This window comes from Pieris brassicae, chromosome 11, assembly GCF_905147105.1.
Source record: "Pieris brassicae chromosome 11, ilPieBrab1.1, whole genome shotgun sequence".
Taxonomy (NCBI): domain Eukaryota; kingdom Metazoa; phylum Arthropoda; class Insecta; order Lepidoptera; family Pieridae; genus Pieris; species Pieris brassicae.
Genome location: NC_059675.1, coordinates 7036450 through 7104914, shown reverse-complemented (window position 1 = coordinate 7104914; position 68465 = coordinate 7036450). Strand labels below are relative to the sequence as shown.

The window sequence follows — 68465 nt, the reverse complement described above, 5'->3', positions numbered from 1 at the left end:
GTTCAATATTGGCTTCAGGTGATTGTTTACATTTTGTTTACGCTTCTAATAATAACGTAAAATATTTATATATAACTTAACTAAAGTTAGGTTACAAAACTCATTTCAGATTATAATATATATCGAAATTCATTCCACAAGCATTACGCCTCAGAGGTTTATGACATTGTTATTACATAAATTACGAGAAAATATTAGAGGAGTCGTTTAGGGGAATACTGAGACTCGGGAATTATAAACAAACTCATTAATTGTCTTAGATTTCAAGCGGGTTGCAATTATGTGTTCAGCAAAAAGAACTTGCCTAATGATTTATCATACAATTTGAGAAATAAGAAGCGTTTGGTTGTAAAAACATTACAATAAATATTAATGAAGACCTCCGCTACTCTTGTCATTCTGCATGTTTTACTCGCCGTAGTTGTCAAAAATTATCGTTATAAAATGCAAAGTCATAATCAATTTAAGCTTTATTAGCAGTTATATGTATATGGAATTTCCTAATTGTTCTTGTTGCCAAATTTTAATTCAGTATCATCGCCGAAATAGGTTTTTATGAATTGAGACGTTTCAATTTAATGAACTATTGTGTCCCACGGGTTCTTGCGAGTCTGATCTCTTCAGTAATAATGGCTTAGAATATTTGGTCATGCTTAAGTTTGAAAGTTGTATGTTTGACGATATTTTGGTATATTAATTCTGAAACAACATTACTGAACATAATACTATACATATATTTGGATCTTTCAAGACTTAAGACAAGACATGAGGAATACTGATAACTGATACGAATTTGTGACCTATTATTTACTACTCTTTGTACGCTGCATTAGTTCGTGATGGGGCATATAAGACTATAATATGAGACGCGACATTCCAGCATAACAAAAAGATACCGCTTATAGTCAATTGTTAAATATATTTAAAATTTGGTCTGCCAACCAGAACAACACTGTGAAGTGGTTTAACGCTTTCGCGGTGTAGAGCTTGCGTATGCGTACAGGTCGGAGAGTGGTGTAAGACCGTTAGTAGTCGACAGTTGATAGTTTAGGAGATGACAGACCACCCTGGTCTGTCATCTCCTAAACTATTTAACCTGTACAATAACGACCTGATCGTGATGTGTGATACACCATCAAATCACATTAAAAGGTATAAATTTTAAAATATTTTCACAACAAAACGTGATTTTGTCAAAGTAATCATTTAAATAATGTTCATTAAATGAGCTTATAAGACCAGCTTACAACTTATCTCAAGTTATTATTTTTAATGCATTATCAACATCATTCATCTTATTTACGAGTAATAATGAATAATGGCCGTCTATAAAGTTTATGTAACAGTTTAATAAGTCATCCCGCTGCGATATAACTGTATTTGAAAGGTAGGGCAAGGTGTCCCTTTAATATCATCGGTTAATGTTCCTCTTAATGCAACACAATTTCCGGCATCGCCCTGACGACTTCCTGCGATATCAAGCATTAGTAGCGCAAAAGTAACTGCTAAAAGCTATGGATTTCAAGGTCTATTTTAGCTTTTAGCCAGCTATTTTTGGATATTGTCTTTTATGGAGAATAACAGATCTAAAATCAGAATCAGATCAATATTATGGATTTCATCCTTTAAAAGTTTTCAAAATTATATTACCTCTATCTAGCCTATTAATAAACAGTTCTATATTCGTCTTGCACTACACATTTACTTTTTAAATTATTTTGCACGCAGCCTTGACACTCACAGGGTGCAATTCAATTTTTTTATTAGTAAATATTGATATAAATATTTACTAATAAAGTTTTACACAGGGTTTGAACTGACAGAACCTTATCCTATCTTTAATGAACGCTTTTTTAGTAACACAACGTTTGCCTCCATGGTCGTATAAATATTTAAAATCAAGGGTTAGAAATAAATTATACCGAATAAAGCTACAGTTTCACTCAATCATTCCAAAAGTACCTGATATTTTTGAACCGTATAACAATATGCCAAAATGTAACAACATCAAAGTACTGAATTTATATAAGTTCGTGTTGCAGTGTCATCTTTCCTCAGCCAACGACCCGCGACGCTGTTCCATTAGTGGACGACATTCGACCATTGTATTGCTACAATCTGTGTCAGCCACAAAGCAATGCCAAATCGACCCTTTGTTGTCACTTGCGTTACGAAACACATGTAATCGTCGTCTATTCAATGACGTTCAAAGAACGGGTAAGCTTTTCGTCGAAACTTTGTTTTTTTTATATTGAAATCGTCATTACAGATTATATAGGAATATAAGAATGCTAAGCGGGAAGCGTATTTTATGATATATTATGATTATTTCTCTACAGGACATTTTACTAAGTGTGTTTATATTATTATGAGTATTATGAAAAATTCTGAAACTTAAATATAAATAATTCTTGTGGGAAGTTCACTGTTAACTTTTATAATCATAATACTATTAGGAGTATATTTTAAATTTAGAAGAATGATTTTGTTCTTGTAATTTTATGTTTATCGCTAATTGTGTCTAACTTTAATTTTTAACCCTCAATATGTTTTCTTTTACACAATTACACTGTTTCCACTGTGATGTTTTCGTAACCTAAATTTAAAACCACGTCTCTTACAACATCTCTTATGATAACACAATTTATGACAATGTTCTTCAAATTACATATCGTTATTTGTATTACACAACAAAAGCTTAAACCAAAGGAAAAGTTGCTTCATACTACGTTGTTTATTTGCCTGCTAGGTAAAATTCATGGTATTAAAATGCTTCATAATAACCGTCACCGTGTCTAATATGGTAAGGTGTGTGTAATCCTTTGGATTCTATGTTTAATTCTAGAAGATAATTTGAGCTTTCATAGAAACATTTCAGTTTGATAAAAAGCGTTCCTAGTTCACATTAAGCAAATCCTTTGTTCAAATATATTATAAAGTAATAATGACATTTATGGCCGATTAATTTTAGCTAATAAGGTTTATATTTAGTGAGTTATCACGGCATTCTGTTTTAACTACTTTTGTGAAGAACTTACTATTGATCCAAGCAGAGAAGATCAGAACTACCTTGGGTAATATTGCATATTAATTCCTTCTCTCTTATAAGGAAGAAAGCAATTGCAACACAAAAACAGTTATAGAGAATCTGACAATTATGATGTAATCGTACCTTATCTAAAAAGTCGTTTAAGGTTCTAATCACAGCTATGATTATGGTTTTTCTGCGCGTGAGTCACCGTGATTGATATCCTTGAGGCACGCATAGGACGCCATCAGTGGTTTGTTACGAGTCATTAACTCAGAATCTAGCTAGATGCGTCTGGGCATGCGGACCGGCCTCATAGATTTATATTGCTTATCAAATTAATGGAGAGAACAAATTGTTACGATAATTCTTTTGCCGCTTTATCTTTCAAAGCCTTGAGGTGTCGATCAGTCGTGTTGTTTAGATCTCGTATTTTTAAATTAATTAGATTTTAGCTACTGGTTGGTTAATTTTTTAATGTTATAAAATGTCCAGAAAAATACTACATTACCGTAACGTAATTGGGCTACAGCACCACGGTGGTAAAATAAGTGTAAAATTTCACACTCAGTCCTCAGATCATGTTATCATAGTGAAACATAACAGTATTATGGCATATTGCTACATTATTTTAGGGGCTTTATCATGGTACTTAAAGTGCACCCTCTTTATAGCAAAACCGTAAGCTCCCTTAAGTGTCGTAATGTAGGCACTTATAAAGTTCTCAACAAGTACGTGGAGTTCTAAAGAAAGCATTTCCTTGTAATAGAGCTTGAAATATTACAATAAATAATTCATACAGGATATAATACTCCCTAATTGACGGCCAAAGACATTGTGTGGAATATCAAGGAGAACTTCTGACAATTGACAAATGACACGTGTCTAAACAATACGATAAAATGCTTATTGCATAAAGCGATAATTGGTCTATGTACGTTTATATCAATCTCATACGAACTTTTGCCTGAAAAAAATATAATCATCAGGGCGTAGGCCTTTAATCTTCTTCAATTTGAAAACGTTTTAGGTGGAGTCTTATATGCTATAAGGCCTGCGAACTTCCAGTTTAAATTTGTTGTTTTCTCGACTGATATAAAAAGTACTACGTATTTTTTTCTACACTCCAATTGCTTCATTTTTTAGTAATACTTATAAAATGTAATTTTTTATGCTTAGGTATGTTCGGAGATTTACTAAAAACGAATAAGTATAAAGCTTTATGTAGGGAAAAGAAAATACTTATTTTTTTGTAAAAAAATTTCAATTGGTAATTGAAAAAATTGTAAAAATTTAAAAATATAGCTAGCGATATCTTGCGTGTTCAATATAGATAGTTGCCTATATATAGAGTTAAAGAAACACGTACTCTGTCCATATCACTGAAATACGTGACATCACTATTACGCGACATAAATTACGAATATTACGCAACAAGTCGTTACCTCGCGCTGTGTCGTTGACATCAAGTATTCAGAGCTTATCAATGTAACGAGGTATGTTATAAATTATCACTATCTTACAAGAATCCAGGTAGATGTCACTATTATGTATGAATAGAGAAGCTTACTTGATGGTAAGATAATACAAAGCTAGTAGAATGCTGTCAACACAAGAGCATTTGCTACTAAGCTCGTGAAAGTTTTATTATACACTTAGAGGCACCATTTCTCGATGTAGTTGCATATTATTAATTAAACATGTATCTAATGAAAAGCCACTGGTTCAACTTAAAATACAAAGCCGAGATTCAAAGCCATCAGAGAAAATTACGTACTGGTCTATTACACAAAATATGTAAATTGCAACAGTACTGTTAATCGTAATAACTATATGGTTCCGTGAAGATAATTATAACACGTGTTCCTTCGCAAACATTGCGTCAGACAAACGTAAACACTAAACAGCAATTCCTTAATAAAACCAGTTTAGAATAATTAATGAAGACTGATAGTTGATGAATTAAACTACTGAAAAAGTTATGTTATGTTGCTTTTAGCTTTGTGCAATATTATGTTTTTATCCACTAATTTATTGATGATTACTACCCTGTCTGAAACAAAGGAATATTGGTGCCCGACATTATCCACGTTTCGCCTGAACAGTATCGGGAGTTAATTTTTCAGAACCTGTTAAGCTATGTCTAGCTCATAGATCTATAGAAACCGAAAGCTTCCAACGACTTTATCCAAATAAATTAAAGTGTGATATGAAATCCGTTAGCAATATTTGATAAAATCCACTTCCTGTCCTTGTATGACTTTCGAGCGTATATATTTTAACAAAATTAGCTAACGAGAGTGAAAGTTTCACATCACAATCAGATTCAATCGAAGACGATGCCACGAGAAATCAGGAAGTTGCGTGAGATTTAATAGCGGAACAATATTTATCATGATTAGATAATTTATAGAATTCTTTATTGTTATTAGCTTCCCGTCTCTGTTGTATAGAATTTGGATATGTGATTTTCTTAGACCACTTTTGTCAAACATTGGTTCAGTTCTTTAAGCGAAACAGGAAAAACTCATTTATTACGAATTCATTATTTTGCTATGTATAAAATGTCTTTAAATTCATAAAATAATAAACTTATCTTCCATTATATAACCTACAAACAAAGTATATATTAGGTCCTTACATATTAAATTGGCGTTTTGTATGGGAGGAACAAAAAGTCGAATATTTTTAAATATAATATATTTAATTAATCAAAGTATGAACCATTGTTTTCTATGCACTTTTGCCATCTCATAGGTAGTTCATTGATTCCTTTACTAAAAAAAAACAGTCGGACGGGAATGAATAAAATCTGTGAAGGCGATTTGGACTGCCCCATCAGAGTTACATTTTTTCCCTAGCAAGAAGTTGTCCAAATTTCGAAAAAAATGGTAATCTGTTGGAGCAAGGTCCTGGGAGTACGGAGGATGTCTTAGATATTCCAATTGAAGCTGTTCTAATTTGGTAGCCGTCTGTTGTGCAGTGTATGGTCTAGCGTTGTCGTGAAGTAGCAGTGGCGTGGAGCGTTTGACCAGCCTAGGTTGTTTAGCCGCTAGCTTTTCCATCATGGTTTGCAATTGCTGATAATAGACATCAGCCGTAATAGTCTGGCTAGATTTGAGAAAACTGTAATGAACAATACCGGCATTAGTCCACCAAACGCTTACAAGTAACTTTTTTGGGGTTAATTTTCGCTTGGGGCAGGATTTGGCTGGCTGGCCAGGATCTAACCATTGCGCTGAGCGCTTCCGACTATCGTAAAGAATCCATTTTTCATCACAGGTAATGATTCGGTTTAAAATACCTTCATTATTGTGCCGGTTCAGTAATGTAACGCAGCAGTCGACGCGCGTTTGCCGGTTTGCTTCAGTCAATTCGTGAGGTACCCACCTTTCAAGCTTTTTAATCTTCCCAATTTGCTCCAAGTGAATTAAAACAGTTTTATCACTAACACCGCAGCCTGCAGCTAACTCGGACGTGGTTTGCGATGGATCCGCTTCCACAATAGCCTTCAATACGTCATTATCAACTTGGGTCTCAGACCGTCCACGGGGCTTGTTCTGCAGGTCAAAACTTCCAGAACGAAAACGTTGGAACCAAAAACGAACTGTGTTTTCTTTTGCAACGTGACCGCCATACACATCATTCACCCTTCGAGTCGTTTCCGCAGCACTAATGCCACGGCGGAACTCGTACTCGTAAATAATGCGATACTTTAAGTTTTCTTTAAGTTTTGTAAAATGAGTGACGCAAACAGAAAAAAACAGAAGAAAAAAACAAATGAATGACGGTAATCGAAGTACAAATACATGAGTAAATAGCTGTACAATTTTGAATTTGAAATTCCTAACCAAAGAAGAGGTATTTGAGGTCAAAGTGGCCAGTACGACAAAACGCCAATTTCATATGTAAGGACATAATAATATCTTTTATAAAGTATGATTAAAGGATATTTAAACGTAGGAATATCAATATCGAAGAAATACCTAATATATATATATATATATATATATATATATATATATATATATATATATATATATATTTAGGTTAGGTTAAAGCATTAAGAAGTTTTGGATTATCGTTTTTTTTTCTAATAAAAGCTTTTTATGTCTTTCTTAAATAGATATTTAATAATAAATCTAGAATCAATTACGATAGCCCATTAATTTTAAATATCCATACGTTATATATAATCTTACACGTTGAATAACTATTAAAATGTTCAGTGATTTACTGACATGTTCCAGCCATCGCATACAGCTATATTGTTATTACAATATTTTAGGTCATTATATTTATTAATATTACTGTCAATTATATTATTGAGTCAGAATCTAAAATGTATGTCAAATTACTGCCATCTCTTAATATTTATAACAATTATCAAGATAATATTAGTACTATAAGACTTCCCTTGACGCCGCTAGATGTCACATATAAAAATGACCAAGTATTTCAACATATTAATATATATATATATATGTGTACGTTAAAAAAGCTAAACAATAAAACGATTTAGTATGTTTTAACGGTACAACGGATTACAAAATTTTATACTTTTAGGTTAGTTTTGCAGAAACAGGAATGTGGATGTAACTTTGCGAGGTTATGGTTACAACCATGGCAGTAGGCGTACCCGTTCTTTCATCACGAAACTGCTTCGCAGAATTATTTTTTGTCAAGTTGGCTGAAATGGATGACATCCATGACAAATTCAGTTAGAATGATTGTTGTAAAAATAAAAAAAACGTTTTTCAAAGATTTAATAAACAATTTATACGTTTACAATCATGGTTCATATTTACAAAAAGCTATCTAAATAATATATTCCTATACTATTTCTAGATTTAGTGTAGAAATAGTTAATTGATTTTATTAATTTAAAATAGATGACTACATATGTATCATAACTTTAATTTAAATATTTCATATGAATAATTGTTCGAGTAATTGTATTTTTTTGAAAGATGTAAAACATATTTAGGAAAATGTGAAATGTACTATGAGGCGAAGGACGTGCAACCACAGACACGCAATCCGATCCTTCATTCCCAATCACAAAAAAGTACTGCCAATTCGTCTTTTGTTGTACCTTCTAAAAGGTTGCTTCAAAATTCATAAAATACTAAATTTTATCACAGAAATCAGATCAAAACCATTCAATTTAGTTCAATATTGCATTGCACAGTCAACTAGCAACAATTGAAGAGTTTTCTAGTACTAAATAATTGTAGCAAATAAATATTTACATTTTGTGCAAAAAAAGTATTGATTATTCACACTAATAAAAAGTTCGAAATGGACATTTTACATAGAAAATTATACATAATTGGCTACATTGCTAATATCTACAATAAGTTATCATTTGTACAATTGTAATAAAAACATTTATAGTTATGGCGGAAATCGAACGGAGGACCTTTATGCATTAGACATACGCATACATATAGATTATTAACACCATATTATTTAAATCGATATTTAATTTATTTATTTTATTAACTTTAATATTTTAGGGCATTTTTTACTAATTGTATACCAGTCACTGAACAAAGTGCAAGATACCATACATCCATAATTTATATAAAAATTTAACAACATGCTTCGTACTATGAACTTAATAATGATTATTGTTTAATATACTTGAGTTAAATGAATAAAAGAATAGTGTTTGAAAAAGAAAACATTGACATCAACAGATAGTCACTAAAGTTAACGATAAAGGGAAAACAAATATTTTCTAGTATTTCCTTAATAGATAATATGAAACAAGGATTTGCATATTAGAGACGTTATGAAACTATCTTTGGATACAGGTTTCTACACAAAACCCAGAAGGCATTTAATCTTTCCCTTCATAGACATACTATAAATGTCTCTATCATTTATCATTATTGAACTAATTGAGCTTTGTAGTATGTATATGACCATTGACAACTAGAAATAAAAATAAAAATATATGCCTTAAAGCGCTAAAATGGCACATTAAAGAAAAATGGGAGTGAATTTGGTCAAATTAATTTCTCCCATATTTTGAGTTTAGATGAAAGGGAAAAATAAGGTTAAGCTAGATATTAGATTTATGTGAACAACCAGCTACTACAGTTGTTTTAACTTTCTTGTCATTTGACTACGTTCAGTTGCTAGCTAAAATGCCTTTTGTCACGTACACATGTTTTCTACAAAATACATACGTAGTTTTGGTTTTGTCCTTATGTTTACAATTTAGCAAATAATACAATATATTTTAAAGCGGCCTTTACCAAGACCATCAAAAACACGGCTTTATTTCGCCGTTTCAAGATCGAATTTCAAACACCGGATGAAGTTCCTGACACAATTCTCGTTCCCTCAATCGTCGTCATTTAGAAGATCTGTGCATGACTTGGCTTTAGCAGATCTGAAAAATATTTTTTTAAAATTAATATTTAAAGAGTAAAAATATCAAGTAACTACGTTTCGTGGTACCGGAATAAATAATTTATTGCAAGAATATGGTACAATAGTACGTGCGCATATTCTGCCACCACAATGGCGCGCAAATTTGTCTTTAAAGGGGTTTTACCTATTACATTATTAGTCACATGAATTGGTCAATAGTTTTAAAAAAACATTGGTCTTGTAAACCAAAAATAATAAGAAATTTAAAAACTTCAAAGAAAATATTTTTTTCTCATCAATAATCTCCAAAATTATTATTTTTATTAAACTATTCTTCGATATTTTTTTTAATTAATATTAATAATTTTTTTATCATTTATTATACTTATTTCTTAAATTAATATGTTTTTCCAGGTTCCCGGTACGGCTACCAGCGAAACAATATGTGAATTAATAAAAATTATAAGGTCTCTTTTATTTATACTACGCAGGTGTGCACAGCACAGCCTTTAACAATATATATTTTAGGGCAGCCTTCTGTGCGTGACACAGGTCGTTTTAGTTTCATCACTTCGCAACTCACATAATAGCAATATTAAATAATTATTAACAATTTACTTACTGGTTCCTCACTCTGCGGCAAACTCGTAACTCGATAGGCCCACTTCGCACAGCTTTGAAAAGTGCTAATGCTTCAATATGCGCCAACTCATGACACGCTTGTCCATTCACTGCTAGCACTTCATCCCCTGAAAATAGTACATTTAACCATATTAAAAAAAACATGTTGATACTTATGTACACGCGTTAGAAGTAATACTTCTTTGGCGTAACAAGATAAAAATCTTTTCAAAAATTTTATTACGTTTGTAGACTAACGATAGAAAAAACTAAAATGTTGACTATAGCTAACTTCAGGGTGAGGGTTTGCGCGCGCGTCGTATAAAATTACTCTCATCTTTTTTCCCTAACGCGCCAAAAGAAGTATAACTTCGAAAATCGGATGGTATCTTCAGACAATAATAAAGTTAAATTCGAATTTTAAATTGTCAAAATATATTTTTATTAAAAGCTTCAACACACATCAGCTTAACATTGAGTAGTAAACGAAATTAGAAAATAAAACCCTGTGTAAATATTCTTGTGTGTCTACATAGTATCTCACATCAAAAGTCTAGTGAAAATGTTTATAAAAAAGTGCAATGTGCAAGAAAAAAGATTTCGCTTTATATTTCCTCTAATTAACGATGATAGCGATCAACGTGGAATGCAACCACACGTTTCCTACAGTCTATCGAGAACCGATAAAACGACTTCCTATTCTTATCGCGACACATTTACCGAAGTTGTTTTGATATAGCACGAAGGAATTTATTATTAAATAAAATATTCAAAATTACGACACTCACCAGCTTTTAATCTACCATCATCTATCGCCTGACCTTGTGGCAAAATACTTTTTATGAAAATCCCCAAAGGACCTCTGGGTGAATCTCGTCCTCCCACAATTGTAAATCCCAATGGCTTCTTTCCGTGGCCTTTTTCAAAGGTAATTGTGTGATACGTATGCGTAGGCGCTCTTGGTCTGCGAGGTAGAGTACAGAAGTTTGCCGCATTAGGTGTCTGTATTTCAGTGTCTTCATTTTTCTCAACACGATCTGTCACTCCATCTGGCACGTCAACGTCAACGATATCACCTGTACAGCTTAACGTCATTGTTTCCTTGTTTGCACCGCCGTAACTAACGACCTGTCGGCGCAGGAGCTTGTTATTCATACTGCTGTAGCTCGCGTTCTGACCCTTTAGGAAATGCGACTGCGTGGCCGTCGCGTTGTCCGGCTCGATTGATAAGCCTTTGCGATTACAGCCAGTGTCATCCTGGTTCTGATGACGCGCTGTTCTGACGTCATATTTATTGACGCCTCGTTCCTTCCCCAATATGACTGCGTTTTCATAGTCTACGGAACTTTCTCGCATTAATACACCAGGCTTTTTTTGTTCCCGCTGTCTGCAAATAACTATGTCGATTTCGGCCGCTCCAGATCGCAATGCATCTTTGGCTTCTGACATGGTAAGATCTCGAAGTCTTCGTCCATTTACATTGAGCAATTCATCGCCGATACGCAGAGAGCCCTCCCTGAAATGAATAAAAATAATAATTAGCAAATACAAAAAGATCGGCCAGAAAAGAAGCCTATTAATATATAAAAGGATATGTTGTAGTTCAAACTACGTAAGCCGTGGTAATATAATAATAAACTATACAATATTATTAGCAGTGACGTAAACTTACTTAGCTGCTAAACCTCCTGGTACAACATGTGCCACCAGGTATCCAATATGTCCTTCATCCGACAGCTTTGTCTTAGCGATGAATATACCCAGTTCATCATTAGGACAATTTCTTATTATTTTCACTACTTTGAACTCCGATTGAGGTTTACTCGAGTGCTTTAAGGGCTTGCGACATGGCGGTATAGGCGGAATTCCACAATCACCTTGACTAGCATCTCTTTGACGCATTCTCTGTTTCTCCGTTAATTGAAGATATTGAGGTTCCTCAGTATCACAGTTCTTTGGCATTCGCCGTAGTATTTCTTTACGATCTAACGATAGAGCTCTTTGGGAATTTCTTGGTTTTGGTTTAGGAAATTCACTCCTCTCTCTACTCTTTCTGTGTGAAACTCTAACTTTAGCAAAACTTTGGTCACCGGAAACACTTCTACTATGACAAGGTCCTTGAGAATTAGTTTGCGATGCGGAACTTTCACACCGCGGAGGTAGTCTATCATTATCAAACATAGAAGATGCAGCTGATTCATTCACTAGTATTCCAGAGTCTGCATCCTCACAGTCTTGCAATAACACATTTTCATCGTCACAAGAGATGTTGAAGACATCGTCATGAAATACGGCACTTTGACTTTTCTGAAATTCGTCTAGACCCGGTAGTGCACCGTAAGAAAAGCTTCTGAGTTTTGCTTTGACTCCACCTTTTTTCTTGCGGCTTCTACTATTTGATTTTGAAATGTTCTCAGTCATGCTGTGTGCTGTGTCATTGTCTTCCCCATTTTGTTTATAGAGTTTCGATAAAATTCTATTTGAGGATTTCAAATACCTGTCTGACATAGCTCGAATCTTAGCGGAAAGACAGGAGCTTGGTCCTATCGTGTCTTTTTCATTTTTATTCTTATACTTATCAGTCTTACAGTCGGATTTTATGGCAATGGGTGTATCTAAGTATTCATAATCATCATTAAATATTTGATCACTGGATTTAGACAGTTTAGTGGCTGTTTTCGGTGTGGCATGATATCGATCACACTCTGATCCTGAACTGTAACATCTAGTCCCTCGATTCGTGAATGATTTACCTTCCCTCCAATTACATTCTACAGGGCTTTTCGGATAAAAAACTTCGTCTTCATAATGTTGCATTTTAACCCATGGGTTGTGGTTTTCGAACTCGTTGTGTGGTTCTGGATATGATTCTGGATAACGACTTTGACTAACGTCTTCGACGTGTCCGAAGCCACTACATTCACTTCCTGAAGTAGACGCAGCATCATCACCGTATCGAAAAGTACCGTTCGACTTAAAACATGACAGTTTCGTATTTTTCACTTTATCTAGTAAAGGATTTCGTTTTTCGCGATACACCATGTATTCCTTTTCTACGGATCCTGCACGATTCTTTCGACTAGAAACACAACTCTCTTGTAAGGAAGTTGGACTATTTTGCAAAGATATTCGTCGAGTAACCGGTGTGTGTTCATTATTGTGACACGTGTGCTGCGATTTTTCAACGGTTATCACTTGTTCGTTTAGGTTATAGAAATTGGTTTCAACCGAACTGCTGCTACTTTTTCTTTGCAAGTAACTTACTGGTGAAGAATCTGAAATTAAAAGAAATAATTATAGCCGCTTCAATAATTAAACATAATTTATTGCGAGACGACCTATTTTTTTATTATTTATTATCATATGTATTTAAATTTTTCATTAATAAATCCAAATCCAAAGTAAGATTACATTATTTGTTCACATCATATAAATAATGTAGATAAGAATTAAATATTACAAAAAACAATCATACCATTTCTAGAGGGTCGCGTGGTTCGAGGTTCGGTTTCCGGTGATACGGCGAGCAGCCGTGGCGGCTCACCCTTGCGGAACCACCGCATTTGGGCGATTACCGTCCCATCTTCGAAGACATGACTGAAAAAGACAAAACAAACAAATTGTTTATAATCAGTTAAGAAGATACTCTTATTGCGGCGTGAGTTAACAACGAAAATAATATATGTACATATAGGTCGTTTTGACATATAACGGCAGAAATATTTGGTTATAAGTTTTGGTTTACCAAAATGTCAGCGTTTGTTAAACGAGGTTCTATTTTACTGTGGGTTTCAAATATCCGATTTCGCCATGACCCAAAATATACTAAAATATTTGTGTTAGTTTCGAATGATACCTACGACAATTTAATGCTCAAACAGAACGTACAGTTCATTGTTTTCAATGATTTGGTACTTCTCTAAATATTATGCAATACGAGGTCGTGCTCGTGGATCTCTTTATAAATCTGTAGGAAATATTAATTTGCCGAGTACAGTCAAACAGTAAACATTGTTAGCTCAGTGGGTAAATTTCCGATTCTCCACACCAACGGCGTTAGAACCCGGACGGATACAGATAGTGATATACATCGACATGTATCTTAATCTAAAAAATATAAACTGATCTCTATTGAGATTGAGATTGAGAACTGATCTCGATATTTTCCTATCATATTTGCAACAAATTTAAATGACGTCCAGTAGGGACGCTTCCTCAAACCGTCATAATTTTTTTTGCTGGTAGCCACCGTTACGTGATCGTAACGATGTTAACCTTGCTATGACATTATTGTGTAATTTAAAATGTTTTAAAGCAATCGCTTTCGGTTGCGATATTTTTTATAATGCATACAAAAACTATTATAAGCTACAGTAACGCCAGCATTAGTCAAACAATTTTAAAGTAATTCTAGAGTTACCACATCGTTAGCTGTGAAACAATAAAACAGAAATAATTTGCCTAAAGTTAGATTATTACCATATTTTACAGACATCAATTACAATTATTTATCAGTAAAATTTTATATTAGTAATGAAATTGAAATGGCAAGCATTTAAAAACTAAGTCCCCAAACCCAAAGATGGGTTGAGAGGGGTTCAAGGGCAAAGAATGTTTTTCAAAGGTCGACCGGTTTCGTGCCGATTCAACGACCTATCGTTAAAGATTCCAGGAATGTACAGTGTGATTACATAGTTAATGTATATTGCGACGTTTGCGATAAATTGAAGTCGGGTTATCATATTATTGCAGTTATCAACTTTGATTGGCTTACGACGCCCATCAAATAACTTAATGATTTAATTGCATTGCTACCGAAATTTACATTTTAAGGGTATTTTAGTAAACGTTACAATATTTAATATTTGTAATTTATAGGACAAGAGGAATTTATTAAATAAGATATTATTACCATCTTCGCTTAACAATAACAAATATAAAATATATATGGTTTTCGTACTCCTTTTCACAATAGAGTTTTAGAACCAGGTTTATCAAGAAATACGGAAGACGCATCTAGCTCTCATTGATATTTATATGCAAGTCAGTCATCCTTACGTATAGTTCCTTGATATAACGAGGAAATAGCGAACGGAAGCGACGTGAGTACTGAGACAAATTGCGTAAATACAAGCAAACAAGTCGGCAAATAGACTTTGAATTACAAAATGCACTAACTTAAGAAGCACTTAAGAAATATTTGCGATAATTTCTAAAGATTAAATCAAACATAGTACGTCTATTAATAATCTTTTATTTATACAAAATTATTTGCCCTGTCTGAGTCATCGACGCAGAGGGAAAAGCAAGAAACTAAATGCACTAATACCTACATTTATTCACTGAACAAGGAATGTATGAACGATTATTTTTACGCTTACGGAGACACTAAAAAAGATTTGTATATAAGATATTTAATAAGAATGTTCTTTGATTTTTCAGTTTCTCTCTGAACTGTGAACGTTTGCCGTACTAAAGAACGTTTCCCGAATGACAATGTGGCGTTACGACGAAAATCCTTTTTGCAAGGAATGTGATAGTGTGTCGGAAGTTTGCAATGGCTCTCTCGACCGGTTCGAAAATCCCCTGACGTGAGTGAAACCTCTATATTTAGAGTGTACATCACGTGGAAATTATGTGATTGGTGATCAGAATCGAATGTCGTAGACGATCGAGTTTGAATACAAATGCGTATAGCGGATATACACCGCTTTCCCAGGAAAAGTTTCAAAAATACCATTTACAATGTGCTAAATATAGCACATCAATATAAAAACAGTTTCTTTCCTTTGTAAGAGAAAATGGTCTCAAAAAATTCGAGCTATTATCGCAATTTTTGGGTAATTCCAAAATTAACTTACTGAAAATATATATAATATATATTTTAAGTACATATATTTAGGAACAAGAATGAGAACCAAAAGTTTATCCGTTTAACCTTATCAATTGAGATAGCAAAACTATTAACAGAGTAATCGTACATAAGTTTGGAAGGAATATTCATCTCTAGTTTAATTTATCGGTGATTAGGTGGCATACTGTAAACAAGCAACAATATTTTTCATAAATGTTACTTTTTGTAATATTGTTTTCTAACAAAAATTTACCTATGATTCTTTAATTAAAATTTTAATTCGCTCGCACAGTATTAAATATTCATTAGTTAAATATCAAATGGACCGTTTGACCTAGATATTTCGAGATGTAGGTGACTATTTCATAACAAACAATTATAATGCGAAATGAGACTGTCAATTATGTCATGCAAGTCTTGGATTATGTTAATATTTAATGAAATTAGCACTTTAGAATAAAGAAAATTCAGGTCAGCCAATCCGTTAACTCGTCTTCATGGTTTAATGCATGGAATCGATGTATGCTACGATAGAATATGCAAAACTTTCTCCGCAATGTTAGGTAAAATTACAAGAATATAATGTTTCCTATTTGCGGTTATGGTTTATATTGTATTCTTTGAATATTTATATAGCATATCTCACTGCTTATGTAATAATTTAAATGAGTATAATTTTATTTTTTATACATACTCCTGGATTACTTGGATTACTGAAGTCAACCCTCATGTTATCCTCATCCAACACGGTGTGTACAGTAAAGAGTCCATGAAAAAAATAAATCGAATTATTAATAATAATCTAGTATTACCGTAATACTAGATTATTTTATGGTAAAATAAACATCTAAAAAGCTGTCAGTTGAAGTTTATTTTGTGTTTAGCTGTTTTTGCTTTACTCAGATTAAAATCGTGACAACATGGAGGTCAGAATACGTCACTTATTTACTAAGAATAGTAATGACGCATCCATTAATGGAAAATGTCGGGTAAATATAAAATAACCAAAATCACACAAAATAACTTTATTAATATTAGCAACAAAGTACACTTATCAACAGAAATGAAGTTAAAGATATTAACACCTAACCATTTATTAATTCCAAGTATGCATCATGTAATTTAAAAAAAATATCAATTGTGCTACAACCTTTTTAGGTCTGGGCCTCAGATTTTTGTATCTGTTTCATGATCATTTGTTAATAGAATAGGCAAGAAGGTGATCAGCCTTCTGTGCCTGACACACGCCGTTGACTTTTTGGGTCTATGGCAAGGTTTCCTCACGATGTTTTCCTTCACTGTTGGAGCTAATTTTAAATGCGCACATAGAAAGAAAATCCATTGGTGCACAGCCGGGATCGAACGTACGACCTCAGTGATGAGACTCGCAGGTTGAAGCCACTAGGCCAACACTGCTCATCATGTAATTAGTAGTAAATGTATTTTTATGAATTAATTATAGTAATATTTAATTATAGATAATTATATTATTCTGCCTATCTTATTTTTTTAGCGCTAAACTAAACTAAAATTAAAAGGGAAACAGGCGTCATTGTCGTTAAAAAACGACCAGTTCCAGATAAGTTTAGTAACGAAAACTTATACAAACACTATGGGGAATACATTCTGAAAATAAGCACGAACGTACGTTGTCTCATATACAAATAATATAAGAAGAAAAATAATAATTATACCCTTTTAGAAGCACAAATTATTCCTTTTAGTTTGTTCAATAGTACCCACGTCACTGTCGTTGTTTATACAAGCAAGCTTTAAAGCCTTTTTATCCCAGTCCCAGGTCCCAGGCTTCGGAGGGTCTTTTTCTTTACCTACTGCTCCAGGCGGGAAGCTTTTATACAGTCAGACGCGTATTGTGCTTTCACTAGCAATATACATATTTTTGTTTAACGTATTAGTTACGATTCGTTTACATTTCTTAATGAGAATAAAGAATGTATTCTAAACTCAATGGGAACAATCTTGGTTTTAAAAGCAATGTTATGTTTCTATAAATAACATATTTGTTTCCTATATCGATCGATATTATAAAAGTTCCTACAGATATAGGTTTCTGATTAGACCAGAATGAATGTCTGGTGTTACTTTAACGAAATAAAGCGTGCATAGCGGCACAATTTATAAAAAAATTAAATGATATATAAAATTTAGAAAATTCCCTTTCTATATACTGTATGAAACTTTTAATTATTTTAAACTTTATACTACGAAATACAATTCACAAATTGTATTTGCTGTCAATCAGTGTTACTTTCAATGTCAGTAACACTTATAACACATCTTTAAAACATACTAAATTACTCACCTTTAACATAAAATGCTTCACTGAATATTCATATTAAGTTTTTGTTTTCTGAATTTTGCCGGAAAAGCGTCGCTTGAAACGAGATGATAAAATATTCACCGGCTGTTTTGTCTTTAGATTGTGAAACTGTGTAAATATGGTCATTAACAAGATAAAAGATTTCAAAGTGTTTATAATTACAGGTGAAAGACATGTTTAACAAAATCCTTTTTTCAATAGAATATAATACTGACCTGTAAAATTCGTAAAAAATAATTTAAATTATGTGTATGGAGTATACAATCATTATATTCCAAGTGCCTCATATGAAAACAAAAATGATTTTACATTGATATTCCCACCGAAGATTCGTGTGACATATGGCTCATTTTGACAATTGACTGGTGACATAAGTTTTATATTCAAGGAACAGGGAGATATTTTATTCTGAAATGATTATTTATTATAGTAAACACAATAAAATAATGGTTTTTTAACTTAGTTTCAAGTATAAAAATATACAATTTTAAATAAATTAAATTAAAGGAAATCACAACCAAATATGAGGTAAACAAAGATGTAAGATTTCTTAATATGATATGATAGTGAATATGAGTTGATTGCCAGTTCTTCTCGTCTATTCTACGCACTTGATTTGAGAACTGGCAGTAAATGTAACATTAGAAACATTTAGCATGTAATATGTATTTTTTATTGTCGTTATTAGATGTACATGTGTTGCCTAAATAAATAAATGATTTTGAATTTGAATAATTGAAACGCTCATTTTAATTTGATCTGGTTCTACGACAAAATTTTAATTATAGTTTGAATACATCCATTATCATCGTAAGAAATACAGAACTTGTTTAAAATAATACAGCATTCTAACATTTCGAACGGGTTTTCAGCAAATATTTCGAGAACTGTGAGACACCTGGCATAGCTATGGACATTTATGTCGTAGTAATAATTTTATCGTAATGAGCTAATAGTTTTTATCGCACCGAGTTTTTTCTTAGCTCATCCTGTGTGATGTTGTGGATTATCACCTGTTTCCTGCCATTTCTGGCTTCATTTTCTGCTCATAAAATATTTATAAGCACTTTTTATTCAATAATAGTTCTAAAACAAATATCTTTATATTAAATAATAGCGGTATAACTTTTTTTATAACTCTTAAGAACCTAAACTTTGTGATAACAGATAAGATATATTTATACTATATTTGATAATAGCGGATATATTCGAGTAACCGTAATCCTTGGTCTAATTACACTCAGGAATGTGAGGTCTACGGTAGGATTCTCAGGGAAACTAAAACAGTATATTTTAGGTAGAAAGATAACGGAAGCAGCCACAGGCAGACGGATTACAGGCACCATGCCCCTAAGGTTTCCGTGTTCTAAAAAATATACTTTTTCGGGTAATTTTATCGCGTTTCTTACAAGTATACAATTATTATTGTTAAGATAAGATACTGCGAGGGATTTGATAACGATTAGATAGTTCATCATCATAATGGAATGTAACTTATAAGAGCAGCTGAATAGTAATCATTATTTTAATTGAAATCCGCATTATAATGACAATTATACGATTTCCGTTGATATTAAGCCTTATCAAGTGAATAAAGTCACAGTAAAATGGAAACTGGTAAAGTCAGTCCAGAGAAAGTTCCGAGAGCCTTGTATTAGATAAATGTCAATACCTAGACAATTATGCAGTACATAGGCTTTCTTATAAATAATCTTGCGCAACTCGCATGTCTAGCGCCATTTATCCTATACGGGGTAGCACCTATGTTCTGTTAAGTCTATTAAAGAAAATATGACTATGTGATATATATATATAATGGCTAGGTTACTTAAATTAATATGAATATTCTACGTCTACTCTTTCATTATCGTATAAAATATATATTTCCCGCGATGTACTATGAAGTCTCCTAAAGTACAATACAGGGTGTAATACTACAACAATAACTTTAATGACGTCATTGTACGTTTGATTTATATTATATTAAATGCGTTAAATAGAAATCATGTTTAACATTGTCTCTATATCCCCCTAGAGGTCCTTCTTAAAACTAATAATATAATCGCTAATATAAATAAGAGCGCGAGCTTACCGGGAAACCCCGATTATCCAGCAGAACAAGCGTTCAAATGGAAATAGATGGGCCATACACTCCGAAGGGATCCCAAGCAGGCGCAAGTTTGGAACCCGCAAGGAAAGCGGAAGCGTAGCCGTCCTAGGAAAACCTGGCGCTGTTGCAGATGAGGCAAAGAGAGCCGGAAGGACTTGGAGCGAAGTAAAGTACGAGGCTTAAGACCGAACGCGATGGAGACTCACTGTGGACGCCCTCTGCCCCATCTAGGGGTTATAGGACATTGACTAAGTAATATAAATAAAATCCATGTGGGATACAAATTCATTGCAAAAAAAATCAATTCCGAAAAACCAGTTTCATTATAACAGTTGTTTTTTGTGGTAGTTTGTACCAAAAACGTCACACGAGGCCAGAACTAGTTAAATTAAAACTAATTAGACAATAATTACCTATTTCAGTACAAACAATATGTCAAATTGTTTGGTTGAACGTCAAAAATATTTATAATCAATTTGATTTGGCATGCATTGACAAGGTGCGAATGAAGCGTGAAACATTTGTCAAGGATGACAAGAGTCCGGTTATTCAATAGAGCATAACCAAGGCAACCGTCCAAAATCACAGTAATGTCCTCAATAAACGGTTGTATAATACATTTACAATATGTTATAATGCAAATTAATTATTTAACTATACAGTCATAATGGCAACGTATAATTAAATATTTAATGGATAATCTGATATTATCTGTGAACTTATTGGTAAAACTGAAATTTATACTATTTATCCATTTTATTGATTTAGTACAAATCATAAATTTTTTATTGAATCTTAGAGTTATGCAATGAAATAGATTTTTTAAAAAAACTCATGGAAAAAAACAACATTGTAGCCGCTGTGTCAAAAAATTTACCCTATGGTTCCCATTATATTAGATATAGAATAAATAATGTTAGACAATTATATTATGTTCTTTCACAGACAACGGTAACGGCTTCAACGGTAATAGAATATTGAAACGTCAAACTAGAAAATTTTATTTTGAATCTGTATTTTTGTATAGTGGCTGTGTGACGATTGTGGATTGATTCGTCATAAACGTTTTTATTAAACCTATTAGATTAATATAGTAGCCGATGTCTACTGCCGATGAATAATACTACGCATACGTGTATGGTGATAAATTTGTGCTTTTCTTTCACGGTAAGTTTTGTTTACACTTAAATTCAATTCAGAATACATGAACTATACTGTTAAATAGCATATAAACATGAGTTTATTCAGCCTTCACCCAATTATCAAAAATAGTAACAATTAATTTGGCAATAATACTTCGGAACTAAAGAAGTTTGGACATAGTACGTAGGCGTCCAAACGTTGAATGAAGTTTCGCAAAAGGACAAAAACGGAATTAAATTTTGTTCATATCCTGTAAGGTTCTCCAAAAATTATTTGTCTAGTTTAAATATCGCCTTCCTAATTGACAAGTCCGTTACTCAGCTGGCCATTATGTTGTTAATTGACTAAATGTAATTAATTAAATTACTAAAAATACCGATAAACTGTCGTTTTATTTTTTTGACGTCTTGCTTTAAAATGAAAGGCTTTGTGAAATCTTAGATAGATGGGTGTCCAGCAACTGCAGATATACTACGTACGTCGCCATTTACTTTACCCTGAATGTGATTTCAAAAAAATCGCATAATCGCTATAATCGCATAATATGGTAAGTTGTGTATTGGATATTCATACTGCATTGTTTACAATCGCTATAGTTACGACAGCATTGGTAATGTATACTGCATTGAAATTGATTTCAAGCTAATGCTTACATAATTGGATTTAAATTTTCTTAGAACCAAGAAGCCATTAATGTCATTTGTTAATAGCGAAGTCATCTAGAATAATAACGAAGCTTTCTTTATTATAGATTTTTACGAAAACTGTTTACGAGTGTTTTGTATTTTTACCTCAGTGCGTATATAATAACAAAGTATCAAACTATGAACTTGTATATGACAAAAATAATATATACAGTGTTATTTTCACAACTTTAATTTATGTGAGATTAAAGAGTAACACTTTGTTGTCAAGTGGCAAGTTGTCACATATTACATGGTTCCACGACTAGATTTCCCTTTTTCATTGACACACGTAATATAATTATGAGTCATGAATTGTAATGTGCTTGGAATTTGATTTTATTTCAGTAGCGTAGAAGGCAATTTTATGACACCTTTTCTAACAAAAGCCCAAGCGAACATATGATATTAATCTCCTTCTAGCCTACTAGTAACTAGACTTCTCAATTTCCAAGTTATGATTATAGACTAGAACAGTGAAAACTACATACAAAAAAATAATTAACACGTTTTTATGAATACAAATAATCAGAACTTACCTACCCTCAATTTTCCGGTTAAATTCCAAATTTGAACTTGTAACTCAAAATGTATACCCACTGAAACACAGCTATGATTAAACTGCACTAAGTAGTCACGTTTTCGAAACTGAATTTATAAATGCTATTTGAAAAATCCAAGTATTTTCAGACGGTACATACGTGTTGACGTTTACTTCATCGAAAAGATCGGAATGAACTGATGTTTTGACGACATCGCGATCAGCGGTGTATCTACGCCGCGCCGGTAGATATATATTAGTGGTTACCTACTGCGTGGTAAACGCCATTTCGTTCTTAACACAACAAAATATTTCCGAACATCGGCAGCAATGAATAACAAACAAGCATGAAGCTTACGTACGAGATGCATTAAGTCGGGATTTTCTCACCCGTGAACAAATTCGATTCAAGAATGAGATTATAATGCTTAGGTGAAGCTAGATCGTTTATCCCCCGGTAACATCTTGGAATAAATTGTGGGAAATTTCTATTACGGTTTACGTTAGGTTAATTTATTTTATTGGTGTATTATAGGTTCATTTATTTCTAAGCCCAGCGAGATATAAGAGAATATAAGAGATCAATGGTGTGTACAAGGTGAGGAGAGGATCTAAGCACGCAGAAATATTATTATTTTCAATCGTTTTTTGTGTACGTTACCTAGGATTTATAGAAGCATCAACAGACCAGATAGTGTAGGTGTTTTAACTAGTATGCTTACGCATAAATATAGTAGAAATTTACTATAGTAATAATCTTAAGCTTTCTGTTCTAAAATGTCTTAATGTTTAGTAAACATGTAGCGTTAAACAATAGAGAAGCTATAAACAATCCTTAAAACACCTGGCACAGTTCGTGAGAAAGTACAATACAAACTGTAAGCAGATTGAATAAACCTATATATATAACAGATTGTTTTCCTTATAATCTGTGCTCTTCTCAGAATCATAGCATATGTACACGACCGACTTCTATGTCGATAATATAATTATTATGATAATTCATGTGTCAGATTTTTGAATCTGTTTTACTTTTTTTTATAAAATAACTAATATGTGCTTGATTTTTGTCTCTTGCCGTTGCAAGGGTTCATGGGCGACGACACGCAATATTTTCTAAGTTACTTGCGTCCTCTCTGCCCCCTGTCACATAAAAAGTCACAGATTTTAATGTACGGAGGTCATAAATCTTGGTAAGTCTCACGAGACGAGCAAGTGTTTATTAGAGATAGAAAGAAATATATATTGTACAGCTAGGACTCCAACGGACAACTTCAGGGCTAAGTTATCCCTGACGCATAGTATTTAAAATATACACCGCTTTATATTATCCATATTAGATATAATTGCTAGAAATCAAGTAGAGTAGATTTCTCTATAGACTTGAAAAAAATCTTTATAAAACTTGCAACACATTAAATTATGTTTCACTTTACAATAATTTCCTGTGAATTTGACATTATAAATTGGCCTGCTGTTTCGCGTTTCACATTGAATGATTTTCGCGGATTCACTGTATAAGGCCAGGTATTTTCATGACAGTTACCAAAGTAAGACAACCATTTTAATTAAATAATTTTCACGTTTTGTTACGAATAAGAAATTAAGATAATAGCCAGTAACGATCTCGTTATTAGGTAACGTTTCTAAGTGGGATTTATTAATGACAATTTGATATGCCTTAATAGATATTTAAACTTTTACCTACTTATTCATTAAAGAAACGTCTTCTCTTTTCCTCACAGTGTAAACACAATTATATACAGTAAGAGACGAAAAAGTAATGCAGTTAGACTTTTTAAGAATTCAAAAAAGACTTGTTCTGACCACTATCAAATCATATTTAGCTACTGTCAAATAAACGATAATATTTTTTAACGTATTTTCTAGTACCTAACTATTCCAAAGGAATTTCAATAAGTTTTCATTAGGGGCTTTTAAATATTAAGTTCCCGTACATTGTCTCTGTTCTATTATAACGTGAAATGAATTTAACAGCATTGCATTGTTGAGACACAGTGGACACATCCGCTTTTGTTTATTTTGAAATAATTAAACTGCGGATTTCGGTAGTCGCTTTTTTAATATCATAAATATAAACTTTAATATGATTAATATAAAAATTAATTCGACTGTGATACGTAATTTAGGTAATCGTTGTGGCATATTATTAAATAGTTACTATATTTTTATTGTTTATGCATCGAGGTAGGTACTACAACATTTATCGGCATTGGCGTTCATATTCTGAAATCTGTGAACGTACGAACGCTCCAGGTGATACTCTAAATTCAACTTTAAACAAATTCAAACCTCCACCTTTTTATATATATCTTATTATTTACTGAGTTTGATTTTTGTACTTCATACACAGGAAACATAGATTGCATGAAAAGGGAAAATGAAGGTTCATTAAGTTTTGCTTCGATCGTGCCGGGTCACTTCCGGCAGGTCAGAGCGGGGAATCCGATTATCTCGACCATCGATTGCGCTTACCCGTCCATTCGTTCTATAAATATCATTGGACTAACTTTGTACTAACAGCATTTCCGTTTAACATTTTCAATACATTATAGGGTCTTGGAAATTACAGCTTTACAAAAGCTTGACTTTGTGTATGCGAATGGTATTATAACAATGATACCGAACACGCTTTCATTAAACAAATATCTTAGATATTGTAACAGGACAATACGGGTTTTAATTTACAAGTATATATTAACAAGTCGTATAGACTTACTAATTGCTTTCAATAACAGCTGACTCTTCGAGTCCCCTTGAAGCCATACAGAGGAGCACGTGACATACGATAAGCAAGCGCTAACATTTGTAATTAATACGTCCAGGAGTCCCCAGTTTAAACATACCGCATATTATAATTTAAAGTTCAATCTTACTAATAATAACGATATGGAGACGAAACTTTCATCCGACTTATAAAATGCGGCTCAAGAACAAAGATGACAATGTTAACACTAGCAAGTCTCCAGAAATAATATTAATTTAATTATAAAATAAAAACGCACTCATCCTTTGTCAAATTAGATAATTCTGTGTACAACATCAAGCCTTATTCCTATTTAGACAGGTACACTAACTTCCCTCGCATTTATCATCAGTATTTTTATGTACACTGATCATAACAATTTACATATCTAAATATGATTTAGATTTGGATTTAGATATTTAGAATTCGATTGCCAGTTAAATATTAATTGGAAACCGTTCTTACGAAACCTGATGTAATTTGTACTACACATCTGCAGGTGTCTATTTTAGGTTCATATTCATAATGCTGTAATGAAACACTATTATGTATCCGCATGTATAATGTGCTGGACTGACCTATTTTAGATGGTCTTAGCTTCTTTAAACACGACGTATTATGTTACGTAAATTAAAATTACAAAGTACTAAGGCTTACGTAGAGATAAGATTCAAAATATAGATTATTAGTTCCTTAGAATAGGTCGCGTAGATTATGCAATAGTCTAAGCCACAGACAACTTTAGTTTAACGACTTCGCTCAAAGCCAAAACATTAATGTCCTTAAAAAATATAGTTATGTTACACCCAGAGAGGTATAATACGATCACATAGTTTTTGGTATATTTTTTTTAACGGGGTTATGAAAGTCCCTCATTATGCAACCGTTGCATATACCTCTATATATATATTACATATATTTAATATGAGGAGATTGAGTGTATTATAATACACAACGAAAAACTATATAAAAAGCCTTATCCACTTTGCGGATGAACAGTATTAACCTCAATAATTTTTTTAACATCTACTTAAAGCGACAACGTAAAAACGTTATTTAATAAACTTACTAACCATTTAGATCTATTAAACTCATTGTCAATTTCCTTATGATGTGATGTCATATTGTATCGTATAATGTATGCAATTGGGATAAAAAGCATACATTACAAAAATTATTTCCTCTGTAAATTATGTATGCTACAACCTTCAATCGACTTTAGTTCTTAAAAGGTCAAAGAACACCACAAAAAACCTGATTAGTTAAAGTTCCTGTTTAAGATGTATAACTTATGACATTGTTATTAATTATTCGTTTTCGTTTAAACCACTATTTTAATGATTATTCAATTCATTAATATAAATATTGAATCGAATCGATTGTTAATTTTCAATTGTTCTGTTATGTCGTTAGGACAAAAACCTTTCTATGGCTAAACAGCGTTCTATTTCTGATAAAAAACAAATAATATATTGTAACCTAACATTTCGGGCTTAGCCTTTGTATTTTAATTTGACAATTTTTTCGGTGTAATCACAAAAATAACAAGTTGCAAATATGACTTATATGCTAATTCATATTCCTAGAAGAAAATGTCTAATATAGTAAAGATGATTGATGATGACAATGAGATTATTTTTCAAAATACTATTATTTTATTAGCTATTATTGTTGTTGTTTTTACGCTCATTACTTAACATTTTTAATAATATCGCGGTTGGTATGTAAATTGTAACGAGATTGGCAACGCAGACGCAGAAGGTAAGCAACATTTCGAAGGAAAGTCCGTTTTGTAACTATTGCGATCTTAGATTACCGACACAATCTTGTATCGACTAACCAGTTTTATGAAACTCTCAACGATGTAAGCTTTTCGACGATTTAAACATCTAAATGACTATTGTAGTATTTCCTCTAAGAGCCTTAAGATCTGTCATACCATTATTGTCGTCTATTCGGTTCGGAGAAAAATGTGCTACGCTTGTTTATTATTAAGATTTAAAATTCATAGTAGTATTTAAAGTACATTTAGGACGGTATACTGTAACTTCCAGTAGCGAGAATAGTCCTCGATTCAATATTGAGTTTCGCACCACGCGTCCCGAGAATGGGACATCAGCTCCACAATTAATAAAAGAACTATCTGAACTACAACGAAATCTCGATGTTGAATCTGAGATCGCTATCGTTGTTGTGAAGTTGGAGAGTGACGGAGCGGTCTGATTCACGTATTTAAGCGGCGATACGACTTCTATAGAAAAAAAAAGCTGATGAAAATTCATCTTCAAGTCATCTTTATGACAATAGGTAATGCAACTTTTCCGTACCACCCACCCCATTTACGGACCTCCTCGTTCGATCGACCTTAGCAAGAACGTTATTTTGATACTATAATGTTTTATATTAGTTGCCTTGAATTTGAAAATCGTTTGAATTCTATCGAAGCTAAATAATGTCATATCCGGAATGTCCAGTGTGATAAGGATAATTTTGCATCTGTTTTATTACTCTTTTGAGCTTAAAGATATACTTTTGAATAATTTAAGTGAAAAGCATTTGACAACATTATTTAATACATGTAATGGTTTTTTCTAATTTATTAAAATTGTACAAAAATAGAAGCGTTCTATTTTGCCTGTCAAGTATTTGGATTGTTTTGACACCTGTTCTATGCCAAGTGTGCTAAGAGAAATAGGTTACTTCCCAAAGCTATTTACAAAAATAGACACGAATCAAAGTCGGTAAGATTTCCCAGGAGCTTTTGTTCCTCAATTTACTAATGAGACATGATTGATCTATACAAGGATCTTGTAACTCTTTAAGTAGTTGTGCAATGATTAATTGAAGTTAAGTCAATGCTTTAACGGCAGCCCTTATTTCAGGTATATGAAAATATATGAGGCCATAAAGGTCTAAAAGTCAAATTTTAACTATACAATTGAATAAAGGTCACAAATATATATTAGATTAAATTTAATAATATCTGTGGTTTTATCCATAAAATATACCATTTATTATATATAAGCCATAGACAATATAAAAAGGTCAATGTATAAAAGGGATAAAATACGCTATGAGCGTTTGGAGTTTTAATACGTTTTTGAATGTGCAAAGTTCTATTAACAGAATACACGTCTCTGTTAAACTTCTATAAAAAATAAAGTATTTTGTTGAATAACTGAGTTCTGATTCACGCATATATTTTAGTACTGTACTATTAAACGAGACAGCTATAGAGCCAAGACATAAGTCCGAACTGCAGTGAGTCAGCATTATCAAGCTTTACGCAATGAAGTTGTCCATTAGACTGAATATACTCATCCAAGAGACCAAAGAAGGTCCTTGACCCTTCAAGGCTGTACTATCAAGCCTTATACAGTGCGTGCGTGGCCAATTATATTACAATAGTTTTTATATTTGGAAGCAAGAATGTTTATTGTAAACATGCGTTTATGGAACGACTGCTTACAATTGCATTGACATCAATTTATCAATTATGCCAATGCAATAATTTTGCTTTATTGTAAGTTGACAATAACAGTGACCTCAATGTTTTTATAGTACCTTTGTAATTCTTTTAAATTTCACTTAGGAAAATAAATTCGATTCAGCTATAATTCACGTAAAATTGTTATGTTTCATTTATTTTCTTACACTTAAAACCTGTACCGAAAGTAGTAGATGCATAACATAATCCTGGAAGATATATGTTATAAGTTTAGAATAAAAAATTCTTTAAAATATTAGATTAAAACATATTACAATTATAAGATTTGCGAATTTTAATTATTAGGTATTACAATTATAAGATTTGTTTTTACTTTTATTAACATTTACGTGTGGTACTTCGACTTGTTAATCAAATCGATAAAATCAAAGTTTTCCGCAAATTGTAACTTTATCAAACTATATATGTATGTACATACTCTATAGTAAAGCTAGACGTTCATAAATACTGGGTTTATGTCATTTACAACATTATTCAAAGCAAGAACGTCTACTTTACACGGGTCAAGAAAGTTCAGGTACATAATAATACACAAAAAAGTACTTTGAAGAAGAAAGGCACTACTTACGAAGGAACTAACGTTGGACGAGGAAGCTTCATATTTAAAGGTTAATAAACCACGGCTATCGTTATTAAAACTAAACGCAATTTTTACGGCCAAGAGCTTCGTGACTAACAAGTAATTAGTGGAAAGCCGGGTAAAAAGACTTTCTGTGGCCGATGAGTTTCAATGGCCCTAGCGTTCAACAGTTTTAGGGAGTGTAACGTATGAATTATGTATATACGAGTATGTTTATGATACATAACACTGGCTTTCGTTTTGGCTACTTGGCACTACCTTACTCTTATTCTACTACTTTTTTATTATCGTGTCGATAATGTAGCAAAGTTTCTTATCTTGTAAATAATTATGTGTCAATCTTTAAGATGAGCTAACCAATGTAATATATTTTTCTCGCTATCAGCATAACTCGCATCACTTCTTTACAAACCATTTCAATTAGTGAATTAGTGTTAGTACACTTTAGTCTTAAGTGCTAAACAGTGGTAAGTGAAAAAATAGAACAGGTTATATAAAGGTTAGACTTATTAGTCTCTTAACGTAATGTTCCACGATATGTCAGTGAAGAGACAATGTATTAAAGAAAAATCAGCATCGATCATTTAAGTGACAATAATTTATTCAACATAAAAAATAGGATTGTAAAGATATCAAAGAATTATGAGAAATAAGTCTTAACAAATTAATCGACTCGTTTTTCCATTTAAATAATATCCGTATTGGGGCTTGAGGTAGATAGATTTTCCCGTTTCTAATTATTTCCCATCAGATCTTTCTGTAATTTTAATCCCGAAGCAGATGTCGAAAGCAAATGTTTCGGCTTTCTTTGATTTTTGCTTTCGGGCTATGAATATACTAGCGCTAACAGAATCACACAAGTATAGGTGATATATTTAATGAAATTGCAGCGCCTGTGGTGTGAAGTACTTAGAAAAAATAATTATGAAATTATAATATAGTGGGACAGTTACGCAATTTTTTGAATTTTTTACTTGTCCGCCACCTTAGGTTTCGTATAAAAAATTACTCACCTTTATTTTCAAGAGATTCACTCATCTAAAATATATAACTTACTAACTGGAGAAATAAATATACAACATGTACTATAAATAAGTAACTATTCTAAAATAAATATTTATTATTTGCACTATAGGTAATATTAGTTACTTCCAAGAATAATAACATCTGACATCATAAATATTTATTACTGGCCCAAGAAATGATTGTATTTTGTTTTTTTCTTCACGTCAGGGTTCACGTGACGTGATTAAATGGATCCCACGATATTTTGTTTTTTATAACAACGCGGTCATTTTTGTAAAGTGTTTCTCACGAGGACGTCTTAGTTTTTGTATTTAGTTTTGTAAATGCTATTGCTTGAAAAATAAATAATTCTGTTCAAATGCCTTGTTTGATCAGTGATCACAGATATAATATCCACTTTACTTTTGTGTATATCAATTTACAGATTCAAGCTTTATAAGTAACCCAAGCTATAAATGAAATCAACATAATTGAGGATGTATAATTGACTAAGTATGACAAACGTGAATAGATTTTTTTTAAATATACGGCATTTCATCTTTTTATTTTGTGTCGTTATGTATTTGTATACCTTTAAATTTTAACCAAATCTTTGTATAGTAAAATTTCATTCGACTTTTTTATTTTATATAATAGAATGTTAACACAATAGCCAATGTAATAAAACGCTCCAATAGTTGGCAAGATCGCAAATACAAAATTTATCCACATTGAACGATGATAAGACTGAAATGGCCATAAAGAATAATATTTTATTAAAAGAATAAAATACGGCATCAATCAATGTTAGATTATTTTCATATTGTAAGAAATACTTATATGTATCGAGATAATTCATTAAATAAAGAAACAGTTTTTAGGCAGTGAAGTAATGTCAATATTGAATATATTGTCAATATTCATAATATGTATATAGCTTTAAATAATCTTCAACGAAGGTATAACTAGCCATAGGTCACTATTAAGCAAGTCTAGTTTATGTAATAAGTATAACAATACGTTTTCATTTGATAACAATCCACACTAGTTCTCATCTCTAACAGACTACCCAATTCTCATAGCGTTTGACTAACTTTAAAAAGTAGGAAGTTTCTTTTTTTGCATGTGTTGTGTAAAATGTAATTAAATGTTAAATATATCATTGAATTTAACAAGTCGTTCGCTGCAATTGGGCCTAATTAAGAAACAATAGTCTCGAAATCGTCTATTTACAGAGATTCATTGCACTATTTGTAACACCTATAATCTGTAAATTTCTTTATTAAAGATAAAAAAAGAGATTGAGTTTTGGGCGTTTACAGTACGTACGTAATAACAAGGCGTTGATGGTGATATCTTGAGACTGTATCGTTCGGAACTAATGGCCATGTGAACCTCAGGTGGGGAAGGAAACTCAAAGTTCAGTGCTCCTGCCGCTCTTGTCTTAATACTTGTCATTGTGAAAACTACTCTATAACCTATTGTTATGGTCACTTCTTGAATCTTTGAAAGTAAGACCACCGAAGTTGGGCATTGAGATCGCAATTTAGATGGTACCTTACCACATATAATACTAGTAATGTTTTAATTCGACCAATCCACTGTTCAATGTCTATTATGAAGAACCGATATTAAAGACCCCGAGCTTAATGGAATTAAAATAAGATTATATGGGAATACTCGAGAAGGTTTCATAGACTAAAAATAAATGTGTTAATGTATTTGACCACAATTCATTATATGTTAGATTTGGGCATCCTTTTAAGAGTAAAGAAATACCTCTGTCAGGGCTCCCAAACACTGTATAAATACATCATGGATTTTTTGAAAATGCCATGCCCATATGAGAGTATAGAGATGACCCATTTTCATTGAAACTTAATAAGGAAACAATCGCACTAACTAATAATTAATAATCAAACAAACTAATAATTGATTAGGTTACGTCGTCCCGTTTTGGTTATTTCTATGAAAAGATTACACTTAAATAGTCCGCATAACAAGTGTGTCGCTTATTCAGAAATCTAGTTTTTCCAAATGTGTCAGGCGAAATGTCGTTCACCGAATAGCGATATATGTATTTGGATTCAAAGAATTTTCTCCGAATAACTTCTAAGTTATTTCTGACTCGTTATAGCTAAATTCGAACACTACCTAATTGGTAACCATGGTAACGTTTTATAATGATTTGTTAGTATTGGAAGGCACACAAGGCATATGTACTGCTGAAAAATAAATCTGACTCCAATGATTTAATGGGAGTTATACCCACACAAGATTCGCAAGTTTATTCGAATTAATATCCCAAATGTCATAGCTTGAATTGATGTTACTCAGTCAAGTCAGGACGGATGAATGGAAGGATAATTCTGGTAGATATATTCAGAATATATACTACTACTCTTCAAATAGCGCAATAGAAATTCTGTTAAAATGTTTCCGTGAGATGCGATTTCCACACGAACGAAACGTCGGGAAACGCCAACAACCAAATAGAAAAAATGAGCTACAGTTTCCATGAATACACACTTAACCTCATTTTAAAGGATGCCGGCAAGGATCTCTTTAATTATTTTTCAACTCAGATTGCTATGCAAATAAATAGAAGTTTCTCTCCCATTGAGCCAACAAACAGTAACTAAGTCGGCTGAGATTTAGATCCGCTGAAACTATATTATAAACGCTTTTGTTGCTGCCACAACTAGGAGTTGAGAAGTAATACGTTAAATAAAAACTACTTTTTGCCGATTCAATATCGGTTAGGAATAATGTACAGAATTTAATGCACTAGACGACGAGTTATAGATACGTTTTGAATGAGTTTAGATCCGTCGTTACGTTTTAAATCGTACTGTGCTGTCAAGCCCCTGAAGTTTAATCGAGTTTAATTTAAGTTTATACAAAGTTACTAATTACATTTGTGGCTCGATAGGATTGAGAAAATGGTTCCAATAGTGTGCTATACAATTTATTTATTTATTTATTTTTTTTTATAAAATAGGGGGCAAACGGGCAGGAGGCTCACCTGATGTTAAGTGATACCGCCGCCCATGGACACTCTCAATGCAGTTTATTTAACAATAAACTGCATATGCGATAACTAGGTACGGTGTAACGACTACGAAATCGACACGTTTCGGCAGGTGTCAACGCGGATATGTAAGGCTTATCATCTACGACATAGAACATCAAATTTCTTTACATGAACGGACATTTAAGTTAAAAATTAATATCGCAATTAAAATATGAGAATCCTCCCCTTTTGAACGTAGAGGCAGGTGCGCTGCTCTGTTGTTCAAACAGCACTATGGAAACGATCGTACATACAGCATACCTATTGGCGCTTACAATACCTGCAATTCATACTCTGCATTACAACTTGCTATTATAGATAATTTAAATATGCAAGGAGACGGCGGAAACGGATCGATTGCGTTTCTCGATTCAATGATTCAATTCGAAATTCAATGATTTTATAGGTTATTTTTACACGTTACCGAATATAATATAACATTAAATTGAAATCAAAAGGTAATGGAATATCGGTCGCAATTCTATTTTTAATTGTATTTTTGTATTGATAAAGGAAACTAACTATGGGAACCCGGAAATCGGCAGTTAAACGCAAATTTTCCTAATCACGTTGATGGTATTTACTTTCTAATAACAGCGAACGTAAGTTCTGTATACAGACATTATTGATTATATCCACTAGATTAAAGTATAACAGATAATCTGATGGTACTGTTAATGTGATGTATTAAATAACAGAGTTGGTAATAAATATAACGAAAGGAAGTAAACAATTTATTGTCAAGAAGTATTCATTGCTTTTACGTTGCCTTGTCGTCTTGATAGTCGTATTTTATTCCGCCAAAAAAATATATATAGTCAAGATATATAAGTAGCGATTTGCTATAATTTGTTTGTTGCCTGGACACATATTACGATTTTAAATCGCACTAAGAGTCTGTGATTCACAATGATGTTTATAAGTTTTATAGTGTTTTTTATTGGCTTTAAAGATTTCCGCCTCTAGCGCATGTGTGAATTACCGTAACCACGATTGGAGCATAAAGCAAACACGTTACATTAATCAGTTCTCTATTATATAGGAACTAGGTGATCAGCTTTTATCCATGGTAGGACAACGTAGCAACCGCTAGTGTGAAAGTGACACTGTCTAGCTCAAATTTTGAAAATCCTTTCCAACCTTCTTACGTGATTATGACTTGCAGCCGGTGCAGTTGCCTTAAGTATTATCTTATTGTTTTATACTAATTAAGTTGGATGTTACACAGCAGTTTTAAATCATTAATTGCAACAGGATCGTTATAACGGATATCGCCAGGACAATGCTCTCCTTATCATTTCTTAAGAAACATGTCACAATATCATTTATTTATTATTTCCTTAATAATAGACGGTAAAATATCGTTATGACCCGTTATCATAAAACACTGTTACCGTCTAGACCAGTTACGGAGTATTTGCTTTTGATAAAATAGTACTTGTTCAAAAAATTCCAATTGTTATTATATAAATATTTAATTATGAATTGACCTATTTTCAACACTAATTATGCTTAATATATTTAATATTGCTATTATATTGATACAATAGGGTGATATTTATAAGGAAAATGTGTTGCATTATTTTAGAGATTTTTTCTTAGTTTCTAAGTTTGAAAAAGGCTTGCTATAACGAATTAGTATTTTAATAACACGCAAATATAGCATATTTACAACTTCTTAACCTACATGGTAATAATATCAATAATTAAACGAATTATGAATACCGTTAAAAAAGTGCATTCAACCATACAAGTCGCCATGGCATAAGGGTACAACGCCTAACGCACATGCTTGATTTTATCAACATATCGTTCTTGTGTCATGTTTTATTTAAACTTAATTACAAATTTATTCTTTAGTTACCTTTAAATTATAAATTCCAATAAAAATATACGTGTAGAGATACGGCAATTAAGATTATTATATATTTCCTCTTTATGTGTTACTCAGTTGACAGCTTCTAATATCTATATAAGGAGAGTCAGTAATTAAATCGTTTTTGTTTTACTAGTTATTGACGACAAAAAATCATAACGAAGTTTGCGTCTGGGAACTGGATGTGGAACGGACGAGGGTGACATATAATAGACATTAGGCATGCTTTTATTGTGTTAAAGGGGATCAAGATAACTTAACCATAAATTTTACAATGCATCTGTTATTCGCTAAAAATAATTTATAACACACATTTTAGATACTAATAACTTTTTACCGAGGTTATTAACTATTAACGAAACCGAACTTCTTGGTAACATACAGATAAATCCGGACTTGTGCATTTATTAGTAGATCGAATATGCAAACAGAAATAAACTTCGCTTACCTCCGCTAACAGCAATTAGTGAACCGGCATATCCTCTTAAAACACAAACAATAGATCCTTGTTTAATTTCACTGTTTAGATAAAAAATCTCGATACTAATCAAGTAAGTTTTCATTCAATATATCTCTTTTAATTGTTAATCACTCCACTTTCTGTCACAATACAACGTGTGACGAAGAGAATAACTTTATTCACGTGCGCGGTGTTCGACATTAAGAAGTAAGCTCGCATCAATCTTTCGTTTCTGACTGGGATCGGCGCCAGGCACTCGCCGAGCGCTCGTTCGGCTACTCGGCTCTTTGGTCGAAACTCTTCACTCCCGTTCGCCGGTCAGTCGCGTGATTTCAAATTTTATTACCTGTTTCTTAAAGTTCACAAACGAAAGCATAGATTGCAGGGCGCGCATTGAAACTTTGAAGTTTTATAAGATCTTTTATCTCGCTCTGTCTAATAAGTCAGTCGCGTGAAGCATTATCCAGATTTGTAAACAATTGAGAGATTCTTCCAGGTTCGATTTCTGGTAAAACAATATTTTTTTAGGTAAGCTCAGAATGTAGCACAATACATTGACAAACACATACATAGTTAAAAATGGACTCAAGCCTAGTAGGACACAGGATCAATCTGATAGAATTTAATATTTTTAACTGACTTCATTATAAGTTTATTTTATTATAGTTATTATTCTATATCGTTTAGCCTAAAACAAATTTGAATGCAACCTTCGACAATATGACCAATTATTTCTAAGAATTCTCAACGCTAGATTACAATAGATGGCTATACAAAACGTACTTGTGCACTATTTAAGCGACAACGCGTGTGGTGAGTGCACTTTTCTAACTTGCACATGTGCATTGACGCAAATCTGTATTGTGACTTCATTGTCCCCACATGCTTTGCACGTTGCATACTTCACTTCTTATGAATCTTTTGCGTAACAAAAGAGCTTTTTAATTGGTATTCTAAAAATTACATACTATGAAATGTAAGAAATTGTAATCCGGACCACTTTTGTATAGCCCAGTGCGACAGTCTTGGTATCGATTTCGAGGAATAAAAACACATGTAAATAAATGTACTTGATAAACGTACATACATATATTTTTTATCAATTATTTACGATCAAAAAAATGTCAATTATTAGGAACAATTATTATTCGTAGGGTTATCGCTGACGCATTGTGTCAATATTTATTTAATCGGGAACCTGTAACACTTATTTTTGGAACACAATCGGCAGTATAAATTGGCTTGATAATAAACATTTGAATGTCAATCATAATTTGATATTTATATTATCTTAATACAGTATTTATAATAAAAAAATACATTCGAAGTTACACGCCTACTTCGGTTGTTACCATACACACCCAATCCAGAGATCAAGTTGCAAAACCAGGGAAATCGAAAAAAAAAGTTTTATTAATTGCAATAAAAAAATGTATTTTTGCGAACAGCCCGTCAGGAATGTTTTTTCCAGAGCATTTATATAGAGACGATAAATTTAAGATCTGGACTAATTAATTATATTGTCAGTCGATTATTATTTAAACAAATAAATGAATATAAACAATTTGACAGTTTATCTATAGAAATTATTTTTTTACATAGCTAGAGTAAAGTTAACTCTGTAACTTTATGAAACTCAATGCAGTGAACTATTTCGGAACAGGGAAAATAAATGTCTAATGGACATGCCATTTGCGTCAAAATGACTGATGGTGTAGTATCGGTTTTGCATCAACGCTTTTTCTTCGTTATTTTTGTTAGCATGTAAATGAAATCATATTTATTAAGGCTGTTCTATGCTGGTTGGCTGGCTTTGTATTAGTGGCGTAGATTTGGCGTCATCGGATGTTACGACTATCGGCTTTTAGGACCAATGAGTAGTCCCTTCGATGTCGTTATATCAGATTTTGACCGTAATTTAAAAAGATATTTAACATTAAAGAACAAAATTAAAACATCAACAGTGATGTTGAGTGTGAAATAAATATAATTAATTCGCGTTTAATTATCATAATTTTTTCTAATAATTTACAATTAGTCAAAACTAATATAATATTTAAAACTCTCGTTCCTATGGCCAAATTAGTTTTCACTAGATCAGTGGACTTTGCTGTAGGTAATATGTGTTCGGTCTATCAAACATACATTTTAGTCCTAAATGGTTCTCAAGGAGTTAAATGTGCACTCGTTAACCTCCACTCGTCTTTGAAGACAATAGACACTTTCATGAATGGAGGAAGAACAAAAATGCGGATGCTTAAACATCGTGCTTGCTATAAATTAATACTTCCATTAAATTTTCTATGGCACTGTTTGAATACTAAATCATTTTTCTCGCCCTTATAAGATTTTGCTTGTCTAAGTACCAGCTTGATCGTCTAATTTGCAGCTTTATTTCTTAAGGACCTATCCCGGTCGCTAAACTCCAATAAAGTACATTTTTTCTTTCCATCTTTTTGTCATCGTTTCCTGAAGTAGGGAGTAAATATATGGTGGAGTTGAGTAGTTTATGTATCCATTTTAAAAGACCGATACACGATTTAAAGAACTTCGCTCAATAGAAAAAAATCTGAACATAGCTTTTTGACACGTTGAATTCATTTTATGACGAAAATGTATGTTGAACATGATTTTGAAATTTACACGATATATTTATTTATATATATATATATTCAGAACATAAAAAAATTACATTAATTAAATGTTTTACATAGACCGAGACACTGACACAGCAATTCGTGCTCGGATATGGCCTTAATACACTTAATCAGACAATGACATCAAATACTGTAGGTACCACGCATTATTTTATATTTAAAAAAAAATTGGGGAATTTATTTTCAATATTATTACACTTCAAAAAGCAGTGTTAGCTTAGTGACTATCATCCCTGAGCGTAGCTTCAATCCCAGACCGTGCAAAGTGCCACGGTGAAGGAAAACGTCGTGAGGAAACTGGCAAGTCTCAAATGCCTATATAGAAGGCTATTTGTCTATGAAATAAAAATGACCAAAGAAACGGATGCAATCTGAGGCCAAGATCTCTATAGAGTTGTAGCCCCACTGGATTATTATTAGTATTGCTTTCATGTGGTAGGTTTCCCAGTATAAATTTTCATACATTGATTCTAATGAAAAAATTTAGCCGCGGCGCAGAGGTACGTAATACATTGTTTTATTTACAGCTAACATTTTTTGATCGAATATTGAACGTAAAGACTAGAACAGACTTTGATAAAACTATTTGTAAAAATCTGCGAATTTAGAATAGCAGAAATTCTGAAAGACGTTGTACGTAATAAAATCCTTGGTACAGAACTTTTGAAAATAAATTACAAAAGGGTTCAAGTGAACAGTATAGGTATTTGCAATTCCAATATGCAACGATGAAGGATTCGTGCAATTAATATGCTAGTACCATATCGACCTAGTTTTAAAAATGCGGAAATGTTTCCCTTGTGGTATTTTATGAACTGGAACAACGAAGAATGTAATAAAATTCACGAAACAATTATTGGATTTCAACCTTCATCTCGACTTTTCATTCAACTTTATTTTACTGTTAAATCTTCCTTTTCTTAATAAGTAATCGTTTAATAGTTAGTTAAAATATTACGTCTTTTATACTGCTTTTAATCTATGTAGCTTTAGGAATAAAATGTGTATATTTTTTAAATCAAATAGTGATCTATCTTAAGACCTATTGTATAACACTTTACCCTTTTTAATGTATGTGATTAAACTGATAAGCTCAAGACCGAATGCGATGGACGATAACCGGGCCCGATCCAGGAGACAGCCATAAAAATACAACTGACAATAAAATATTTAAACAGCTATTATTTTATTTATTTTTGGGGGTATCGGGGGTACTTATAACATAACTAAGTTAATGTTTATATTAAGAGTAAATTGCCTAGAATTGTCTATAACAGGAATCCTATTTTATATGTAAAACATATGTGATTCAAGTAATTGTTTTAATTGAAAACGTGTCAAATGCACTTTCTATAAAAACCTATAGCTTGTAGCAATTCAAACTGGTATTTAGAGGCGTAATAACGAAGTAGCATGGCGTATTAATCTTATGATTAACCGTCTCCATATCTCGTTTCGTCACGCATTTGTTAGCACGAATGTTCGATGTCTGGTGATAAATAATTTAAAATACTTCCTGCGTACAAAAGTTCTGTAATATAATGCGATATGAGACAAACTTCGGATCAATTACATTGATTATATGACATTTGTTATTTATTGGGAACCAACCATATGGCTTCAGCTTGCTTTAAAAATGCGGAGGCCGAAAATGCGACCATTTCGGTCATCGCCTATATTAAATGAAACAGATTACGAAATCTTATCGCGAATTCCAATGATGTCATAAGATTGCATAGACTATAGACTAAAATGATTTATAGACGACCTTTGTGAAACATCTACTATCAGAATACATAAACAATATGTCGACGACCTACATTTACTAGCCGATAGGTAAGAGAAAGTGATGTATTGGCCGTGTAATCGTTATATAATGGTTATGTGGGCTTTAAGGGTGTCTGACCCACGCCAATTGTCTTAAGTAACTACTGTGAGAATTTCAAGTTCTGAGGCTAAAGCCTTATTCATTATTCACGTCAAATTACAGCTTTTTAATTCGAATGATTGTCTTAAATAATATGATATGTATTGTGTCGTTTCCATTTTTTTAATATCACACTATTATAGGTGTCAATGTAACAAATATCATATGGCTGGCTGAGAGGCATATACTACAATATAAATAATACCTGGGTACGATTTCGAAGAAATTAAAATCTTCAAATTAAAATGTGATTGGGAACTTGATATATTAAAGACAAAATATATTGTTATTTTACTAATTATCAGTATCTTCAAAATATATAATATATATGAGCAGTGTTGGCTTCAGCGTACGATTCTCATCCCTAAAGTCGTAGGTTCGAGGTTCGTAAGGCAAATCATTATGTAACAACGCAGACGGTAGACATGCTAATGAGATGGAATAGCTCTCTTGAAATTTATGTAATATACGATAACTGCCTTATAGAAAGCTGGCTGAGAGGTATTCAGTGAGTTGGTATTTTACAAGGTTATAAATACATAAGAATGAACTATAATTTGGTTTATTACCGTTAGAGAAGTTACAAGTAAACCTTATATTTTGTAGATGTAATACCCATGTACTTTAAACCCGGGCTAATATATAAGAACTTACAAACTTACTTACTTTTAACTTATATAATAAGCTAAGAGCGTGAAATTTAGCGTTTTCATACTCAGACATTATTCATTCACTCACTGACTCACTCACTCACTCACACATTTGCACTCACACACTCACTTATGCACTCAAGCGTGTTGATAACAGTTAAAAACCAATAACAAAAAATAAAAAATGTAACTAAATTATATATAAATTAAATATTTTAAGGAATGTATAATTAACTTTGTTATGTAAGCGCTGGAAACCCTAACACAGGTATGTTTTACTTAAAAGGGTTCCCAAATCTTACACATTGTAATTGTACTTAACATGAATAAACACATATTTATTTTTTATTTTTAAGTATCATAGCGCACAAATGCAGCACACAAAAGTATCATAGCGCAGTGTACAGTCTATATAACGACAATGAAGGGACTGTGCATTTTATGGCGTTATCGTTAAATGGAGGGAAGAACAACTTATAGAATAATCCATGACTCCTACTTATTAGTCGTGGTCAACAACAGTCTACTCGTGCAAGCAATCTCAATTTTTAAACAAAAGAAGGTATTTCTTAGAAAGTTCCTATGCATGATGCCGATAGTCAAGTTTATTGCGGGCTAGAATAATAAAGCGACAAAAGAACGTACACAGCTGCGCAGTTTTTACAAATTTTAGCAAATTAAAAAGTACTTTATTGCTCAATTGTTGTCGTTATTAAGAATGGGTGTAATGATATGTAGAGTGTACCATTGTATGGAAGACGAGCTAAACAAAAAAAAAACAAATTTTGACGCTTTAGGGAGTTAGTTAAATCGAGGGACGTTACATGGAGTTTACTCAGAATATACGAGTCATCGACAATCATATTTAAACAGCTTCATGTCCGAAATATAATTGTTTGAAATTAACCCTATGAGGGGTTTTATTAGATGCTAGACTTATTTCGCCTCAATTACAACATAACTATTTATTTCTGTGTATTGTATTCGAAACCTTCTAGGTCAGTGAACTGAATCCAGAAAGCTGTGTTTGTGTTGATCCGAGGCCGAACTATTGACCTCTATAATAAAAACTCCCTGTGAAATGAAATATATATCAGCATAAGAAAGCTCAAAAAGTCGGCTGATGCAACGAATGTCAATGTGAGGGTCGCGTTCACATCAAAGGCTTTAGTTCAAATAGACGGCAGACAGAAACCTCGCACTTGAGTCAATATTACCCTCAGTTCAAGTACTACCTCGATATGGCTTCAGGGTGTAACTCAAAACTAGTAGCTTACTGAAAGCCGGATAAGCCTCGCTATATGACAGCTAAATAAAAATAAACAAATAAAACTTTATTAATTTAACCTAATTTAATAAATATACACTACAAGAAGACCAAAAGTTTTGATAAATTTGAGTGTATTTAGCGTATTTGGTGTGTGTACATGTACATGTGTAGGTGTACGTGTGTAATAATTAATTATAATATATGTAAAGGCCTATTTGCAAAGAGACAGACGATTTCTCGCCCCAAAACGTGCGAGAAATCGTACGCGACTTAGTAGTCGGAAATAATCGCCATAGCATTAACGTATCAAAATGTTTACATACAGACAAGAACTAAATTCTCACCTACGATTATGTGATTAATTGCTAGGCGATAATTTCCTGCGTCTGTTTACGCATCGACATTTTAGTAAGAAGATTCTTACTTAAGAGAATCTCGTCTAGTATAACACAATCTCGTTTGAATTTTTTTATATATTCATACATCATATGATCACGTACAAATCGGTTTGCACCGTTTTGAGTTCAAGATGTTTCATTCGAGTTTAGTGATTACTAAGGTATTGATCTAAAAAATCCTTTATACTTTGCGCTGCCGATAAAATTAAGTTCATTGAACTTTATAGAAGTTACGAGTGTTTGTGGAACACGGACAATTAAAATTAACCCAAGATATTATTTTCCGTTTCCGTTTAATTCATTATTGTCTTAGAAGAGCAGATATAATTAAAACACCCTTATGCACTGCACTCATGGTAGCAACTTGCCCAAAACCTCGAAATACGATTATTGCTCTTGAAATTCTGTTTGCGAAGCAATTGTTGCCAAAGTGGTAGATTATTATTATTTCATTTGGACGTGTTATTATTATTATAATACTTTGTTAAAAAAGTTATTCGTATATTCCGTTATTACTGTTAAATGTGGATGTTAAAATATACTGGTGTAATCTGTGAGGTCGGGTATATAATTTCGGGAGGCGTTAACAAGACGTTTCCTTGGGCGAATGCAATCTGATCAATTTTCGTAGGTCATCTGATATTTATCGTCCAGTTCAAGATGACCCAAATTATATGAAACTGATAACCCATTTCCGTTATTTTAGCCGCACTTTGCTGCAAAATTAATTTATTAAAGTTCTTCTATAACATTAGTACTTTAACTAAAGTCTTGAATATCTCTCTGTATCAAACGAAGACATTGTGTCGAATAACGATTACACTATAAATATACTTTACACCAAATAAAAGTAAATTTTAATATTAAATTAATTATTTTTCATAAAACAATACAAAACACATAACATACTATGTGTAAAACGGAGTTAAAAAAGTAAATATTTAAACAGCTACCATAGATGCTTGAAATATTTTTTTTTTATTTTTTGTATGAGTAAAATCTTAAAATTGGTAGTAACACTTAATTAGAAATGAAAGCTCGCATTTATAAATCAAAGGTATACCATTCAAAGCCAAGGTTTAATTATAAATTTCCTTTAAAGCTCTAAGAAATATTACAAATAATTTCACTGGCGCGCAATTCGCATTACTTGGGTTGAAAGGAATGTTGCTCAAAGAGTTTACCTTTAGAAGACATTCAACCTAAGAATCCTTGCTAATGGTGAAAAATTATAAACTTAGTTTTTTTTATTGGGATTCAAACATGCGACAGATTCATTACTTTTAATTAGATATTGTACTATTAAATATATAGGTTTATTTTTATTGTTCATTTTCGCAACAACAGTTACTAGATTAAACGTTCTCAACTGTACAGTGGTTATTTTTAATGTAACTGACCCGAACTCACTCGTACTATACGGCAAGCATGTACTAGTGCTTGTACTACTACTATGATGATTACATGTCGAGAAGCACGCAAACATCGGAAAAATAATCGTAAAGTTTTGATAATTACGATTAAAACCGCTGAACAAAACTTTATTGAAATGATAAAACGTGGCGATGGCCATTAGGTCACTCAGATTAAAGTTTACAGTTGTTAACGAAAACTTTGTGTTTATTTTTTAAATTTATTATGTCAATTTGCGGTTACCATAAATAAAAATTTGAACGTAATCAGACCTAACATTTTTAAGTGATATTTATATATTACTTATGAATGATCGGAATATAGGCGTAAAACTTCGTATTGAGGGGAAATATTGCCAAGCTAAAGATACATGAAGGTAACATGATGCTCTGGTAAAAGAGGACGTGCCAGCATCCGGCCCTTTCTGACATGAATATTTAGATTGTGACTCGTGTCGTGGTTAGTATAGTATCAGTTTCATGAACAGTTAGGAACCTAGAAGGCTAGACAATAAAGATTGAAGTCGGGGGATTAGAGCTTTCCATATTCTGTATTTTTATAAGAAAGTTTCATTTCATTTGCTAGTTTTATTTTCGGTTGGATAGAACGTAGATGTATATTGAAACCTAACAATTTTCATTACGAAATAGCACAGCAAGTAACATATAGGCATCTTTTAGTCCTGGCATAACCGTTAGGTCGCGGGCTATTAGCATTACACGATTACAAATTTGATAAGGATTAAACTAATTTCATCGATTGAATCCGATTTGATTTCATGGTCAATATTAATTTAGTTTCCTATTTTAAAAAGGCAGTTTCGATTGAAAAATTATTTAGGTATAACTGCAATATAATATTAGTTTCTTTACACATAACTGTGTCATTAAAAATCAATACTTTTGAGGTATTTAGGTAGTCATAGTATGGTAGTCAAGTTGCCGGGATGTCTTTTGGTCACACGCCGAAAAAGATCTTTCGATCAGACTGTATTAACCGGCACGAGACCCTGAGGTAGATTTGCTACCGAATAATTTAAGATCAGGTCTCAGTATTACGCGACTTAAGAAGTATGGCTGTAGACACCAATTAAAAAAAATAGGTTTTTTATTTATAATCTAACTAAATATCCTTCAAGCCTTAATCACTAACAATACAGAAAAACTAGGATGCTGCGCGAGTTATAATGCGCACGCAAGATGATGGTATCAGAAAAAACTATTAAATAAAAACTAAGTTTAGAGGATGAGGCTTTTTGTATATCCTTTGGATTGTTTTAGCTTCCGCACTGCGCGAATATGTGAGAAATTTGTCTTTCTAATAGGGAACTGAATAATAAGTGTGATTCTCTTATGTCAAAAACGTACCGTAAAATACTCCAACTTTGCCACCAGGGAAAACTTTGCCCAAAATACAATTTCTAAGGAAATCATCTCATGTCAAAAAAAGTATCAAACTTATGACAAGATTGATAATATTAATAGAAAATAAAATATACATGTGGCAACATAGAATAACACGTGTGCTTTCAACTAGACTCGGTTACCTGTCGGCACTTGTTAAAGACGGGGTGTGTTTTTGCGGGGAAATTTCCGTGGATATTTGGAAGTGGATTGTGCGTCATGGCGAAAACACCGATACGTTTAATAGATTGTTTGACATGTAAAACAATTTGATGAGTATTTTGATGATAGTTTCGTTGCTGTAACTCAAGCTTTACCAAAGTTATGATAGCGGGCAAAGTTACTCAGTAATGTGCAGCAGTATCATTATCAACATTGCCCGCCGTCAAAAAACGTCTAGGGTTGTCAAATTAGTTTCATTTTATATGGCTGCCAAAAAATTAGAGTAATGTTTTCAGAGTTTATGTCTGTATGTTGTATTTTATATTTCACCAGCCATCTACATAATATATTATATATAAATAAAATAAATCAATATTATTATGTAGGTATGATGTATCGTTGGAATCCTTACATCATCTAAATTCTCTACAAAAAAGAGTGTAAAACACTTTGTAGGAAACGTTCGTTCGATTAATGGTGTAAATCATACAGTAATTTATTTACGAAAATTTAAGAATCTAAATATGATACAGGAATGACCTTTTCATATTCAACAGTTGATGACATTTGCACCATAAAACATTTGGAAGATATTATAACAGTTTTACCCGAGCCAACTATAACTCGACGTGGTCAAATATTATTTCACGTGGATTTTAGTAATTTTAACATACAATGAAAGTTTCCTCGACGGAATTTGTGTAAATTTTAAAATAAATAAATTAAAATTCAGTAATTAATGACTAAATAATTTGATTAAGACTATATTTTAACAGTCATTTAACATAAGAATAAAATTATTATGTTAAATGTCTGAAGTGATATCTTAATGCCTGTACTGTCCAAAGAATACTTTTAATAATAACATAAAAATAACTGAGGAAAAAATTGAAAATGCCCATTTCACCAAAAATTGTTTTTTTTTTTAATTTACGTACGCCACAAAAGGAAAGGTACGCTTTGAACTTTTGAGGTGTACCTCTCTAAGTTTATGTTTTGTTATAAGCACTTGTTTAATTTATTTAAAGATTTTTTTAATGTTGATTTTTGTCTTTTGAAAAAAAATGACAACTGTAACTATTTTACAATAAGAATTTAAGTCTTTAATAAAAAGAAATATTTTTTATTTATTATATCTTACTTTCCTCTACTTATATAAGTATTTTCTTATTCACTCAAATATTACAACCCTAGCACATTTAAATCATTACAAACCGTTTGTATGGACAAGTGCAAATATATCAGAGTAACATTGCCCACTAATTTTTGTAATTTTTAAGTATTTAAGTTTATTTTTAGAATGTGGTCCTTGTTGGCATGTTTTACGGTGTTGTATATTACATGCTTGCTAAGTAAAATTCGTAAAAGTACATGCTGTTATAGATTTAAAAAAAAATTTAAAACAAACAGGCACAGAAAATACATGTCCATTTTTTGCATAGACACAATAATACATAAGTTTAAGTATAAATGTTGTTTAGCTGTCGTCGCCATCTATAAAAACGAATGATGCTTACTAAGAAAATAAAAGTTTTATCATTATAAATCATAAGTTTCATAAAATAACGCCAGATGGCACGCAAAGTAATATTTGAAAGAGTTGCTAGTTTGAAAGACTAACAAAAGATGCCGCTAGAACTTTAAAAAAAGGAACCTGTTTTATTCGTATTGTTGAAACTTTAAAAATATTCGCTAGGTGGCGCGTAAATAAGACTTGATTAGAGTTAATAGTTTAAGTATATTACAATAGATGTCACTTTATAGCAAAACTGTGATTGCAGAATAGATATTATACAAAAATTGTATTTTAACCAAAGACTTGTTGTTTAAATAGTGAGTTTTATAGTATAAATGGATAAGTAAATTGTAGATATAGCAATTCTCCGCACCACTAACATTCCTGATTCGTTTTCTTTTCAATGAGCTCAACTGCTCTCCTAACCATTTATCACGTCATGAAATGCGAAAAAATCACTGACTTAGTGACCCGTTACTTTTCCATTTCCCAAGTATATATATCGACATAGATAGTTTCTTCACTGTCTTTAAGAGAATCCTTTGATCCAATCAATAACTTAATCTTGTTTTAATAGGACATAGCGTCTGATATTAGCAATAGACAGAAAACAACAACGAGCGGGTAGCCTAGCAACAGGTGCATTGTAACAAAACTATTAATAAAAATATAACTAGTTTTTTTGTAGTAGTTTACATACGTAATTTAGTTTTATAATTTTATAGAAAATAAGTGTATCGAATTATTATTTATGTAGGTAGATACATAGTACACAATGTACTATGTATCTACACACACACAGGCATCAAACTTTTTAAATTTATTTTAGATTCAGATTGATTAATTATTTAAATTGTATTAGTTGTATGAGTATCATATAACGCAATATGTATTGTTATTTTCACAATTATCATTTTATAACGACTAATCATTGAGTCGCCGAAGTAGTTTATATTATTTATTTTGTGTAATTTATTATATATGTGCGTTCTATTTAACGTCCGATGCGGTGTTGAATAAACACACCACCGTAAACGCATTTTAAACTGTCAACACTGCGTACGGACTAGTATATGCCCTGCTGCGTCAAACTTATAAAAGAAACACTTACGCAAAGCTTCGAAGACATGGGATTAGGTTACAAGGAACAAGCCAGCGAGTTCACCTTGTATCATCGACTTTGAACAGTCGTGAAAATCTTAATTTACTCTCATTCATTCATTCACAGACATTCTCTGGCGGCTTGTAAGCAAGTTCCATCCATGTGGAATCATCGCTGATAAAATTACTACTGTTGAGGTATGTAGGTAATCATAGTATGGTAGTCAAGTTATCGGAATCTCTGCGTGATATATGTCCAAAGCTCAGGGTCCTTTGGTAACACTGTACATAGACTCCGATCAGCTTGTGGCTATCATGTTCATGATATCGCAAATTTGCTACTTGCTGGACCGACCAAGTTAAGACCTCTTCAGGTCACTACCATTTCACATAGTTGCGAATATCTTGACACGCAGCAAAAAAGGCGAGTGGGAAGTTTCATCATCATCATCATCAAGTGTCATCGACACTTTCCTACCCGCTAGATTTTGAATTCGACTCGTAAACTAGCCCTCTTTTATGAACGCTTAAGATCTAATGTCTGTGTGCTGTGCTAAGCTTAAACATAACTGTCAAATTAAATGTGCGACGTCAGTGTCACAAAACACAAACAAAAAGAGAACAAAACAATTGGCAGCCCGATAACTGATTGCGTGAAAGTACTAAAGCTTTTAGACTAGCGTTTTCGAGGTGAATTGTTTCTTTTGTATTTTATAGAACGGAGCAAACACAAATAAGGCTCACCTGATGTGAACGTTAATTCTATACGTTTTTACTAAAAACCTGGGCTCAGAAAGTGGTTTGTCACTCAGCCATGTGTAGCTATTATAATTTACTTTAGAAAATATTTATTTCCTTTACAAAAACCTCCAGTAATAAATGTCGGTTCAAGCAAAGCGGTTTGATTCTATGTAAACGTCTCTCTAAAGGTTTCTCAAGGAAAATAAGCGACTTAAAATAAAATATTCAGATAGTTACCGTGTCATATTTTGGGCTAATGTTCTATAAAAATACGAATGAGTTCGACCTTCCTTGCGTTCATGGCACTTCAGAGGCACTCCTCACACGAGCTTAAAGAAAATAATTCATTTCGTCCCGAAGTCGGCAAAGCTCAGTTAATTTCATTTATATACTATTTCGGGAGCTATCAAGGATATTTTCCACCTTTTTTATGGTAAGTATTAAGCGTTGATAAGTAAAAATTGTGTGAGTATATAGTTTTTGTGGCTCTTAAACACAACGAATTGTTAGTGTCTAACAATTCGATAAACTTATCAGTCTTTATTATTAATAAGACTTGTTTTGCATTATTTTCTATTTTATGGTAGAAATTTTTCATTTACATATAAAACACGAGATAATAATAAGCTAGTGGCGCTACAACTTGGGCCTAGGTCTATCACCTCGTCTTTTAACCTCGGACAAGTGTCCGGTCCTTTGATAATATTTAATAGACAGGTTCCTAGTCTGTCTTAAGAAATCAATCTTTAAGGCAGAAGATAAAAAAGTCCATTGGTACACCTACGACCTCAGGCATGAAAGTTGCACGCTGATGCCACTAGGCCAACACTGCTTTTGTTTTTTATATGACTGTTTTATTTTATTTGGATTGTCTGTAAGTTCAAGACAAGGTCTGTTTCGATAAATTATACATGCTTTAAAAATTACTAGACATGTAAGTCTTATACAATGCTAATATAATCTTCATATCTAATACTAAGAAATCTTGTTAATTCCAACCGTGTTGGAAACGATTTCCAGCGAAGTATAACGTCGAAGATTAGATATCTATGTCGTAAAAGACGGATCACTTATCTCTAAAAACTGATTAAAAAAAATAGATTTTATTTTTTATTGCAATAAAGTTCACAAAAAAGGAAAGACTTAATAGGAATTAAAGTCTAGTTGACATAATTTTCTACTAATAAATAGCTGAAGCTGAGGTAATGTTCATTAACGGTGTTAATGTTCTGTAATATTTTGACACAATATTCATGTGTCCGAGATACCGCACTTGCACTTATATTAACTACAAGGTTTATTAACTTAAAAGGTTTAGTTCTCTTTAGGTGTTTTATTCCTGTCGTGTCAAGAAGTTGGATTGCCTCAGCATTCACTTGGATATGTAGCCTGTTTAAGTGAGCAAAGCATTTCGCCGTATTTAGGATGTTATCAACATTAAGATCCTTGTGGATACTCATTTTTAATATATCATGGTGCATTTACAATGTTCCGAAGAAAAGAAGAGATAAACTTTAAATTGATGATCGAAACGCATAATACACCGCAATTGTAAAAATGCAATGCACTCCTGGATATTTTATCTATTTTTGTGAAATGAAATCTAATATCAAATGCATTGCACTTGACTGCAATTCTGTCTCGCTTCTACTGCATTTAAAATACCTTCTATCTAAAGGCGCTGATCTCAGGAAAATACAGTTTCCCGTACGAGCGTCACCGACTTTGGAACCGATATTTTTATTATTTAAGTAATATTATATTACAAAGCTGACAGAGACGTGCAATTTTCCACCCGAGGGATTTCTAAAGAGCAGGATAAACCTTCGTTGTGAGGATAAACTAGCCTTAATCTGATATTTCAGTAACATGCTCCACTGAGCTCTATTTACATAGGCTTTGTAAATCGTTTGTTCTGCCTCGTCTTCCAATACGATTGTTTTGATTTCAAATGGCGCAGAATTTAACTAACGAGAAATCACAACTTGAAATATTACAAATCTGCCTACGAGGTGACAGCCGAAATAGCTGCGTAAACTAAGTTATTATATGTATTTGGGAGTATTCATTGTTTTTAATTTATTCAGTGTTATCCTAGAACGCCAGTTTGACGTTTTTACAAGTATGAATATGATAACATAGAATTGATATGTAGTACAAATGTTTAATCACACAATAATTATACTTTTGAATCCGCTCTGGAGATAATTGCTTTTCTATTTTCAGGTATTTTATTAATAATCAAAATTCCGTCAAAAATGCTGTAAAATAAGAAGAGAAAGATACAAATATATACGGCGAAACGGTTTGCCTAAGCTCACTTAAAAAATATTCCAAGAAATTAAAAAAAAAGTAACTGCATTTGACATTCTCTAAGTAAGTATCCAGTTCATAAATATGGCATAACCTGTATTACTCGAAGATACTCTACGCTTACTGAATTTATATTTCCGTAAAATATTAAAAATTTGAACTCAAGTTACGTTTATTTGTATATATTGGTTTCGCCTTACGCTCGGGTACTCAGTTACCAAACATGATAGCCACTTAATATTCCCTGAATATAAAATTTTAGTAGCCTAAGCAATTAAGCAATTCATATTTAGTTAATACTTACCTAGGTATATTCCCTTTATATTACAAGGGGTTTTTGATTGTTGTGAAGGTATATTATTAAATATTAACAAAATATGAGAAATTTATCATAGGCAATTACATGGTCAGCCTTTTGTGACAAACAAACGCATCTTAAATGTCATTGTTTTGTTTCACTGTATCAACAAGTATCAATTAAGCGCATAAGATTCATTCAAATATTTAGTTATCCGGGATTCCGACGCACAGATTTCAGTGTCGCGCGCCTAGCAACTAACCTTTCTCAATATTGTAATCTCTAGATTATTTTATTTCTCGAGTTTCATTGTATTGAATTCTAAAGTTAATAGTCTACTCGCTGATCTGAAGAATATTTAAATTAGAAATAGTTTATAACGATAAAAACTCTTGTGCGTTATTATAAATGTACTTTTTAATATCAGATTAACTTTTGTAATTTCATTGGTATTTAATTAACTTAATATTGCCAAAATGAACCCTTTGAGCTCCGGGCAAAAATTGAAATATTTTCTCAAGTATTTTAATAAGGTATTGATAGAAATAAGTAATAGATAGTAAAACGTATATAGGATATATGTCTGATTAATCGTTACTGATTAATACTGCAGAATTTTAAGGGTTTATCTGTAGCATTGAACTTGAAAGTCAATTAAGCAAAATTTTGCCGTATGTGTCAGCCAAAAAAGGCTAATCACATAATAATCTATTAGGCGTCGTAACAAAACAGCTCTTTAAAGGTAAGTGCTAATAAAAAAATATAGCTATGGGATGAAAAAGAACGATTCCGGTGGACACAATATTACAAACTGTTATACTACGTACATTCAGTACTATAGTTATTAATTTGAAACACGTTTATTATTTTAAAAACTTATTTCGATTTTGCACCATCTACATATTTTTTTCTTGTTCATTATCAAATTACAATATGTAATGAGGCCTTAAAGAAAATAGGATTGCAGTGATCACCTTGCACAAAATGGGTAACAAGCCTTCGGTCATATTTCACTTCGAAAGCTTGGTATCAGCCGTATATTCGTATATCGTACTGTCAACAGATACAACAACACTTCGTCTGTAGAAGACCAGAAAAGATCAGGGCGACCAGGTACTTTTAGAATTACAAAGGCTCTTAATGCTGTTAAATCCAGAAATCAGAATTCGTCGAAACCCCATAAGGAAGCAGTAAATCTTATCACGAGAAATGAAAATTCCCACTAGGATTCTGTCGTGTATTATAAAACAATACCTAAATCTTATATATGCATGCTTTACATCAATCTTTACAATTAAAGAGTGTTGCTCGATCGATCTCCTTCTGTCGTGATACGCAGGTGAAAGGTTTCTACAATAGTAAAAATGATAGAGTGTACGATCACAGTTCTTAAGAAGCTACTTAAGTGGTCGGAAAGGTACAACGTGGTCATCACCCTGCGTCAGTGATGGCTTGGTGTGGCGTGTCTTTTCAAAGAGTCACAAAACTATTTTTTACAGGAGTGAAAACTGCAGCCAAAGTGTATCTAGATACAGTCTTGGATTATGTTGTGAAACCACTCAGCAATACGCTTTTTAAATATATACCTTTGACTTTCCAGCAGGATTCTACACCTGGACACAAATCATGAACTGAAGACTGGCACTCATCTAGCCTAGACCTCAATCCTTTAGATTTCAAATTATGGTCAGTTTTAGAGGACATGGCCTGCTCTGACACGGCGACATTGAGTCTTTTAAATAAACTTTGGAACAAGCAGTGGCGAAATTTCCCTTGGAAACAGAGGGTTTATCCATAATACCATTCATTCGTGGCCAAACAGATTAAATTACTGACTAAATAACTACTTAATTAAAAGCCAAAGGTGGCCATTTTGAATAGATTTTTATTGTTGCTCAGACTTATATAATAAATACGTCGGTATACATTTTAATAATATTACATTACTTCATTAAATTTATTTTTTTCATTTGTAACAAAACTTATGTCTGGACTAGGTAGTATAAATAATACCTACTACTAGTCACCGTGACCATGCACGCTGAAAAGCACGCGAAACGTCGGAAAATATTTAATATTTATAATTATGTAAATAATTATTAGTTTTTAATAATAATACATAGCTTCAATCCGTTTAAAAGTGTTTTCTTAATGTGTAAAAGCTATTTTAACAAAAGACAAACATAATAAGGTTTGTTTTGTGCTTGTCTTAACATCAACTATAAAGCGTATTTTGTAACCAACTACAAAATAGAAGATCTTTTAAGATAAATCTATATGGCAATGTCTAAAAGTTATTCATTTCATAGATATATGTGTAGTCTATATATAAAAGGAGTAAAATCTTTTGAACTACCTCTGAAAGGAAAAGCTATTGTTAATATCATTGAAATAAAATGGTTTCCAAGGAAAGAAATTAGTTAACGTTAAGCTAATAAGTACCTACTTCAATGTACTTAAGTCTGCTCCGTCTAGTTAGAAGTCGGAAGAGCTTATTATTTTACTTCGTTTGTCTATATTTCAGAACTTAAGATTCCGGAAGATTTTATCATAAATCTACGTAGGTCAGTAACTAGTCCAGCGAATGTCTATGGTAATAAATAAATGTAATAGTTAATGATAAATAACACACCAATGAGAAAAACACATGCTTAATTTTTTAGGAAATGCACATAAGCTGATCTGAAATTCGATTATCACGGTATTTTTTTGGTTTGCAATTTTCTTTCTTTAACGAGAAGTATAACAATCCTGGAAGGGTTACGATAAAAATATATAGCAAAATCTTAACCATTAATTAAATTCCAATTAAGTCTTTAATATCATAAATGTAGTATAACTTTTAGATGTATTAAATTTATAAAGATTTTTTAGAGGTCCACCATTGAACAGTAGTGACAAAGTAATATGTTTTTGAGTAAAAGCCTCAGGTAATTGGAAGTATCTTTTTTGATATTTGGGTATGCTATTTCCATTCTGCTTGATTGTGAAAGGGAATCAACACAAGTGTGAAGACTCTAAATTCCTTTAATAAACTTAAAACGTTAAATCCCTAACGACAAATAAATCCTTTCGTGACCTGCTTCAAACTTAATTGCTTTTTTCATTGCGTCTCTAATTTTATTAACTTACTGTTAAATTAACAGTATGCAAATACTAAGATCTTTTTTACTTTATTTTGTATCTAAGTAATTTTAACGCTTAATTATTGTGTATGTCGATTAACTAATTATAAAGCGTAAACGACAATGCTGAAAATGAAATGAATTAATTAATCTTATTTAAAATTACTACAACATATTTAATAAAGTAGAATTTGGCTTCAAGTAGCGACTTATTGTTTATTATATAACTCCTAAGAACTAAGAGCATTTATATCTTCGTGGAAACTGAAAATCTGCCGTAAGGCTTAGTATTGCAAGACTACCAGTTCACTCTCAGATATGGGATTAAAACCGGGTGTTTTCTATTATAGTAGAGAATAAAGGAATGTTTTTCATCATTCCCATATGAATAGTTGACGCACGATACAGCTTCCGTGCACTGTCTTACTCAAAGCTATAATTTACGATTGTTTAGTTCTTTTATTCTTATATTCTTCGCAAGAAAATGTAATAGAATGGGTATGAGACAAAGAATGAGTAATGCATAATTTATTTTGTAGAACACATTATGAGATACGTAAAATGTATAATATACTTTATTAATATTTTAATTTTGCAACGAATAATCAACCAACGTAAATCAAATTTGACGATCTTTTACTACATCATTAGATTTATAGAAAATTTATTGTCCTTTTTAGGAGTTCCGTTATTTTTTGGAAATAGCAAAAAATGCCTTGAAAAATTAATTAAAATCGCATGAACAGAAATAACTCAATTTCACATTATTAGGTTACCTAAATTTACCTAAGTTAGATAGATAAGTTTAAGTTAGTCTAGGCCTATACCATCTGCATCGCCTGAAAATCATCGAATGTGCTTACTGATTGAGTTGTGATTACTGATAATTCGTGAATTGGTACACGTGTACACATAATAGACTACTGTCGTCGGGGTAGCCCGGGTTCGCATTGTCGACTTTTTAAAAACCGGAAGATTTTTTATGCTCTGCATTTGCGTACAACTGTTTGTACATAGAGATTGTATGCGCCTGTAAATAGTCGAACCGTCGACTGGCCAGCCCTAAGGCCCCACTTATCAACATTTTTGTTTTGCATTTGTAAGAAGTCTCGATGTTGACTAGAGATCTTCGAGATGTTGTATTTATATTCAGGACTCGGAAACAATTAGTGCAGATTCAACATCAGACCTCATCGTATTGATTTTACTCGCAGATTGTAAATGTCGCTACAGGGTTTAAATTCCTGTTCATTTACTGCACAATGACCATTAAATCCCTTTAATTTTCCAACACAGATTTATATATCTTTCCAAGCTCCTTTGAACGTAGATGTCACAAGGGTTTCCGCAGTCTCAAGAGGGGGTCAAAGCAAATGGATTACTGTTTCAACCTTCAGGTGCGCAATAGAGATATTAAATTCAATATACGCTTGTGTAAATACTTGCAATGAGTTAAGCTTATTAAGTGCGTATGAACGTTATATTGTTTTTGAGTTGAGATAATTATTCGTAAGGAATAATGGTACTACTAATACGGTCATACTAGTTATATACATAATATGATGAGATTTTAACTTAGTTTTGTAAGTAGATTTTGATTAGACCATTAATCTTGTTTTATATGATAAATAATACCAAGTTGCAAAAGTCCATACAATTCTATAATGTCGTATTGTGTTTGTATCAAAATGAGTTTTATTATTATTAAATTAAACAACTGTAAAACTATGTAAGACGATACTGGTCAGAATTATTAATATGTAAATTCGACCAAGTTTTAATTACATTTTATTTTACCAGCCTCCCGAATTCCATTGTCTATGGAAAATTACTATTTCAATAGTTTACGGCCGCGCCCACTTTACTCGTTTGGATTCATACACAGGCACGTTTACCTTTTAAAATTAGATTTATTAGATAAAACATTGTTTATAAATATTCATTTCTATGTTCATTAAATATCTTAAAGTATCAAAAACTGTTAGAGACGTAATAATTAATTAAACCTAATTGTAATACTATCTAATATATGACAACAGAATGGCTGGTCATGCCATACCTATTGCTTTACAGCTAATTAGACACTTATAGGTATCCTACAGGTCATACGCGCAATACGTACTTACGCAATTACTGTACTCGTTTTTATAAATTCAACATTTTTTTTATAAAACAAATATTTTTTTCGTACTTCTTCGCGAACGTTATAATAATAAATTACAAGTACTAGAAGTAAAGATATCGAACGAAAGCGACGTCACGTCGTTCAATTTCATGTTTTCATACAATCCTGCCCTTAGGTGGCCGGTGCAGTCATATTATAAAAATAAACCTATGGCTTGTTAGGTATTACTTTTTATCTAGAACAAACGCACTTAAAAATAATTCAGATAGAATATTTCGTTTGAAAAAAGTTTATCCTTTAAGTTTCTAACTCAAACTCAAAATATCTTTATTAATATAGGTAAACAAGTACACATATAAATTAATTGTAAATTTACATTTACTACCAGTTCGCAAGTCAAGGGCGTAGAGCGGGTAAGAAGAATTGGCAAGAAATTTTCCGCCACTCTTTTTAATCGCCAAGTATTGAGTCATACAAATTGTTTGAACTGGAGCAAATCAATACCAAGGATTAGGATCATTTAAGTATTCAAACTCAAGTCAAATTTATAAAAAGCTTTATTAATTAATTTACGTTTAACCAGGGCTTTGAATGTATTTAGTGATAGTTTTCTAATTGCCCTTTGTTAATGAATACCCTTTGATTTCTTGCTGGTTTAACTTGGTTTGGAATAATTAAGAAGTACTAAAAGCTCGTTAATGTTTCACACATGGGAGGAACTCGTTGAAGACGCATTGCGTCAAGACGAGGGGATTTTAGCCTTAGAATTCTGTTCGTTTGCCATGTCTCATCCGATAAGAATTTCAAGTATTCACGATAAGGAGCTTTAAATGAATTAAATTTTATGCTATGCTCGAAATTCAAGTTTTCAGGATATTCACTTCAGCTTTACGGTGCTTTTAATTTATGTAAATAGCTTTCAATATAAAAATGTACCTATTAAGAATATGAACTTGTATAATCGGTTCGCAATTCAGTATTTTCGTAGTTATATATGGTTCCATGTCAAGTGGGATAGACATGACCAATAGTAAAACTATAATAATATTGTGCCTTACTAATGGAGAAAATTCTAACGGCAGTGTGGAGGATGTATACTTATACGTATGTTAACCCTAAAATGTTTATAAATATTGCTTTTCGCACGGTTTATAGTTATTATCACTGTATACATTTGTTTCCGATATAAAATATTTTATTTAATTACGTAGTTATAATAACTGAAAATATATATGTTGCAGTCAGAGAGTTAATTGAATCTTTAGACAGCTAAATAAAAATCGATATTCAATCAAGTCGCTAAAGTTCTGTCAGACAAGTGAGTGAACGTAACGTTTCACGAATTTCCTAACGTTCCTAGGCAACAAGACTAACCTAACCTAACCATATACAATAAAGCAAAACATGGAATTTCCAAGTTCTCAGTTCTTCATGATCACACCGAAAAAACAATAACAAATGAAATAATCATGTCGGAGTCTTGTTTTACATTGTTAATCAACACGCTGGCTTTCGGTCAGACAGATAGTTAAACATTTTCGACGCTGCTATATTTAATTCAAAATGCTGGCGACTTGATTAAATATCGACATTTAATTAACTGTCTAGAGATTCAATTAACTCTCTGATTTAACTACTTTACTGCGATATAAATAACTTGCGAGTAAGAGTTAGTAGATGAATTAAATCATTTAAATGTTATCTCCAATGTAAACTATACAGTTATTGAAACATTGATCTTAAATATTATACATTCTTTAGAAGCGTTTAATAGGAGTCGGCCAGACGTTTTTGTTACGAGTAGAATGAAAAATCCTTTAGAACTTTTCAATTTTAATTCTTTGAGATATTTCTCAAAGTTCTCATCAAAGCGTTCTTTTAATTTATTATAAAATATTAGAATGACGAGTTCCACAGTTTAATTCTGTGAGTTCATATCTTGAATCCATTGCACAATGCATTAAATAGGTTACTGTTAATTAACCGAAATGATATATTTAAAACAAACTGATAAATAAATAGATTTCTATGAATAATAGTAAATTTTGTTCCTTTCTCTTCTTTATTTGTAATCGTTTTAACAAATAAACCGCAAAAGCAACCAAATAATTTTTTTTTCAAGAAATACATATATTTTTCTTTCCCGTAAAAAACAAATGTAGCTTATGTACCGTTCTATAAAACTCATAGAAAATATAAGAAGCGCAATAATACTTTCAATCTAGTTTGGATTAAAAACCTACATGAATGTAAAGTCATATCAAGCTTTGAGGATAGTTCTTAAGCATACAATGTTCATTTTACGGAAACAGAAAGTGTCTGCCGAGACAGATAACGGTGTAAATGTCAATCCCAGTTGGTCTCCTTCATTTTGAGAGGATCAAAGTAACGAGTACGGATTATAAGGGTCTAAGATAAGCTTATTTTATAATTCCTAAATTTGTACCTAGCTCCTTTGTTGAGATGATTTTACTTTTTGTAAATGTCCCCGGCCTATTTTCAAAATTAACTGAACAAAATCTTGAGCGATAAATTTAAACGAGACCATTGAATCTCTGTGAGGTACTTTTTAAATTTAAGTTTGTTTTTTCTAATAGGCATGAAGGTGATCATTTTCCTTCACGGTACAAGCGAGTGTTAAATTTATCAGTTATATTTATTTAAAAGTAATTTTAAGACACCGTTTTGACACATAGGGGTTTACTTTGTCGGTTAGCAGTAACGTTCATTTTAAAGCTTCTTGTATCAATTTCACTCATGAAAAATTAATTTCTTCATAAAACATTTGGCGTTGACGAGGGTCTAGAAATACATAAGTATTCTCATACAAAAACCTTTTGAAGGCTTCGCAATTTTCATATTACATCATCATTCATCAAAGTGATAATACAACAAAATGTCAACAATATTATTAGTATACCGAAGGTAACGATTTTCGAAATTACAAAAATAAATATGCTTGCGTTAATTAGATTGGATTTCTCATTCTATGTGAACACTTCACACTTGCTCCAACTGGTGAAGAAAAACAACGTGATGAGGTGTAGCCTTTTTTTAATCGGGGAAATGCATTCCCTCCGCGGAACGACTGCTTGGGGCGGAGAGGTACCGACTCGCGAGCTGTATATACCCTCTAAAACCCCACGGTGTCGCCATTACTAGCTCTAGACGGGGCTCTAGTGGAGATTTGTCCGCTGTTATCGAGCTCACCTTGCCACGCGATCTATCGCATCGTTGGTTTTCTGCGGGCACTAATAATTTGTAATGCCAGCAAGAGTAATTCTCGCCTTGGTATTGAGCTGGGCAAGGCCCTAGTGCTTTTAGAGATGCATCTGCTGAACACCGTTTCGTTACGTGTACGCATGCAAGATCGATAAAGCGGCCAATACCAAAAAAAATCAATGTATCATCTAGTGCCAGGTAGAAATCTAACGCATGTAAAGTTGTTCCTACAACTGGACGATGTAAAAACGTTTTTTAACAACAAATTGTTGGTAAATGTGGCTGCAATCGGTTGATGCAACGTTAAGGAAGTTGTAGCAAGTTTAAATGGAAAAGTTATTGAGAAACAAGCCGCCGGAGTACACTGTTAAAATGTTTAAGTTTTATTTTATCTCAAGTTTCTTTTGACCGCACTTTAAACGGATCCTTCGCGTTCAATGTATATTTAATGATGGATATTTTTTTTTATTATATTTAAATAAGTAATATATGTTATGTATTAGTATACTTCTTGGTATTAAAAAACAATTCCATCGCGTTTATGCAATAACAAAAAACTGATTAAATCTTAAACTGATTTATGTATGTCTACAAAGAAACATTTGACATTATATTCCAGATTTATAAAATGACAACAAGTTTTTATAACGGCACACTAGATATTAAAATATAACAAACAAACAACGTCTTTATCACGAAAGTCGGTTTTACTGTATTTATTATCTCTTTAAATTTATCTGGTTTTTTAAACATCAGTTCTAAATCTTTTAAGAATTGATGTGTCATGCGTATTTCTTTTCCAAGTTTGTACTTGGCTAATTATAGCTATATTTTTCGTATTTCTCAGCACCAATACAATTTATATTGTTTTTTGTAATTTATATAAATAATTGAAACTATTTTCTATTTTCTCGATAACTCTCGCTTATTGATTCTCACTTTTAATCACCACATATTATACAATTACAAACTAATCTTGTATGACAATTTATAACCAATATGTGACCAATACTTGATACGAGTAAACTTCATTTCAATCAAGTATTTGTTTATTTTACAGGCATAATTCTTAGGAAAGAAAGGGTTCGAGGGAACTCGATAACGTAATGAGTAAGGGTTGCGGCTCACAGGATTCTGATGTCAAGGCACTTTGGGGAGATTCGTTTTCATTGCGTCAGCTTTAGCCCGGGATAAAATAATTTCACTCGGCTTTAGATAAACGTTTTTTATTTTAGAAATGTATTAGGAAAGCACTTTGCATATTACAATTATTGCTTATATGAAAATTGGTTAATGACCTAAATATATTTCTGTAAAATGGAGTGAAACCTTAGTACAAAATTCCTATCTACATTATTCCAGTCCATTTTATATCCAACTAAAATTTAGATACTATAATAATACATTTAATTTATCTATATTGTAACATGAACTGTAATACATGACACTTATAAGATATGTAAAAAAATAATATAAAGTAAAACTACAAAAGAAAACAATAACTAACCTTAAAATATAATAACTAAAATATATAATAATATAAAAAGGAGTTCCTTTAGGCAAGAGAATTTGAAAATACATAGATATAATGTATATATCGTGATATGAAATTGATCGCTATATGAAAAGGGAATTTTAATTATACTTTAAAAAGCCGCATTTACCATGGGGAGTAGAGTTGTTCGGGTTACAGGTCAATTTCGTCATCGGACGCTAAGGCAGCATACGGAATTCCACTTGTGTCACCTCGACGTCCGTTCCACATCCGACATCAACCCGAAACAAGAATTGTTCTTCCAAAACCCAGGTATATCCAACTCAATACCATTAGTCTAATGATTTCTGCTTTCAACGCATGCCGGAATTTGAACGCACGACAATAAGCTTAAGAATCTAATGTATTCAAAGTCAAAGTCAAAAATCATTTATTCATATAGGTATCACAATGCACAATTCCCTTATGAACGCCAAAAAAGAGAAATATATATTAAAATGCTTACAATTTTACATTTACTGCCAGTTCTTAAATCAAGGGCGTAGAACGGAAGAGAAGAACTGGCAATAATCTCTCCGCCGCTCTTTTTAATCGCCAATTTTTTTGTTTTACACAACGTTTGTAAGGAGCTGCAACCAATACACCATGTTCCACGTAACATCTTAAGTAATAAATAATAATAAAATAAATTTAAAATATAGATTTGTCTCAGATTGTCAAAGATCCTCTATCAGCATGAGGCATGGTGAAATACGCACGCACTTAATTCTCGTGCGAACAACACGCAAATACATAGTCGAAATAACTAACATCACGACATACATGAATTCAAGTACGACCAGTCACCACAAGTAGCACCCGTTCACAAGTATCACGCATGGCCAGCCATCGGCCCCCTTGCCATAATTTAGAGAGAGAGAGACAACCCGACGCATGGACGCCGTCACAAGAAATTACATTTAAGCGATCCTTGAAATGTGAACTTGGCTACATAAGAAAAAAAATATAATACTAATTATACTGAAATAATTTGATACCGCATGGATCACGGTTTGTCACTTTACATTAAAACAGTCGTGGATGTTGACGATCGCCCCAGAGTCTGGATATGCAGCCGAGAGATTTAGTTGCGCTACCTCTTTATACTGGAGCAATTCATATACAAGCACTAGGATCGTTTAAATATTCATTTATATTATAATAGACATTAGCAAGCAGTTTTACTTTAATGTACTATTTAAATTTATTTACTGACAACACTCGTATTTTTTATTTTTATTTATTTTATTGAAAAAGCGTATACAATTGACTTGGAATTATTACCACTTCTTAATCGTTAGTATTTCACGCACAGAGAGGAAAAAGAATATGTATTGAATTAAGCGTAATTTATATACAATAATTTATTTGACTGAGCTGGGGTAAGTATAAATCAAAAGATATAAAACGTGTATTAAGTTCTTCCGCTCTATAGTACCCGTATTTTTCTCACTAAAGTATAATCTATATAACGTTGGTCTGGCTTACGTCTTCTTAAGGAATGGTCACAGTGGGAAAACACAGTCTTTAGGATACTCTAACATCTGTAAGTTAACTTTGTTTATACAGTTATAACTGACATTTACATTTTCTTCTCAGCTATATTTAATTTTTCATATCTTAACTATAGTTGTATTTATAAATAGTAAAATAAAATTTATTTTTCACTGTGAGTATCACGTTGAACGTACACTGTTTATTTCTATAGTAAACAGCGAAACGTTTTCATAACAAAGGAAAAGTGGTACTGCAAATGACAGAATTAACCGCATTTATCATGTTCAAAATGAAAATACTTGTAGTTGTTTGAAAAATGTTTCAATAACACAAGTTGAACGAGCGCGAAGTCAACAAATTGATTTTTGGATGAATTATTAACGTTTCCTTCGAGTCGAAATACGAAATAAACACGTGCTTAGTTAATTAAGTGACAGCTATATTGTAAGGATTTTAATAACGTCTGACCTATTTGGCTTCACTCGACCAAAGGGGTCACTAGGTTGCACCGATAAACATCTCTTTACACTTACGATGTTAAAATCGCTTAAGCTATGTGCTTCATCGGTGAATTTCTATGAGGTCAATAACGTACCCGATATTCGCTTCGGGCGGTTTTATGGGAATGATCCCCTATATTGCATCCACTGATATTAGTAGTAGTCTTGATCCGACAACTACCATCTTTTAGCATCATTTCCCAATATCCGGTAATATCGCCCGAGCAGGTAACGACTTTTAAATCGGAACAGACTACAGCGCATAGGGCCATATTGAAAAACAAAACTATTTATTCCTTATCACACAAGATTGTAATTTTTTAATATGGTAAGTTGTTTTATTAGGAAAGTAAGACGTTACAGATACAGATACGTTTAGTATGAAAGTAATTACGGACAAACTACGTGGAACATCAAATAGCGTTTTAGCTTTTTAATAGACTCCATAAAGTAAACATTTTTTTATACTATATTCTCTGTCACTGAAAATATTCTTGTCACATTCATTGACGTTTCATTGGTATTTCAACAAAAGTTGTAACTATATTTTTGATTATAATTATGCTTGTTAATAAGTTTAAAGTGGTACAAAAGGTACATTTGGATTGCAATACTTAATAGGATTATTTTTTTATAAGTACGTGCCATTATGTTACCTATTTACATTTTCCAGATACCACAAATTGTAAGAAATTTTTCCTGCTCCAAAAATCTTTTAAGCGAAGAGCTTTCTGTGCACCGTGATAGTAATGATAACAATCCGCAGACAAAATTTGAATTTACAGAAGCTAACATGACGGTATTTACGTTTTTGAAGCTAAGTATAATTAGTAAAAAAAATATTTTGTATATGTAACAAAAGCGATCACACGATGTGATCAGTCACATTTGTACTTTGTTTTGCATGTGTTAACAAGTCTTCCCCATATCGGTATACATAATACCGGAACGGGAAAATTCTTTCCTATTAAAAGTAATTTCTTCGTTTTGACTGCGCCATTGACTCGTGGGATTTTGTACACCTTTATTATAGTATACTATCGCACGCGTTTCTGTCCAGCTGTAACGTACTCTGCGAGTAATACTAGACATACGACAAGAAAAAAATATAAATGTAAAGTATAATAACATTGAGTATATTTTATTATTTAGCATTGTGTATATGTAGGTATGAACATTACACTTAAGCGCTTATAATTCGATTAAACTACATATTTACGTAGTCGGTCCCAAAGTTCTGTCATAAATGGAAATAATGATAAAAACAAAAGTACTGATCAGTTTTTAATAAGTGATATATCAATTTATAGTACATTAACTAAGGAATAGAAATAGCAAATGAGCTCCCTTATTTTTAATACAGGCCCTTAACAGCCGCGGCCAGTCGTCTATCACAGCACGCACCATATTCATGTCCATTTCGGTTACTGCTTTTTTAAAGATGACTTCAGAATCTCCAAATTTTTATGGGGTTTATCACAGACCTTCCTCTCTAAGATGTGCCAAATTTTATAGTCCAAAGGATGAAGGTCCGGACTAGAGGAAGGCCAATCCTCATATCTAATTAAGTCGATGTTTTGACGCTCAAACCAGGCTTGAGTGGTCTTGGCTTTGTGTGCAGGCGCAGAGACCTGCTGGTACACGAAGTGAAATAGCGTGCTGGGCAGGTCTTTGACAAGCCGATCCAAAACCCTCTCTTGGTAAACTTTTGGACTGGTTTTGACCCCTTCGCAAAAATGAACCTCAGTTGGCCCGGAATAGGACACTCTCAACCAGACCATTACTGATGATGGATGATGTCCATGTTGCAACCTCGGAACTTTATTTCTGTGAACTTTATTGTACTTCTCTTCAATATCGATTTTTTTTCGTCCGGAAAGTGATTGGTTTTTGTTTTAAAACAATAGTCAATCATTCAAAATAGAATGCAATATTTTTTTTATAAAATCATGTTCGAAATTTAAAAATCTGGTGCCAGTGACAGAACTTTGGGAGCAACTACGTCAGTGAGATATCCGGGTCAGTAAAATCTAATCAAATTTTTCGTCCTTGGAGATTCACATGACACCTTAAAAAATAATAGTCTTATTCAGGATATTTGTTGTAGCCATCTATGAGTAGACCATGTAATATAAAACTTATAGGAATATGTGCACGTAGCTCTTGCTTATACGGCAAAGGAAAGAATAATGCGGAAAACGCTTTGACTTAAAATTGGACGATGTGTGTCAGGGATTCAAACACAATTCTAACAACTATATCTTTATAGGTATGTTGATTTTTACAGAGATTATGTGCAATCATCCAGAACTATCCCGAAGGCTGTCAGCGGTCAGCTCTCTCTGCGGCTATGGATATAGTTCAAAGACAGCTTGGCTGGATTCCTATATCAGCCATGCATAAAGTGGCTGAGGTGCTTAGTATTCCACGAATGAGGGTGTATGAGTGGGCAACGTTTTACACTATGTGTAAGAGGTAATTAGCAAAGTGTGTATTAAAGCTTCATAGCAGACATGGTCTAAGATGGATCACAGTTTGTTTTATACTCTCTAACTACTAGTAATAATGAGAAGTATTTATTATGAACTAGATGGATTTGGTTTTGCCATAATATGATGTTTTATATAAAACCGGTTTTTAGGATTTTGCGTGCAAATTTTTCTCTTCATAAAAACCTTCCTCTTCATAAAAACCTTCCTCAGAGTTAAGGTCAGTTTAAGGAATAAATAAAAAAATTACTCGATTAGGTCCATCTTCGAGTTTTGCGCGTAGCAACATTTTTTACGATTAATTTTCACTTAAACAGATTAGTTATGGAGAAAAAACAAAGATTAATACCAGACTTTTTAACTCTTTGAAATCTACTTTTAGCTATTGACGTGTTGCTATGAATTCCACAGGCGCTACAGAGGAAAATTCAACGTGAAAGTCTGTGTAACGACGCCTTGCATGCTTCGTGGTTCAGACATCATCCTTCAAGCAGTCGAAGAGGCGACGTGCTGCTGCACCGGAAGTCTATCAGCTGATCGTATGTTCGGTGTCGACGTCGTGCAGTGCCAGGGCGCATGCGCTAATGCCCCTGTTCTGGTTGTTGATGATGATTACTATGTAAGTAAGCCTGGATGCACGCCAATCTAAATCGAATCAAGGAGATTATCTCGGCCTATCGATGATTGGCCTCACTGAAACGTGTGTTTAATTTCTATCTAGCTTGCAATTCTAAGATCAATTCTAGATTTCTCATTTCGTATTAGGTAATGGTATGAAAATACGTGATGAGATTTTGCAATGATACAGGCATTTTGATATAGCAATTTCCGTTTTATTAAGTTCCAGTCAAATTTAATGAAGGCTTGTGTATTCTGTTCTTCATTGGGCGGCCATCATTAGACAAAGGAATAAAAAGATTTTTTTTTACTTGGATTTTGGTGTTGTTCGCAACAGGCAAAATATTAGTGAACTAAGTTGAGGTCGCTGATTTTGATCTTCCTTTTTTTATTAAGAATCTTTACTTTTTTGAGCTACAGCTATCAGACATAAGTTCTATAATTTGAACATAGAAAATAAGACCCGGAATGTTTGATATTTCACCAATAAGAAACTTAATAAGAATAAAACTTTTACTTACATTACTGATATCGAAAAAATTATATGCGTTTGAACTACAAAAAAATTATCTGGGATATAAAAAGGATGAAGGATATGCGGAGCATATTGAACTGATGTTTTCACACTTGCAGCAGTTCTTGGTATAAGCATTAAGAAACACTAACTCCACAGCCATTGGAACCATTTCCCTAAAATTGTTGGTGATCTGAGTAAAGAAAAAAACAGTTTCATCAAGACATTTAAACTCTGGAGGAGCGTTACCTAATGATATAGGTAGTAAGTTGGAATGCTCCCATGATGGCGTGAATCAAATAAAGCAAGCAAGAAAATCTGTTGTTGTTTTTCTGAAGATTTTAATTATGTCAAACTCAAACTCAAAATATCTTTATTCATGTAGGTAAACAAGTACACTTATGAATGTCAAAAAGAAGTTAAATTAATTGTAAATATACATTTACTACCAGTTCGCATGTCAAGGGCGTAGAGCGGGTAAGAAAAACTGGCATGAAACTTTCCGCCACTCTTTTTAATCGCCAAGTATTGAGTCATACAAATTGTTTGAACTGGAGAACAATCCCAAGGATTAGGATTATTTAAATATTCGTCAAATTTATAAAAAGCTTTATTTATTAATTTACGTTTAACGAGGGCTTTGAATTTATTTAGTAATAATTCTTTAATTTCTCTTGGGAGTTTGTTAGAGAAACGAATACAATTTCCATATAAGGAGTGGTTTATCTTCTGGAGCCTGGTTGGTCGTACACTCAAATTAGTTCTATTTCGCGTATTATACTGGCCAAAGTCACCATTTGTTTTAAAATCGTTTATATTTTTTGTACATACAACAAGGCTTCAATAATATATTGACTTGATAGTGTCATAATATTTAATTCCTTAAATGTCTTATAAACCAATTCTGATACAAACAATGATCTGAAAACAGCATCCCTAGAAAGTCATCATTTTACATGCACCAACAATCCAATTCCCTTGCGTATGCTTTTTTCGTTTTTACATTATTTATAATAAT

General features: G+C 32.4%; 2 protein-coding genes across 5 annotated transcripts in view; one reads left to right on the top strand and one right to left on the bottom strand.

Moving 5' to 3' along the window:
- Nucleotides 1-7801: 7801 nt before the first annotated feature.
- Nucleotides 7802-36193, bottom strand: LOC123716032. 4 transcript variants are annotated; one of them, XM_045671517.1, is made up of 6 exons: nt 35963-36193; nt 13509-13630; nt 11706-13308; nt 10822-11549; nt 10035-10161; nt 7802-9431 (listed from the first exon to the last, which is right to left on the bottom strand). In XM_045671517.1, the coding sequence occupies exons 2-6, from the start codon at nt 13594-13596 to the stop codon at nt 9383-9385; spliced, it is 2595 nt and encodes an 864-aa protein (XP_045527473.1). In that variant the 5' UTR covers nt 13597-13630; nt 35963-36193; the 3' UTR covers nt 7802-9382. The 4 variants fall into 4 exon arrangements, with proteins under 4 accessions (XP_045527473.1, XP_045527475.1, XP_045527472.1 ...); XM_045671519.1 differs by lacking the exon at nt 35963-36193 and adding an exon at nt 22704-22907; XM_045671516.1 differs by lacking the exon at nt 35963-36193 and adding an exon at nt 22708-22907 and having other exon boundaries at nt 7803-9431.
- A 28155-nt stretch (nt 36194-64348) lies between these two features.
- LOC123716318 (NADH dehydrogenase [ubiquinone] flavoprotein 2, mitochondrial-like) overlaps nt 64349-68465 on the top strand; it is a 5001-nt gene continuing 884 nt past the window's right edge. Inside the window, exons 1-4 of the mRNA XM_045672003.1 lie at nt 64349-64420; nt 64500-64625; nt 66114-66301; nt 66727-66934. Coding sequence (XP_045527959.1) covers nt 64388-64420; nt 64500-64625; nt 66114-66301; nt 66727-66934 — 555 coding nt within the window. The 5' untranslated portion in view covers nt 64349-64387. The remainder of the gene's footprint in view (nt 64421-64499; nt 64626-66113; nt 66302-66726; nt 66935-68465) is intronic.

Bases quoted from the DNA above. Each gene is read 5' to 3' on its own strand.
- LOC123716032 (XM_045671517.1), bottom strand. From the start codon at position 13,596: ATGCGGTGGTTCCGCAAGGGTGAGCCGCCACGGCTGCTCGCCGTATCA. The intron at 13,309-13,508 runs GTATGATTGTTT...TTTTAATTTCAG, and splicing joins CACGCGACCCTCTAGAAATG to ATTCTTCACCAGTAAGTTAC. The intron at 11,550-11,705 runs GTAAGTTTACGT...TATTCATTTCAG, and splicing joins CCAGGAGGTTTAGCAGCTAA to GGAGGGCTCTCTGCGTATCG.